We start from the raw sequence: 70021 nt of genomic DNA, 5'->3' as shown, positions 1-70021 counted from the left end.
TTACAGTCTCAATTGTCAAATCTTGAACAAGATAAGTTTAGTATTATTGCCTTATACAAGTTCCAAGTGCAACAATTCCCTAAATAATTACCCAACCTCATCCACAATCAATTTGCCTGAACTGGTGCCCAGATTTGGTTGGAAAAGTTTCATGTTTTAAATCTCAAAGAGAAAAAGAGGACCCTTATTGTGTGTATGACACGTCTAGTTCTAAAAACAATGGACATCGCTCATCTCACAAAACTGACCAGCTCACAAGGTATGCCTAATTCCACATAACCAAAACCTAAGCCAAAGATTTGGCTGTTTCCAACTTGTTTTTTCAATATGTCAGGTTCTTTTCATAGTAATCAACACTTTTTTTTGAGTACTGTGGAAAATGATTCTGTCATTAAATGATTTATTTAGGTTAGAAGAGGAATACTTTATTGTATTGGTCCTCTGTTCAATGAATTATTAGGAAACATGGGGCTGCAGAGTTTGTTAAAGGAAGCTTTGCCTATGGACAACAAAAGCTATAAAGTTCCAAGAATGCAGTTCAGCTCATCACTATTTTATACAGAATGATATGGTTTTCATTTACTAACTTCCATGATGTGTATATTAGGTTATTAACAGACTTGGACTGGACTCTTTGGCTCCCTTTGAACCCAAGAAAAGAATAATTGAGTAAGTAGATCTGCGTTTAGACAAAGTAAATAGAATCAGGGCATTAGTCTTTAAGTTTATGTAAAGACAAAACGTCCCCCTTTATATTTAGATCCTAAAACTCTAGAATTGCCAAGAGAACAAGAGAAACTAAAAGGAAATATTCTCAGTAGGATTCAGACTGGTGGTGGTGGTGGGGGGGAGTATTTTTTAATCTTTTTCTTTCCATGCTTTTACACTAAAAAAAAAAGTATTGGATGTAAAGAAAATAGATACAAATGAAAATACAAATTACCTTTTTTTTTTTCTTCCTGAAACCAGGGATTTTATGGACGATTAGAGTTACTTCTACACACCAAAATTATAATAAAAAAATGAATATTAACAGATATATTAAAAGAAGTAATAAACTAATTGTGCAACATATCAAACTTGAGTTGTCCACAATAGTACATGTTTCATTCAACATACAATACTTTATTCCAGAGCTCCCAGAGATAATTTTGATCCAATATTTTTTATTCACAAATTCTATAAGTATCTTGTGTTGTTTTTTTAGAAGCTCATATACTCAAAACGTTTGATAGGCTGCACAATTTGTTTATTTGTTATATTATTATATTGGTATGTAGAAGTAACTCCATTTGTCCATAAAATCCCTGGTTTAGGGGAAAAAGCAAATTTGGATTCATATTCTATATTAGAAGGACTGGACAAAGCCAATATTACCGCGTGAAATATTTGTGCAATGTTTAAGTATTCTCAATGAAAATTGTTAAAAAAATAGCCTGTTAAGGTGGCCAAATAAATCGAAAGGCTCTTTATAGGGGACAAATTACACCAGTGGGAAGGTTCTAAAAGCAGGTAAACGAAGCCCCCTCATTTTACTTACAATTGGCAACAAATATATGCAACTGGTAGAAACCATTGTATGTATCAAAAGGTTTATAGAAGGCATCCTCCTAGGACTGACAGTGAATGTTTTAAGATAGGTCTAGGCGATTAGGACCTACTTTGATAAAGTGTTCCTCCTATTCTACTAAGTGCCAGACATTCTTGGTATAAATACTAGTAAAATTACTTGACCACAGTTTGGCCTCCTTTTTCATGCATTGTCTGTTAAAAAACTTCATATTATATACAAGTATTGAGATGTGTGCATTGCCTAAAAGATCTGAGAACCACATACAGCACACAACTATTCTTTCATAGAGCATGGTTTCACAACTTTTATGTTAGTAACTATATAGTTATGATTGGGTAATATAATCAAACTATGTATTAACTTTAAATACAATGTATTTTCAGGTACCTTGTACAGGATGACTCCTCTGGAGCTCTAGTTACTCTAACACTGAAAAGGTTTGTAAGCAGCGTGGGAGCTCGCACAGCCACGCCTGGTGGAGGCTCGGTTTCAGCTGCTGTGTCTGCCATGGTGAGTTGTTGGAGCACAACTGGCAGAAACTGCACAGCTTTACTTTTTACATGTAAAAAAAACTTTGTTATTTCCAAACATAATGTTGCAACCGTAGACATGGAAAGGGAGCCATGCAAATTTTTCCTACACCAGAGTATACCTTATACCTTATACCAGAGTCTCTATACCTTAGAGAAGGGAACTCAGAAGAGTTCTCTTAAAGCACACCTAAACTTTGTTGGTGGGTGGTGAGCTTCTGCCTTAATCTGCAAGTATGCATAGCATACTTGCCATTATTAGCACATTCTTAGCCTGTGCAGTCGCCCTGCATTGCTGCAGGGATGGGAGCCGCCATATTCACCAATGGCAATCCTCCTCACTAATTGGATGATGTAACAATATCCCCAACGGCTGGTTCTGTGTGCGTTGCATGTGCCATGTAGTTTAGAGCCTAAACAAAAAGCCCCTAGGAACCTGGGGGAATTTTTTTTTTTCAAAACCAGCTTATGGGTTTTTTGGTTTTTAGGTCTGATTTTAATACCCAATTACCATACAACCTGCTGCTACATAATCTTTTCCTTTCTTTCAATTTTTTTTCTATAATTTTCATATAATCAGGGAAATATAGAAATGTTTTCACAATACCAACTACCACTCAAGATCACAGATATAGAATACCACTGCTTTGCCCTGCCCCAAGCTATTAGCCAAAACAGCCTCCTAGGTTTTTATTTATGTATTTGTGGAGCCCACAAGGGCTGGATCACATAGATAGCTCTTTTTGTACGCATGTATTATATACTGTGGTCAACAGTGCTGGCGGGCCGAAAATTATTGATTTTATGACAGAGGCTGCAGGCCTGTGGAAATCTGAACAGCGGAAATCTGAACTGCAGGCCAGCGGAAATCTGGCCCCCGGGCTGGACTTTGGACATGCCTGGCCTGAATTATTTTTTTTAAAAATGGGGGGGAACATTTTTTGTATGTTTGTTTGTTTGATTTTAGCGATTGTTTGCTCATTATTATAATGTATATTTATGGAGCCTTTCCTAAAGTGTTTGTAATGGCTTGTAAAGTGTAGAATACACCTACAAATGTAATGATTTAATTTCTATACAGGGGGCTGCTTTGGCCTGCATGGTGGGTCAGATGACTTATGGAAAGCGTCAGTTTGAAAGTCTGGATGGTGTGATGAGAGAACTGATTCCTCCTTTCTATCAGGCGATGGATGAATTGCTGGAGCTCATAGATGCTGATTCTAATGCATTTTCAAGCTATATGGTAAACAAGTTCTTTCCTTTTTCCACCATCTAGGGCTGTTTGAAGTGGAACTATACTCTTGTAGTTTTTTAAGGCAATTGCTTGCCTTAAATAATGTGTCCTACACTCAAAAATATAATTCAGTAAGAGACAGGCTGTTTCTCCAGGTAATAAATATACCATATACTCCCTATTACATATCTTGCTCTCCCCCTTGCATTTTGGGGTGAACAGTCAGTATTGCCTAAATAACATTAGCATGAACATTTGGATGTATTTTGCAACCAAAGCAGCAGATTAAGTTTTGTATGTTAGTAAGGCCAAATGGTGACTTGATATCTATTTTCTTTGTTGTGTTGCAATTATTTAGCCTCACAATTGTCACAGAACTGGAAATGCTAGAAAGGCCACTTGCCACGCTAAGTCTGAGGATCAGACCTATTTAACCTTTCAAAGATGCTTTGTGAATTTTCCACTTCCTCCTTTCCTTGTTTCCTAAGATGGGTTATTTAATAATAGACCAAATACTGCATCCCCTAGTTCTTACAGGCATGGGGATCTGACCCATGCACTAAATTGTGTTGCAAATGAAGCAACAAAATGACTTTTTGCACATCAGCTGTTATCCATATACTGTTTGTCTATTGGAGGCTTGAGTAAATATCAACTGGTTTAAAATATTTTACTATAATGTATGTGTTTACAGAATCTGTATTTTCTTGTTCTTTTCCTTTCAATATACATAAGTTTCAGTTGTTGCACATGTTTTTTTTACTGTCTGTCTTAGTCTGTCACTTGCAACCCCTATTTAATGTACAGCACTGCGTAATATGTTGGCACTATATAAATCCTGTTTAATAATAATAATTTTCATGGGGAAATGATTCCAAACTGGGATTACCCTATATACTCTTCATACAGTTTTTTTTTCACAGGTTCTGCTCCATTTAATACATTTGCTCCCATATAATGTCCTGATTTCTCATAGGCGCTTTGCTGCTCTACAAGATGGTCTTAAGGAAGCAGTGGGAGTTCCATTAAGCTTGGCTGAGAAAGTCAACACCATGTGGAAGCCCTTGTTAGAAATGTCAAAACATGGCAATACTTCATGTATATCTGACCTTCAGGTATAGAATGTGTTTATTTCAGGGTCTGTCAAAAAATAATTACTATATGATGGCTAATACATTGTTCTGCATTTTTCTGAGTTTTCTTTGCTGCATTTTAACCAATAAGGTTTGATCACCAATATTAAAGTGTATATGCCCTATTATGCTGTCAGCAATATACCTTGTCAATCCATATCCATGTATCACACACTGCCCTACATCTCTCCCTGTCTAGGCGCTGCTGTGTGCTCAGGACAACTATAGATGTTGCAATGATTATATCAGATTTTACTACAGACTTGTATCTGGTTCTATTTCGTATACATGCAGTGGCAAGGCTTACATAATTTTCCAATGATGCAAACTCTTTCAATAAATTCACATTGGCCTTTTGGTATTTAGATAGGCACATGCATCTAAATTGAATCTTGCATTGTTTCGTACGTTCGTAACTATATGTGACCTATTCACAGGTGGCGGCGAAAGCTTTAGAAACTGGAGTGTTTGGGGCCTATTTTAATGTCCTTATCAACCTTCGAGAGATAAAAGATGATGAATTTAAAAGTCAGGTAAAAAATAACTGCATTGATTTCTATATCATACTGAATGACTGAGTGTCTGCCTTCCAGAAGCCTGATTTAAATAGCGGGGGCACCATATGTAATGTGTAGAATCATAAGGGCCAACAAAGGAAACCTGATGAAACGAAAATAGCCTCCATACGAAAAACTGGGATATGATTTAATTCCCCTTTCTAAAACCTCTTTTTGTCTGGCTTCATTACATCAAGTCTGTCTTGAAATAATTGATTTGCATGACAGTTTAATGACTGTGATTCTAAAAGTATCAATGTATGATGCTTCCAGCAGACATAGCAAACCAGTGAACAATAAGTGAAAGTAAACATGCTTTGGGTAAATAAAGTTTGATAGTTCATTTTGTTTTTTTAACCATTTTTGTCTAACTCACTGTGTCTCTTTTATGCTTCTCTGTGAGTCAGGCTAGAGGAGCTTTTCCTATATGTTCAGTTTGAGTCTTCAACAGGTGAGATCTGTTGATCTTATTATGGTGCTGTGGAGCTAAAATGTCTTTATGGTAAAGTAGAGCGAGAAAAACTTGGGTTTGGGGAAAAAAGGGCGGGGGGATGTAAAGGAAGAAAGGAATGCTTATAATACAGAAGTGTAAAACTGCAATATGGAACGATTTTGGAAATAGTTCCCTCTTTCTTATGGCTGTGAGATGGGTGAGGAATATATTATCAAAGCATACCTGTTATGAAAAAAATATAGCTGGGTGTGACTGTTTGCCTACTGCATTTTTCTTGCAGACTCAGAAATAGTATTTTAGTAAAAAGTCCTAAAAAAAGCTGAGTTTATTCTCTGAGTACTTACAATAAGTGATTATATAGGGAGAGGTTTTCCAAAAGCATGGACTTTGCATTGGTGTTGTGTATGTAAAACCAACACTGTTAGCAAGCGTGCTTTTCTTTGATTAAAGCAGTGGTCCTCAAACCCCTAGGCCGAAGACCAATGCCCGTCCATGCCTGGTAAGATGTGGGTAGCTGTCCTTGTGGCCCTTTTTATACTGCTCTAAAGCTAGTGACAGTGCGACAGTAGGAGCCCAACCAGTGGGAGAGTGTGGGCGTTTCCCCTCACACTGCTTACACAGGAGTTTCTTAGAATGGCAGAGCAATGTATGTAAGGTTTATACTTCTCTGACATTCCCAGCAGCTCTGCACCTGACAGCACACCAACTCTCTTACATTACTCTTGCTATTCTCAGCTAGTGTGCTGACAGGAGGCCGAGCTGCTGAGAATAGCAAAGAAGTGTAGGCCGTACATATACCGGGCCGAGGCAAAATTTTATACTATGTTACCGGGCCCTGCTGTCAGAAAGGTTTGGGGCCCACTGAATTAAAGGACTTTAGACTCCTGGTATTACGGAGCCAGAGCATAGTCTAACTGATTCTATTGTACTTGTTGAAATCCATGCCCCATTCTGAAAAATGTATTTATGGTTTTATTGAACTTTTTTTGAATTTTTTTTCTTTTAGACCCAAAAGAAAGTGACCCAATTATTGGAGGAAGCGAAGAATAATGTTCAGGCCGTGCTGCAAATCTGTGAGGGACGCAACTAAAATCCCTAAAAATAAACTAAAATGTATAAAATACCAACATCTGCTTTGTCTTAAAGAGGCCAATTGTATATTGATGAATGTGGAATAAACTGCTGTTAATGAAAAATGTAAACATCTGCTCCGCTGTTGATTTGGATGTATTTGGGTGCTAACTCCTCTTTGCTGATTACCCTATACTTTTCTTTTTGTTGTACCAATCCAATTATAATTTATTCTTTTTGCTGTTTTCCTCCTTTTCTTTTTTCAGTAGGCATGTGTTGTAGTGAGACCTTTTATACTAAATATTTTATTGAAAACATAAAGTAGAAAATAAGGTGATATGCTTTTGCTTTTTTTCTAACACAAATGCTTTTAATGCCATAAAAGGTGCAAAATGGCATGAGAAATATAAAAGGGGGAAATTAAGGATTTTCTTGGTGTATGTTCAGTATCTCCCACTTGCCCCAGTGTATGTTTATTATAAAAGATATATCCTATTTTGAAGCTTTGAAATCTTTTTCAATTTTTCTGCCTGTACAACTCTATGCTTCTTTAAAAACATCTTGAACCTTTTAACTTCTTCCTTACCCCTAAACCTCCATCTCATTACAGTAGCATACTATTTTCTATGTATGGATATAAAAATCTAAACGTTTGGTTTGATGGTTTGCATAAAAATAATAGAAAATATGTATATGGATTTAGCTTTGCTTTTTAATGCAACCTGTACCTGTCACAAAGCCTGTAGCTGACTCATACTACTTCTTCTTTCTACAACAAGATAACAGCCACCTAATTTCCTAAACTGCTTCTGCATGTGAACATAAGTTCTAAACTCCCAACAGAATGACGCATCAGTCTTATTAATTATGGAGTTCTTACACCATCTGCACCTGACTGCTGCTTGTTCTATTTTGCTGTATCCTTTTTCTTATCATTCCCTTGTTGGCTTGGAAACCGATCATGTAGAAACACAATTTGCACTGAACACACCAATACAAAGTAAGCGTATCTCTTATGCTTGGCAAACACTATACCCTTATTCCTTTGGTGTTTGCTTTAATCGACACACAAATTAATCCTTTGCAGTTGACTACAAGTAATATACTTGTTCAATAATTGATCTGTACTATGTCGGACTTCACCAATTTATCTAATAAACAAAAAAGTAAAAAAAAACTTTATGCAATAGATGTTTGACTTGATATAACTTCATATTTATATTGTTGATCGCAGTGGTTTTATTCTTAGGGTTAAACAGGCAATTAAAAAGCCTTGAAAATGATCTTGAGAAAAGTGTGTGTGTGTGTGTGTGTGTGTGTGTGTGTTTTTTAATTCACATTTCACAGTTTAGAGGTTAACTATCTTTTTTATGGGGATGCTGCCCTCACTTCCAAGATAGCAGCACCTAACAGGGGTTTTGGATTTTGACTGCACCTTAAGAAGGGAGCAGTAAAGTATGATTTACTGTATGATTTACAGCTGGGGTTGGTGGCAGTCATTTTCCATAGGACTGCTGGCAGTGAAACCACATTTGATTTCTGCAATGCTAAAGTGGCTTTAAGTATCTTTTAAAGGACAACCTCAGCTTGTAAAGCTGGTGACCAGCAACATGATTTATTTCTAATTATTGGAAAGCACAGCCATTCAAATGACTATGGAACGAAGGAGTTTTTTGAGCCATGGTATGCTAACCTATTTACAAGAAAAGGTTCTGTGGTACCACACAGAGCAATACAACTTCCAATACTCCTTTCTTCATCGCTGCCTGATGAAAATACCCTGTATGGGGGTTCCCCCTCCCCAGGCCCGACCCTTGCATTATGGAATGGGGTCACATACTCCCCCCAAATATTCAAGTACTGGATTTTTGTGGAAGCTGGGAGAGAGACAAGAATGGTAGGGTAATACTGCAAAGGTTGGAATTTGTTGCTTGGTGGTTGGGCTTTAAAAAGACTTTGTAACTTAGCTCTGAATTTGGAATAAAATTGGAGATTGTAGTGAATACAATGCTCATGCAAGCCAATCATCTGCATAACTAGTTACTGTTTCTTAATTATTTTCACGGCAAATGATTTTCTATTATATAGTTTTTTTTTTATTGTTAAGCAGCCCCTAATAGTCCATGCTCTTTGGATACTTTGGATAGAGACAAATGCATTCTGGGTCAGTAACAATGGTCACCAGAATTGTATGATTTAATATACTTTTAACTGTGGCCCTAACTATGAGGACAAGTTGTATGTGAAGCTTGCAACTACTGTAACAATAGCTTATTACCCATAAATTTTACCATTGCAGAGGCTGAGCTTGAGGTAAAATAGCAAATAAATGGCCCATAAAGCTAAAGCTGTGTCTATCCATTATACCTACAAATTTTGAAAGTCAACTGTGACTTCCTACCCTGTGGTAACCAAAGACTCTGTGACTATTATCTGACATGCAGATGGAAGGGATTCTAGAAGAACCTGCACATGTGAATTTACAAAAGAGAAAATAAAATCTCCTGAAAGTAACCCAGCAGTGGGAACCACACCGGTTCCTATTAACATGTATCCAGGCCGAAAACATTGGTATCTCCTGTTATTAACCATAGGGATGTATGTAGCCTATTACAAAATTCTTATACAGTTTTTAGGGCTAGTTATTCACATTTATAGATTAGTTTATAAACATCAGTTCTCGAATATTCCTTTTTTTATTAAAGCCCACTCTAAAACATTCTCCCGTGAAGTTTCTTGTTTAATGAGGTTTCTTAAAAATGTAATGTTTAGCTCAAATACATGTGGAAGTATCAACAGTTACAAGGAGTGCCCTGTCATTCTTTTGCTTTGTAGAAAATGATGTCAATGGAAAAACTCAACCTGCTTCTGGTCCCTCCCCTCGTACCTTACACTCCCCTTGTACTCATATAAACCTGGCTGGTTTTTAGTGAGCAGAACTTCGTCAATCCACAGAAAGGTATGTATGACATTTTGTCCTCCTGCGTAATTTAGAATAATGTACTGGATCTTATCAGTAAATTATTCAACTCAATAGAGTTCCTGGTTCTTATGTGAATGGTAATCTTTTTATATAAGTGTGTTTGTGTATATAAATATATATTTTCCTGTGTTTTTACAGAGGCTGCTTTGTATGGCAATGAATGGTTATGTAAATGTACTTTGAAAAGGAACACTGCTTGAGTAAAATTAAAACTAAACATTTGCATGTTAACCACCAAAGCCTCCTATTCACTGGACTGTACATACTACATTGATTCATAAAGTGTAGTAACCTGTAGCAACTAGTCATATAACTGCTAACTCTGTATATCTGTGAAAGCTGAAATACAACTGTTTGCAGTTATTGTGTCAGGTTTAGCATGCCGGCTGTGTTGTATAATTTTACCCTAACATTCTAAGCTGTTTAAGACACGCATAGTCTTCTTGCATTCAGTTACAGTACTAAGTGAACAATAGTAAACTTGGTTTGCTTTTCATTCACACAGTGGATCCAAATTATATTGACGTCTGCCTTAGGCCAATATAAATTTACATATGTGTACATAAAAGATTTGCTGACACTTACCAATAATATATCTAATATACTTTACAATGACATGCACAGTATGTTCAAAATTGATATAACCTATAATGAAATGTTAGTACATTTTTGTATGTTTTCAATAACATTTGTATGCCTGTAAACACCTTTCTTTGTTCTGACCTGATAGACAACATTCTGTTCAACAGAACCTATCCCTAATATGGGGTGTTGCACCTTCTGGGTGGTTATGGTGCATTCCAAGGGAGTGGAGCAGCTGTGAATAGACAGGTTTAGCAAGAGGTCTGTGTGAGAACCTGGTTATTGCCCAAGGATTTTCTATAATTTATGAATTGCTGTTATGTAGGTACTAAGCTAAAATCATTATCAATAGGATAAATGATTGACTGTGTAGGAAGCAATAAGCAACATTTATCAATATTGTTGTAAGTATTGTGTGTATTTATTGATGCATGTAAAAGTTTCTGTAACACAGAATGGAAGGGGTCAGCCACAAGCCCTAAGAGAGTAGCAACAAAGATTTTGTCAAAAACTGCCTAGATTTATTTATCTCCTCAAGACAGAACAGCCAGGTCGGTGACCTACTTTGCTCTACTGTTAAGCAATATAGCTTGGTCAGCCTCTGTTTGGATAATTAGGAGGAAGACAGAGATTGATGAGTTTATCTCTCTACTCCTGTCTTTACAAAAAGTGTGCATGCAGGAGATATACTTGGCTCAGAAAACTGACCCTCCCTCTTCCTGTGTGCAGGCTAATATCACTACAGCTTTTAGTATTTACAATATAGTCATATTGACTTTTAATTAATACAAAACTTTTGGCATGACATTCAGTTTTAAGCGATAAATACCACACAACATAAACATTTTTTTTGCTGTTGCGGTGGATGATGATTTTGCTGGAAGTGTGGTAATCCTAATCTACTAATCCTTAAAACCAAGTTCAATAAATAATCTTCCTTCTGCATTGATCTGCCTTCGCTCATTGTAATTATAAGTTACAATGATGAGGAGAATAAGGAATAAAGTTTTTTGTCAAGTCTTCATATAGTTCACAAAAATCTAGACTGGGATGTGAAAATAGGAACAGTTAGAAAATTTGTACTTTGTGTTTTTGTATTGTAATTGCCATTTGTTAGCTCATACATTTTGTATGTTGTTTTTTTTTAGAATTCACTGAAACTTTCATGTCAACCCCTTGCCTTGGCTTAACGTGCTAAGTTTCATGTACGCAATGCATTTCATGATATTCAAGGCCAGGACTCTACACTGAGATAATGGTCCGTATTTATTAAAGCTCTCTAAAGCTGGAAAGGTTACACGTTCATCAGTGAAGCTGGGTGATTCAGAAAACCTGAAATGGATTTGTTCAAAGGTATTTGGTATTTGCTAGCAAATGTTTTGAATCTTGGACCAGATCTTTTCCAGGTTTGCTGGATCACCCAGCTTCACCCGAGAAAGTATATCCTCTCCAACCTTGGTGAACTTTAATAAACCAAACCCAATATATGATGATTGCAGCAGGATTAGTAACTTCCCATGCACATAACTGAAATCACAAATATGGAACACCTTGTCCCTTTGTTATGTTAATCCTGATTATTCCGGAAAGGCAGGAGTTTGTCCTAAATGAAACAGTTCCAAAATCCAAAGAAGTTTATCCCAAACATAAACAGTTTTCTAGATCAGAATTGTCACCCTGGGGCAGGAAGTCTATGGGTAGTGCTATACTACTATGGGTAGCAATTACTTGGCATTCCACTGAAGAAAAAACGTAAAAAAAAAAAGAAAACTAATTACAGTATGTCACTGCATCCAAGGACTGGTAAGCTACAATATATTCATGTTCTGTTTACCATGTCAAATATTTTGAAGGTTAGTGTTGCCCCCTCATAGTTTGCTACCCCAGGCACAGGCCCACAATTGCATTATGGTAAATACAGAACCTGCTGTTGTAAATTCCTGGGCTAGTAGGGCATAAAAGAACATGTCACTAGTTAATTTTGTAAATCTTTTATTTTGTAAATCTTTGACAAGCTTGTTTGTATGTTATCACTTTAACCTTGAAGAAGGGGACAATACTCAGGTCTACAATGTTGTATAATAGTTTGTAAGTGCATGTAGTCTGTTGTGAAAAATTATGAAGGTTGCTGGTAACAATTTATCGACAATGATGAATATTAAAGACACCTATAGCAGTTCTGGCCAACAAGCTGGATAAGTATAGTAAGTGGGATCTTGTTTTATAATTTATCATTGTCCTAGTAGTGGGCATTGTAAATAATATGGTAATCACTTTTTTGGGTGAAGGAGCAGTGAAAAAATGTAAAGACATTTAAACAATTTTTTAGTGGCTAAAGCCATTCAAGTTTCTGTTTAAATAATATTGTATTTATTTAAGATTTTTCAGATCTGACAACATGTGGAATCCAAACCAAGGTAAGGCCAATATGATTCAGTCTATGAAATTACTTGGAGTTCCTCTGTCTATTATCAGTTAACTCACTTTTGGCTGGTAACTTCACAGAGTCAAAATGTATTTGTATGCTCACAGGGCTATTTTATTATTATTCACTTTTATTATTATGCTTTATAGTACCTAGACAACAAACATGAAAATATTGGATTGTCTATATAAATACAGCAAGATGATTGTCATGAATTACTTTTATAGTGTAGATTAGAAAACGAAATTTGTCACTTGTCAGCCTGGTGTTAAATATAAAAGTTTTCTTTGGTGGGTCTGTCAGAGCTAGCGTACACATGAGTACACAGTACTTAGGAATGAGTATACATGAGGTTCCATACTGTGTTCTAGAAGTCCCAACATTTCATGCACCTCAGGAAACTCACTTCTGCCAGCAACCCTTCTGTTTGTGCCATACACCCTTTAGTCAATTCGTGGCTATACTGTGGATATTTTGCAGCATTCACACCCTCCCCATTCTAGCTCTATGCTGAACGGATTAGCCATACAGGTAGTCCCTGGGTTACATGAGTTAGGGACTCTAGGTTTGTTCTTAAGTTGAATTTGTATGCAAGTCAGAACAGGTACATTATTTTAATAAATGCAATTAGGACAGATGTTTGTCTCAACATATTATTAGGCAGTGTGGTGTCAGGTACTGTATAAAATTCTCACTGTTAGTTAATCACAAACAAAGCAAAAAAAAAAAACACAAAAAACGTTACGGAGCCTAGACATTCAGTAACTTCTGGAGCAAGCTGTGCTTTATATATGCATATATTTTTATATATGCAAAAAGAAACAACTGCAGAGTTTGGGTCATTAAAGAGTTAGAAGAGCTTGAAGAACAGCAAAAGACTTCTTCTGCAAGTCATGCGAACCGCCGCTCCCCCCCATCAAGTCTCTGTCCTGCACACAAACGAGCAGGGAAGCCCTGTTTGTATCTAGGAGTCGTCCGTATGTAGGATGTTCATAACTCAGGGACTACCTGTACTGTCATCTCTAATATTTTACATTTAGGTGTTTCAGTTTCAAAAAGCTCTTCCCCTTTTGGTCCCATTTACCTGTTGATGTAGCTGATTTGTAAGTTCTTGAGTTTCCTCACATTTATTAAATTAAATTGTTTGGTCTGACCCCACTTTAAGTTAGCAAGACTGGCAAAATCCTAGTTTATGTTGAAAAAAAAAATCATTTATGTTGATTTATTACTTATACCAGGCTCATTGCAGTACATTGTAAAGCAAAAGGCTGCAGTTGTCCTTTAAAATGGGTTTGAGAGATTTAAAAACAGTTGCATTTCCACATCTGCTCAGTGGGTTCCCCCACTGTTTGCACTTACTGGCAGTCTATTTACTTGGCAAGATTTTATTGATGGTAACCCAACCACTATCAAGGAGCTGATACACTTGAAGCACTTCTGTCTTCCAGATTCCAAAATGGTAAACATTCTCTGTTTTTCTATTTTAGGAACACCATACGGGCAGCCTGGATATCCAGCTCCTGGGTGTCCTCCCCAACAAGGGCCTTATCCAGGTCAATACCCTGCTGGAACATATCCAGGATACCCTGGACCTACTCAGCCTCCTCCAACTGGTGGATATCCTGGAGGCTGTGCTCCTCCTCCATGCCAACCCGGACAATACGGGCAGGGACATCATGGGCATGGACAGCATGGGCATGGACACCACGGGCACGGAGCCCCTGGATGCCCACCTCAATACCCTACAGGATATCCAGGCGGTTGTAATCCACATGGAAAGCACAAAAAGCACAAACATGGACATGGACACGGACATGGTCATGGCCATAAAAAGGTAAATATTATAATCCTAATGACACTATACAGTGATCAATTCCTGATGTTATAGCCTTCTGGTGCCCGCCAGCATGTCCTAGCATTTTGGTGCCTCCTAAAGTTTGTTTCACAATTCCAGTTTACAGTGATATATCTTCTGCAGTATGTCCCCTGCTTTACTGTTGCACCATTTTCTGTTGTTCCCCACTGCTGCCCTACGGTGCACCAGTTCTATTCACACCAGATCTACATTCCCTCTCCAGATTGCAGCTCATTCTTACTTTCTTGTAAATCAAGCAGTTACGTGGTTAGTGTATTTTTAGAAAAGTGCTGACATGGCATGCAGTTGTGAAAAGGGCTGCAATCTAGAGCAGTACTGGTGAATATACTCATCCAGCAGTCCAGAGAGTCATTGTGCATATGTGAGATCTGAATATTTTTATCCCATTGAAGAAAAAGCTCTTTCTGTGCATACTCCATCTCGGAAGGCTCTGTGCTCCTATTCTTTCTTGATCACTTTGAAAGGAGAGGGGCTTTACCATTTTTTTTTAAAGGGTTTAAAACCCTCTTCACCTAGAAAAGAAGCTTTTTTTACCTTATATAAAAGGATTGCCTACCTTTTTATGTAACATACATATTTTAGTTTAGATCTGCTTACATTTTTTACAATTTTTTTGTCTTAAAGTAGGTCTTCTTTTATGGGTCCTTTCTGTCAATTTGCCCTTTTGAGGATAGGTCTGTGATACCCTGCACTCACAAGATTTTCTGGTGCTGGTGGATATAAAAGGAAATACAAGAGTAGGTGGAAGTTAAGGCCAGAAAACTTTTTAGTTTTATATTATTTACAGGTGCTGAACTTTTGCAAAAAAAGTTTGATATTAAATGTATATATAAATGCTATAGCACCTACTATAACTATAGCAACTATATAACTAAAGTTACTATTTCCTTTTTCTTTCACAGCACGGAGGTGGATCAAGCAGCTCTTCAGACTCAGACTGAAAGGCACAAGATAGGATTCCTTTTTGAAACTATATGTCGTGGTCTCTAAATGCTGATTTAGTGCTTAAAAGAAAATTACCGTAAATGGCAATGTATATAAAATCATTATGTACATGCTTCAGAATGGGTATATTTTTGTGTATGTTGTGAAATAATAATAAAAAAAAATTGTGTCAGTGCTAGCTTTGGACATAAACTTTTATGATTCTTATATTGCTTTACATCCTACCCGTATTAATGGACAACCTACAAGCAATACATCTATTGTCATTTGTCTGCAATGGATATTCTGTATGACAAAAGTGTCCTTTTCAGCAGTCTTCACACTGTGACTCTTCGCTAACCGAAAACCCATTTAAATGGTCAAACCTTTTGTTTGCTTTATAGTTCTGTAGCACCATATGTCATATCTTTTACCTTTTTTACAAGGGAATATTCTAAAATTATATACACTGCCATGTGTTTAGGTTCAATTAGAAATATCCTTGTTTTCCATGAAAAAAGAGTTTGAATAGAACATAATGCAAAATTAATACAAAACAGTAATTGCCAAAGTTATAAAAAATTTTATTGCAATATTAATTTAAAAATAATAAATCTTCACTTTGCAGCAATGACAGCTTGGCAGATGTCGGGCAGTGAATATTTCAATTTGTTGGGGTCTGATGAGATTTCACCCCATGCTTTCGGGAACACCTCCCACAAGATGAATTGGCTTGATTGGCTCTCTAGTAGGGTTTGGATCCCGTGACTGTGCTGGCCACTCCATTTTCTACATGGAATTTAAACAGTTTTTTTTAAATAGTCCTGGCATACATTGGAGGTGTGCTTTGGATCATTTGTCCTGTTTTGGGACAAAACTGACTTCTATCAGACACTGTGCACAGGGTATGGCATTGTGTTTTAAAATTCACTGATAGTCTTCCTTCTTCAAGGTTCTTTAACCACGTACAAATTTCCAACTTTACCACCAAAGAAGCCCCATACCATCACATTGGCTCCTCCATGTTAACAAATGGCGTAGGCACTCTTCTAGCATCTTTTCTGTGTATCACACATATATTCTTGGGATAAGATTGGATTCGTCCATCATAGGAAGGGGTCTTCCACTCCAGTTTGTGCTTCTCTGTTAGGGGAGTATTACACATTATTGTAAAAGATATTTAATTTCTTGGTAATTTCTCACATGGAATATCTTTCATTCCCCAGTACAAGAATAGACTGATTAGTATGAAGAGAAAGTTCTAAGTTTGAGGACATTTTGAGTCAGTAGTCAAAAAACCCACATAGCTGATACAACATATTCTCAACTAGCCTGGAATTACTGCATGTTTAATTAGTGTAGTTGTTTTCAGCTGTTCTAAGGTCATTGCAAAATGTTTATTTAATGATTACTTAACCTTTCACACTGACAGACATTGCATTAGTGAACACAGCATTCCATTAGAATTCATAACTAGTTGATGCTGATAATGGCCCTCTCTACCTTTATACAAATGATCCATTTATTTACTGTTATTTCCAGCTACCACAGTCATTTACTGCCAGACAGTTTTTTTGCTCATAATATATTTTTGTATATGTGATTAATATATATATATATATATATATATATATATATATATATATATATTATAAGGAAACATTTTTCTGTACTTCCTTTCTAATGCTCTGTGCTGGCATAGAATTATGATCACACAGGCTTGTAGTGAATCTATCTGATTGATTCCATTTCCATGATATAACATGGATTTAAAGTACTGAAGCAAGGCACCAGGTCCTCTCCTTTATTACTGATTTATAACAAATATGACCAAGGTACAGCAATTGCAAAAATCCCATGCCTGGGTTGAACGTTCACATCATTAGGTGGTCAACATTTTGGGTTTTTCAATACACTGTTAATACCCACAGCCTCCCCTGATCCAACCTTTGAGTGATCTTTGGAATATGAAAAAATAGAAAAATATCCACTGAGCGATAAAACTCCATAAGCCTTGGATTGCATTTCTAAGAATAACCATAACATTATGGGAAACTAATGAAAAAATTATCAATAATTGTAGGAGTCAGTTGCAAAACAGGAAAATGAACAAATGATGAAGAACAAGAAAACTAGTTACGTGTATATGTTTTTTTATTGGTAAGAGGATTCTGCAATAGAATGTTCCAACTACGGAAAAAACTATCATGAGCAGCAAAAGAAAAGAAGTGTTCTGTAGTTGTTGACTTTCCCCTGCAAATGCTCTATTGTCACACAGTTTGTGGAATCTGATGTCTGGTGCCAGAGATAAAATATTTAGAATCTTCCAAAAGTTTCTTGGTGTTTAGGTCTAAATTATTTATTCCCGATTAAAACGGCTGGATAGTGGGAAAAACAGTGGAAGAGCTTTCTTAGTGCTTGAGATAGGATAAAGTTAGAAGAAAATAGAAAAAAAGCCAAACAAAGCAGTGACAAACCATTATCAGACTGACACTTTTTTATAAGTCCAGTTCTATGTATTTTTACTTATACTGGGTTCTTTTAAACCTTATCAACATTTTTGTTTCATGCATGATTCATATGTTTAGTAGAGGTGAAATATGTCCAGACTGGACAAAGCCTTGCATGGACTAATCTATTAAAAATTAGCTTTTCAGATACAAACAGTTGAGTTGAGTTAGGAGGCCCACGCTACTCTTGTATAGCCAGATTGAGTACCTCTACAGTCTGTATAGATTGTTATCTCTATGCAGTGTTGATAATATGGTGGCAGCAAACGTCATGCACATGTAATGGAAACCAACAGAGTATATCTTATCACCTGGCAAACCAGCCAGTTCCCACCCTGCTGCCTTTCTATAAAGCTTTTCCCATTTTCCTCAGAGAAACCAGAGATATTCAAGCTGTATCCAGTATAGGTACGTACACAACTTGTCTGTATCTGACTAGCTACTTTCTTATCTTGCTCTTACAATGAACATTCTGCAACTTCAAGGTGGCAAAAACACACATAGAGCCTGTTTGTCACCAAGCCATAATTAACATAAAAAATAATTCTGGTTCAAAGATGACTTTTACATGTTTTGCCTCTTACAAAACTAGACATGTGTTTCTAGATTTTGCTATCTAGATTAAAATTTAGCTTTTGTAAAATAAAATATGTATTTGTTAATGGTGTCGGTAGAAAGACACAGAGTGGGTGTCATAAGGTGGCCCTGACTCTCTGGCTTAGTTTTGTGAGTGCAGTCTGGGCCTTATACACATTTAATGGGTACACTAATAAAGACTTTGCTGAATATAATATGTAGGCTGCGGAGGTACCTCACCTCCTGAATATCCTGGTTGCCTGATTGTCATGCTGGCTTCAGTTATTCAAGTTACTAATCCATAAAAATTATACAGGAAGACTTTAGATTATTCTGCTTGTATTTGCCTGAGAAGAGAGAGTGCTAGGTAAATAGATATTCAGAGGGAAGCAATCAAGTGACCCTGTCAGTGGGTCAAAACAATTACAAAAGCACAAATCGGATGGCTTTAACAGCACTCCCACCACTTGCCAAAGATTTGCTTGAAAAAGTATGCAAACTTGCACAGTAAAATTTTCATGTATTATTATACAATATAGTAGATAGATATCATTGCATATGGTTCAGAGTTTTAAAGCATTAGGCAAGTATGCACTATTTTTTTTAGATTCGTGGTAGAAAAATGGCATTTATGTCTTTGGACCTACAGACCTTATTACCTCTCTCCTGTACTGGTGTTTGTACATTCATGTACATATTGTGCCCACCTGTTCATCATAGCAGAAAGGCCCACACATGGCTAGTATCCTGTAGAAAATGACTGTATAGTTACCATTATTAATTGCTGTAGCCGCGTCCAGTTTTTTTTGCACGGTAAACCAAATTTTTCAAGTGCTTGTATGTGACAAATCATTTAGTTCTTTGGTCAAGGAGTTCCTGCATTTGCATAGTTAGAGGTTAGCCCTACCTTTGTTTGTACATGATGTGTCCGATTTTCCTTGATAAAAAAAGCAATAGTGAAAAACAGGGATTCCTGGTTAGCATATATTGTGAAATGTTCAAGATTAACCTGAATGCCAGAATTTGCTAATAAACAACACAAAGTTTGCTAAGGAAGTGCCAGGGTGTAAGGCCACTGTACGACGTGTATTATAGATTTCCATCATCAATGCAAGCAGTTGAAGTGGCTAATTGTTCTTGCAGCGTCTAAACTGTATAACAACACAAATGCAAGCAAATGCTGGTAAAAGAAAGAGAAAAAACAAACCTATTTGCTGTAATGATAAACCTAAGCTGTTAGATTGATCCCTATTCTTAAAAAAAGTTTTGCCTTTCACATACACTAAAGATTGGTGATTAACCCCCCTGGCGGTATTCCCGAGTGTGGTTCTGGGTAAAAAAAACATGGAAAAAGCGGTAACGCCGAAACACTAGGGGTAGCTAAAAACAGCTAAAACCTGGTCCCATCATGTCCTCCGGTGTCCTGTCCAACAGATGTCATCCTTGAATGGTGTCCTCTTCTTCGGATCTTCAGCCTTCAAGTGCAGTGACCTTCCCGGGGAGTTCCCAGTGACGTAGGTGCATGCGCCAGTGTGTGCGGGAGGCGCGACGGGAAATTCAAATAATTTTGTATTAGATTCAATACAAAATAGCTGTATTTAATCCAATTGTATTTTTATGAATCCTTGTTTTAACAGATTTTTTTTTATTTAAAGTTTGTTATTAAATTTATTAAATAATAAACATTTCGGTAAGTTATGCCTAAGAATTATAGACCTACAATGTAAAGTACATTTCCATGCAAAACAATGTAACGCTTTTTGCAAAAAAAAAAACAAAAAAACGGACAGAATTAGAATGTCAGGGGGGTTAATGTTGTCAGAGGGTTCCCTTAATGGAGACTTATTCAATGCTAACTATTTTATTGTATTCATACATATATATATACATGAGAAAACAAATGAAATACCTTCCTACTGTGCCATTTTGGTAATCAAGGTCACTTTTGATAGCTTCATCAAAGTCCAATTTAAATGGTTGCTTAAATAAAAAAATATTATTCTACTACATATGCCCATCCAGGCTTTTTGGCTGTTTCCACACATTTGCATATGTCTGTTGATTTTCTCACAATATTAAAGTAAAGCAAAAACATTTGACGATGGCCACAACTGGTTGATCAGATCAAAGCACATATATCAAATATTAAGGAAATTGTAAGGTAATTGATTTTTTTAGCATCTGCCAAAATGTATAATGAATATTGATTATATAGGCTCTTTAATCCTATTTATATCCTTTGATAACAATCTGTGCTCTCCAATTTATGTAAAATGCTTCATAATATGTATAGGTACCCAAACTAATAAATGCATTATCTCTTTAAATTATTTTACAGATCTGCAGTCATGTGGAACTCAAATCAAGGTTAGTGATCTTATTTTCACACTTCCTTTTACAAACATTTAAACTCAACATTTGCAGTAGATGAGCAAGCACAAATGTTCTTTTACTTTAGAGTGAACAAACCTGAAATTACATACAATAGTGCAAGAAACTATATAAATATGTTGAGTAACCTACAGCAACAGATATAATGTCTAGAGCTTTAGGGTTTTTTTAGTTTGCTGTTAATTACTTTACATCTTAGTGTAATGATTTTACTTAACATCTTATCTGTAATGATTTGGTAATACAAAGTTTATATAAAAAAACAAAAAACTACAATATCATATTTCAGCCTAAATCACTGAAAAATATTGCATAACCTTCTGCAGCCTATTTGAATTACTATTTATCCTTAGGTAAGGATATAAACTACAGCTCTTTTGGGCTAAATGATAAATGAAATTAATTCTGTAGCACCAATCATATTATGTTTCAGGTAATGCAAGTGGGTATCCTTCATCTGCACCTCCATCCTATAGTAATCTGCCATCTACACCAGTAAATCATGGTCAGTTTCCAGCTGCACCTCCACAGTATGGCAATTCTCCATCTGAATTCCCACCATATGACCACCATCGCTCTGAACCGCCACCATACAGTCAGGCGCCATATCAACCGCAAAGACAAGGCTATTCTACTCCACCAGCATACTACCGTGGGGCCTATTCAAATTCTTATTCCTACACTCCAGCCAGTGTGCATCAACCTGGACAAAATGGACAACATACATACCATGAATCAGGTGAATATCATGAGTCTCATCATCATCACCGTGGACATCATCATGGGTTCCTTCATAATCACAAGCACCATGGACCTCTTCATAGGTTCCTACATCATCACAGGCACCATGAATCTCATGATGGTGACTGACATCGCACAAATGGTTCTTTGGTTTGGAAAAGTGAGTGAGCATTTTAGTTGAATGTCCAATCAGTTTAACTCTCTTTTATTGAATACATGGTACATTTTGAACGCAAAATTAGTTATGGTCAGAGAGCTGAAATGATCCATAACAAACAATGAAAGAATACCTACATTGGTATAGCATACATATTAAACGTTAATTTCAGACAAAGGTAATATCTTATATTTTACCACTGTAAACACATTGGACCTGATTTATTAATTTTCTCCTAGACTGGAGAATATAGATTATCATAGGAGAACCTGGGTGATCCACCAAACCTGAAAAAGATTTCCTAAAATCATTTGATATGTTTTGTCAAATGTTTTTAATCCTGGACCAGATCCATTTTCAGGTTTTCTGGATCACCCAGGTTCTCCCATGATAGTATATTTTCTAGCCTTGTAGATCTTTAATAAATCAGGCCCATTGTTTCAATCAAAGCATTTCTTTGAGTAAAAAAACATGAAGATTGCCTAAAAACATCACATGACTGCAAAAAAGATATCAATGTAGAAGAGATTTAACAGTAATAAAGTTTGGATTTGTCAACTACTTTGTAACTATTGTAAGAAATACAAGGATATAAATTGCAAGTTGTGCTTCCTCTTACTGTTCATAGCATTTGTGTTCAGCAGCAACTAGTACATATCCAAAGGGTACCTATAGTAAAAAAAATATATGAAATATGATATAAGAATTTACAGTGTTCTTTCATGCTGGTTTTTAATATAATGCGGATTAAGTTGTTACAATGACCCTTTTCTTAATTCCAATAATATCTGCTGCTTTCTGTAATGTGGTGATGCAAATCTTCTTAGCTTTTTCAATATGCATTGATACATCACCCATTCCAGGCAGCTTGGCACAGGAACTATACTAGAGCTACTAGATGTTGTAATCGCCCAGAAATATGTCAGTGAATTCATCTGTGACTTATTGAGAAAACTACTCCAATACACTGAATGTAAAAACAGCAGGAAAATGTAGTGCAATAAAGAAATGCATGCTAACATCCAGTGATGGCTCCAGGAGCTCTTGAGTAATTATAATGATAAATTGCAAAGTTTTTGGAAACATTATTTTGACATGTTAGGAATTCATTTAAACAAAATTGCAAGGTTCATAAGAGATCCATTTATATGTAATGTTACCAAGAAATAATACTTCCCTCTGTTGCAAAAAAGTGCTAAAATATAGAATTACAGTAATGATGTATTTACCCATTATTACAGTTTAAATGTTAAAATAATTTCTGTAGAAAATCTATTACTATATCTAAAAATCTAAAATTACTATAAAGTAATTATTTTTTTTTCTCATTGCTTGGAATGATTCCACATTCTCCTGGTAGTACCAAGTGCTGCCTGGAATAAACGGTTTGCATACCATGGAAACTGCAAAACACTGACATAGAGTAATCCTATTTGTTTTACAAGAATTTAGAGTATTTCTGTACATTGCCAAGTATTAGGTGTTTTACCGCTAGTCTGGGTTACCATTTACAGAATTATTATTATTTAACAAGAACTAAAAAAACATAAGCCAAAAAATATCAGTAGAACTAATGGTGTATTGTAAAAAAAGAAAGTTCATTTACTCTGTCAGCACCTCCCTAACCCTCATCTATCCCCAGCCCTACCCACTTAGTATATTGCCTCACTTTTCTTCTTTCTGTCAATCTTTGTCTTTGATATTATATTTAAAAATATGTGAACTGTTACAACATTTTATGATTCATGATTTTGTTTCTGTATGCATACTTTATTTTCAGTTCATTATTATAAAGACATTGAAATTAAAAAATACACCCATGGTATTTAGAAGCCAATATTGCCCCCGTCCACTACCCACTGATAGGTAAAAGCACCCATGGACTCTATTTAATCCCCCTTTAAGGTATCCCTGCACTTATTTTTTTCTTTTTTAATCTTATATACATACCTATTTTCTATAATCCTTTGGTTCAGTCTAGTGACATCACAGGTCCTCTTCACTCTCTTTTTCCTCCATTGGTAGGTTGGTTCTAAATGCTGCAGAGAGTGATGATAGGTAATGATGGGGTATACCTCCATGCAGTATTCAGGTCAGTCCAGGGTTGGGATAAGATGGCGGGGTTCACAGGAAGTTGGTTGACTAACAATGGGCACCATTTATTCCAGAAGGGTAGAAGCACCACATTGCTGGATCATTGAGTGTCTAAGGACAGTTCTGTAGATCAGGTGAGTTTGGAGGTCAGAAATATTTTTTTAACTTTAACTCCTGCCCTGGACTTACAATTTCTCGCTAAACTAGACTAAACTAGAATAAGGTTTTAAATTCTCTATTAGATATAAACAATGTAACTTATTTCCTATATATATTTCTGCATATATAAGTAAGTGATAACTCTTTATTTCTGTATTGCAGTATGGCAGAAGACAATTCGACTACAAATTCCCACTCAACCATTTTTTTAATCTTTTGATAGTACAAAATCAAGCACTGTGTTATCTATTCAGATAGGATTTATAATTTGTATACAATAAAGCACTATACTGTTGGTTTGATACTGTACCTGTAAAGTCAGAAATAAAAGTTAAAAACACATATGCTATTGAATTCCTTGCTTCTATTTTCACTTTAAAATTATGTATAAAAGGTGGGAGGCTATATTTGCTCACTACATGAGCAAGCTCTGATTTCTGCTGTACCTTCAGATCCTCCTATATTGCTGCATTGGCAGTATCACCAATCTTTTTCCCCAGCATTACAGCTCTATTACTCTAGAACTCTCCAGTTCTCGAGTGCCACATACAGGTTAGACTTGAGTAGAAACAGAGTCATGTTTTCTTTACTCTGTAAACTTTTCCTTACTACATTTACTTTTGTCCAATATGGAAAAACTAACAATATGTTCGGATTCTGGCCCCAAAGTTGAGGACCCCTTCCCTAAAAGGAGCAGACTGGGTTCTTCCACTGGAATGTCACTCTCAGTCCTTCACTTGCTCTATGGAGATGAGCACTATTCTCATCCCATTACTTACTCCTGGCCCTGTAATACACCAACGGAGGGGAGAAAATGCTGTGCCATCTGTCTATCTACCCTGTAGACTCAATGTGGACAGAAAGTGGAAAAGTCACCTTAGATAAAAGTGGCCAAAATTGGTATTGAGAAGATTTTTTTCATTTTGTAAAATGCATTTTTAAGAAACAAAATAAAAACAAATAGTATGACAAAAGATAAAACATTTTCCTTACACTTTGACGCGGCAAGGTAGCATGACCATTGTCAGGTTTTAATTGCTGTCTGTGTCCCGCTTAGAAAGATTTACTTTCTATTACTCATTCTAATGGTCCTAATCATCTTTTTCACAAAAAAATGAAAGTAAGAGTGCATCAGAATTTTTGAATTGACAATAGAAAAAAGAGAAGGGAGAAATCCCCCAGTGGGATACTTGTTTATGTTACTATTGCATATGATACCTTATTCTCACTTCCACATATTTAAAAGACATGGGCCTAAAGGGGACAATACGGTACCATGGAACACAGGCAGATAAGGAGGCAGGACAACTTTGTAATGTAAAGAACAACTGCAATTGAAACAAAGCTGTTCATTTATGGTATAGACTTCTCTTCTTGGGTAAGGATAGGGAGATCCCCCCAACATTGGAATGGATTTGATAGGCAAAGTTTGATCTCCAGCCAAGCATATATATTTTGCTCCAGTACTGATCTGCAAAGATGTATTGGGAGTGGGGTGAAGTTTCTAAACAGAGTCTCTAGAAGATGAACTCTGCAGAGTATCCCTTTATGATGCAACATTTTGTATTGACAGCACATTTTTTAAAATCTGTAAATATAATACAACATTATTATTATCATTGATCAACTTTTAGACTTTTTTTCTAGCAGGTCATGAAAACATAATTGTACAGCTGCACTTTATTGTCTCTCCACTAGAGGTCAGAAAAATGTAACAAATAAATATCATACATGGCACAAACATACACCATATCGCAGGCTACAACATTGAAAACCTTTTGTTACTTGCATCAGACCTTACAGTGAGGAATCCCTTCTTTATCCAGAGAAGAGTGCCCTCTTGTCCTTGTAAATTACCTTAACGTGAGTAGTTGGGAAGAGAGTTCTCGATATGGCCCAGTTATATATTTATACAGGGTGATCATATCCCCCCTTAAATGTCACTTTTCAAGGGAGAATAAATTCAGTTAAGCTAATCTCTCCTCATAGCTGAGCCCCTCCATTCCTTTTATTAGTTTAGTTGCCCTTCTCTGCATCAAAAGTGGACTGCATATTCCAGGTTAGGCTGACCAATGCCTTGTACAGTATTTATGACAAGATGGCAGTGCCCCTGGGTAACAGGCCAGGTCTGGTAACATGCAAATCTTTTGAAGGTTTCTCAAGAGATAAACACAATCTGTTAGTAACATGTAACAGTAACAACTTTCTTGATTAATGTGCTTCTAGGTCAGGTAGTATAGGATCAGAGCCTTGTTCAATAAAAATGAATTACTGGGCAATTACATACATGTAACTCCACACATCTACTCCCTACCACGGCATATGCTCTCCTAAAAAATATCAAATCAAAGTTATCATGAATATTTAAAGACTATACTGAAAACATTTGGTATACATTGGCCAATATCTCTGTCATTCTTCAGTTCCCATTGGACTCCTTTAGTTAGCATTAGATAGATGGAACCATGTCTTATCAGACATCAGCTGACATTACCAATTGATCTCTTTACAACAGGGAGGTATCTTAAACATAGAGTTTCAGGTCTATTTCTTTTCACATGAACATTTACTTTACCTTCAATCTGCACAGGTATATTCACATTCCTAGAATGAAAAGACACAATGTTTACTGTAAAACAATGTCTTAATCAAAATGGCATACCCTTTCTTAAATATGGGCTATTGTCTGGCCAACTCTTTGACTTTGGACCTGTGTCTCTTATCCAGGATCAATGGGGGAAAAAATGTTTGACACTTTCATGAAAGCCCTTGTTGTAGAACCCTTGTTGTAGAATAATAATAATAAGAATAATAAGAACCTCAATAATTAATAAAATGTCTTATTGTTTTTTTTAATTTATGGATGAAGTTATTACTTTCATATGATAGATGCCTTTAAGGTCACATTTTCTGCTTCTTTTTTAGAGGAGTAATTAGGTGTATAGTAACAGTTGGCCAGCTAATGAAATATGCTGGAAATATATTTGTCTATAACACTGTGAATATATAATATATATAAGTAATATATCTTGTATTTATTATGGTCAGTGAAAACTTTCACCGTGCTACCTGGGACCAAACAATATTTCCATTTCTCAATATATTTTTACTGTGCCCTAGTAAATGAGTAATGCATCCTTGCAAGGGCTTCATAATATAGAAATATATATGGGCTGCTGAGAAGAGTAACACAATACTCTGTATCTCTCTCTGCTAGCTCAGTTTCTCTTCTTTATTATTGAATTTTACCTTTTAATGGAATATGTATTGGAATTTAAAATTGACAGCATACTGGATGAGATAAGACTTTCTACGAGACATATGTGATATTTAGATGACAAAAGGGTTGAGGTCTTTATTTGGCACTTGTTTTTTTGGCCATATGATCTCTGAATATAGTAGTTTTAAAGGGAATATATAAATGTAAGAAAGATGTTTAATAAGGACAGTTTTGCTAGAGAATGGGCTTCACAATTTACTTTTTACTGTTGCTGCAGGGGCTTAGTAATATAGATTTCACTGTACTAGTGAGGGCTATACTGTAGTTTTCCATATGCACATATTATAGTGCCATTTGTAATATTTGATAGCTGATAATAGAGGCATTTTAAACATAAAGGCATGCAAGCACCATAAACATGAATCATGTGATTATAAAATATTGTGCCACATTGGAAAAATAAAGGAGAATACTGAAACTCAATTAGCATTCAAATATCAAAATGCTGTCTCATCATGTACAGTAATGTATCTGTGACCATGGCTACATAATATACCTAGCAAGATCATTCCAGCATAATTATTGGAATTGTAAATGTGCCATTTAATTAGGTTTATTGACAGTAATGTCATACCTTTGGCAAACTTGTAAGGACAAATAAATGTGGGTGTCTATTTAGATGTTGCCGCCCTTAAGAAAGTAAATTACACTGTGATTGTGACATGATCCTTACATTTTCTTCTGTTATTCCGTTTCTCTTACTTGGGTGGAAAGTACCCACAGAGCAGTTGCATACCCTATATAAGGGATCATTTTGTATGGCACATAGGAGAATGAGAAAAGGATCTTGATGTGCACAATATATTTCAGAGGTGGATGTGTGAGAAAGATTTTATTAAAATAATGTTGAGCGTTTTTATTGTTTAATGACTGGCATAGTCAAATAGACAGGGAGACCAAAACCTGCAGATAAGTCAATCAGAAATGTTCATCCTAGAGCCCTTTTTTTTTAAATAGGGTCATTCCCTGATACGAATCTTCCTGGTCCATGTGTTTTATTGGCGGTAATGGATTCCCACAAGGGAATGTTTTAAGGAATGTTGGATTCCTTGTTTTAAAAATGCCCTAGAGGTTTCAGAGGAATTACTTCATTATAGTAAAATGAGATTATTATATACACATTGCTATATATAATACACATTGTTTCCCAAAGCTTGGTGGGGTGTAAAGTTCAGGTGCAGTGGAAGCAGAATATGCTCACTATGATGACGTGTATTAGGCAGCAAAAGAATTATGAGGACTAAGTCTTTCCTGGGGTGTATCGGACAGCCTTACAAGAGGACCAGCAATGCCCTGATGCTGAGGAAGGAGATTGCCACGCTGGCACTTTGCCTGTCTCCTTATGAAGAGGCACTAAAACTGACTTTTTGCAGCCAAAGTACAGAACATGTAGACTAAAATGGAGTATATCTGAAAAGAAAAACTGAACCCATAGAGCAAAATCAAGTCTTCTGGTATCTGTCATATTTTCAGCCTGGATTTGACTTGGATATCTGTTAGAATAAGACTGTACTGCTGGTTGATTCACCAAGGCGGTGATACTGCATGTAACAACAAGTAACAACACTAAGGAAGTTCTTTGCTCTCTATTCATTAATTACTGCCAACGTTATGCCAAATAACATATTTAGCAGATTAGTCTATTTGATTTGCATTTCAACAATCATTTAACAATCTTTTACGGACTGCCAAGAAGTCAAGACTTCTGTCATTAAGTTTTATATGGTCACGCCTTCGTTTTATGGCATTAATAAAAATCCTGCTGATGCTATTAAGGCAGTCATACTCAAACATAAACACAGGTTGCTACAGTGAATTATAAAACCAGAATGTAAGGCAAATTATGCCAGCCAAGGATTTTCTGAACAATTAAACCTTTCAGAGTTCCAATGTACTATATAATAAAAGCAGTGAAATGTAACAGATAATGTCCCATCAGTGTAATATTGAATAAGAAATATACATTTCACTGTGCCCTAGTAATTGAGTAATGCATCCTTACTGTTCCTGGAGGGGCTGTAATATAAAAATATGCATGGGCTGCCATGAAGAGTAGTGTTGGTTGAATATCTCAAAATTCGATTGGACAGCTATTCAATCGAATAGGAGCGATATTGTTCCGGTGATCGAATGTCGTATTTGAACACCATTAAAGTCAACAGGAGGAAAATTTGGGTTATTTCCCAGGGGGGCAGAGCTCCACTGATTGCTCTTGCAGCCCTAGCGTAATTATAGTATGTGTTCTTGGATAGAGATTCTCTATCCGAGAACACAGGACTCCCACGGGATCCCCGGGCACTAGAGGCTAAATGGGGACAAGTCTCCCCATTCATTCACCTCTAGTGCTCTGTGATTGGCTGGGGAAAGGAAAATCCTGAAGAGGCTTGAGCTGTCATCGGGGTTTACCTTTCCTCAGCCAATCTCAGAGCTGATGAATGGGGAGACTTGTACTCATTTAGCCTCTAGTGCCCGGGGATCCCGCACTGACAGGAGGATTCCTAGGGCTGTGCAGCCGTGGAAATCATCATGTCATTGTGGGATAACCTGTAAAATAATAAAAGTTAGTTACACAAATCACACACATTCAATAAACACGAATCCTGTGTTTTTCGGGTCAGGTCTATCCAAATTTGAACAGCCATATTCGGGTCGAATATAAGGACAACACAAATTCGAACACCAACACTAGTGAAGAGACACACGATCCTCTGCATCTCCCTCTGCCAGCTTTACCTTCCAGTGAAAGTTCTGAATATTTAATAGACAGAATAGAGCATGAAATATGACTTTCTATGGGTCATATGTGAAAATTAGATAACATATATGCTGACAAAAGGGGTGAGGTTTTTATTTGAAATTTGTTTTTATGGCCATAAAACCTTTTGTGTATATTCTTAAAAGGAATATATAAGTTTAAGAAACTATTTTAATATTGGCAGTTTTGCTAAAGAATTGCTTAGATTTTTAAAAACACCTACGCTGAAAGCCACTATATCATACTTACAGATGAGTCAGAGTAAACAAGTACAGCGTGCATAATGACAATTGCTCTGGTAATTTATTGGGCTGCCTCTGATCTTAAACCCAACCTGTGGTTTGACTATTTTCCATGTATCACCACACGTGAGCATATATTTACCTTTCCTTTGTTGTAACACACTCCATGAGACAGCAGGTGGAGCATACGATTCATCTTTACATGTTTAACAGCGGATTATTACCACTTTGCTGGAAATGAGTGAAGTACTTTGGTAATCCCAAGGAAAATAGGTACAGAAAAGTCAATTTAAGTGTTGCTAAGCCTGAAGTCATATGGTAAATCAGTTTAAGAAAAAAAAGGCTTTCTAGCAATCTTGTTTTAAAACACATATATTTATTTTGAAAACATTTGCCCTAGGTTTAACATAGATCTACTATGCTAATACCCTGGCTAGACACAGTAAATCCTATATTAACTTGGTATATATTGAACCCGTGTTATAGATGGCACATGGGGTTCTTTGAGACTTCAATTGGTACCCAAGTGTCTGTTGAATTGTTTCGTAAGACGTTAGATGTAGATGACCAGATTTGGTCCAGAGTTTTCTAGGGATTTGTTAAGCAATGGGCAGATTGTGTCTCTCTATCTTTTTGGCTATCTGTAAAGGTGGCATTCTTCCCACTGGCTACCAATGTAAGAGGCATTCTTCCTACTGACCGCTCACTAATATACTGTGAGCTGGGGATATAGTAATTATAGTAGATATTCCCTGAAAACCTGATAAGTAATTTCAAGGGGTCCCCCCATGTTATAAAGTTTGAGAAATACTGGCCAAACCCTTGAAACCCTTTGTGCCATAAATTCAGAAAAAAAGGTAAATTTGAACATACTTATTACAGAGGACAAGATAACTTTTCTGCCGTGCAAGGAGAGCCATTACTTTTGTGTTTTGTTTGCCTTTTGGAAAATAAAAGTCTTTTGCTCTATGACTATACAGCTGCTGCAGTGATCTCTGACCCCCTGAACTTTGCACAGCATATATAACTAATTTAAGGGCTCTTCGTTTTATAGTCACCTAGGACAAAAGTTATAGAAATTATGGCTGTATAATTATTTACTTTTTTAATTACAGTATATTATATATAGTATTTTATAATTTTCTAAAGGAAAGGTGCCTTAGATGAAGATAAATTAACCATTTTATCTCTCTTACATTTAAACCCCTTAAAGCCCTTTTGAATCAGTATGTACAATACTTTTGATAAGATTGTTTTGTAAATGTAGGCATAATCGATGTAACAAGTAAAAAACAGTTTTTTTTTTCTATTTTGACCAGTTTTAAAATAAAAGTCATTTTACTAAAAATTAACTTTTATATTTACTTTAAATACAAAGGATACATTTTTGTTATATTTTGGTATTGTTTATTGTTATAATATCATTTGTGTTGTATCAAAAATTATATTTTTTGCTACAAAGTTTGCAAAAGTCAAATGGAAAAACAGGTGTTTTTTATTTCAATTTTGTGTATTTTCTTGATAAGCAACACTGAAAAGTACACACAAAACAGGTGAAAAAAACAATGCATAAAAATACAAATTACTTACCATTCCCTATGTAACCTGAATGTTCACTTTACAAAGTCAACAACCTTATTCTTTTAGTAAAGAAATCTTTAACTGTATTTACTTCAATTATTCAATTGCATATAAAAACATTTTTTGCTTTTTTCCCTTTAATTGTGTATTTATTTCTATGCATTATTTAAAGTGAAAACCGGACATTTTCTACTCCTCTGTTTTCTACATTCTATATTCTCTATGAATACCGTTCCCTCCCACCTCTCACACACACCCGCATAATTTGTCTCATGGACGGCATGTTTTAGGTTTATGTTTATATCTACTACTAAAAGCTTTGTGTGTTTAAAGGGTGCGTGTAAAACTGGTAAAACCAATAAATGCTATTTTCTACATTCTCCTACTTTGCTGTTATTGGTAAACTTTGTTCACAGTAACACACAAGGGGGGAGTGTTTTGTTAACATATTGAAGAAAATACAATAATGGAATCCCCTGTCGTCACTTGTTTTGGTCTGTTTTTTTTTTTGCCCCTCCTATTGCCCATCTTTCCTTTAAATAAAACATTGTCATCCCATTGCCAAGTCATCATAGGATCTCGACTGGTCAATTCTACACAGAGGTATGGTCTTTTGTTCATGTTCTGTGTTGACTTTCAGGTGTTTTTCATTGTGTTTGCATTTGCAAGGCTCAAGAAAGTAATAGTGGACATACACTATTTGATTTTTGCATGATCAGGTAAAGGAATACTTTACTATCAGTTGGAGCCACCACCACAGGGTTTGTACCCATCACTGCAGTACAAAGCCATGCAGTTGTCAATTACTCACTTTTTATCAGATATCAGCTTTTTTTTTATCAAGTATCAATATAGAATAATCCAGATTTGCATTCCCTTTCATGTTTAATTAAATTTACTATGGAAACTATAAAAATATCTAATCTGTATGACTGGGCTTGGAGGTTTGTTGTACTGGTAGTTTTAAAAACCTATAAAAAGCTTTTGTAAGAATAAAAGATCTCTGTTGCAAAAAATATGATATAATGTTATCTGTAAGTGATTTGCAGGGTAGAAAGTTTACAAGTGGGTGAGAAGATTTTTAACAGGAAAGAATTACACAGTCTCCCCTGTTTTAAAGAAATCTGCTGTTAGCACTTTTTTAAACTGTTTTAGCTGTAACTGTATGTTTGTTTGTAGCTAGACAGTGATGGAAAATACTCTAAATATGTGTAATTTGTGCGTGTGCATAATGTAGGTTTGTGTATGTTCATCCAAAACTTTTGGTTCAGTTACAACTAAGCGCTAGATTTTTTTCACTGAAGAATCATTCTGATCACCTTGCAAATAAATCTAACATTAGTACAGATGTCCCACAGTGTCATTTAGTAATCCACTTTGGTGGATCACTAAATGACCAACTGCTAATGAGAACTATTGTAGTCCTGGCAGTGGAAACATGCTGATCACCCTCTCCCCCATTCTTTTCTATACTGCAGAACCGTTTGCTTGAGTGGCGCATTAGCTGAGCGGCCTGTCTGTAGAGCATTGTTTGTTCCTTCTGTTGCCCAAAATAATTACTAATGATAGTTTTAAGGGACAACTATTGGGATCCAGTAACTTTTTTGTTTTTGTACCCCAAGTCCCCCTCACCCTTATCTTAAGTTTACCATACACAATACAATACATTCTGACTGTACAATCTACTTTAGATTTACCAAAACTATGTAATATGAGGATCTATGTGACCTATCCAATTAATTTGCATCCAGTTAGGCGGACCCCTGCCCTTTATAGTTGTTGATGGATATAAAGGAGATTTATTGCTTGCTAGACTAGATAATGCCTGTTCCATGAATTGAATGGAGTATGTAGAGCACATATGAAGGCAAAGCCAGGAAGATTTGGTGGTTAAGTGCCAACAACACAACAGCACAACTGTGCATTGGCTGCACAGCCAATATCTGCCTCCTTTGGAAACCAGCGATTATACGAGTTGGGGTTCCCTATGACACAGCTATACCTAATCAAAGATTCAGTTACCCATTAATTATTTTCAATCTGAATGCCATTTTAAGCCTGTATTTCAATACAGTTTTAACATATTTAACAGTTTTTTTCTCATTAGGTTTGACATCATGCATAAACCACATCCAGGTAAGGATCTTGGTAACCGGCTTGCATACCCCTATTACACATTCTGCAACTATACTTTCCTATTGTTTACTTGAATTCCAGCTTTCCAGTCTAGTGTTTAACACACCACTTCTTACTTTCACTATCTGTATTTCTAACTTAACAATAACCTTTCCATATTAAACAAAGCCTAGTTTAATGACTACTAGCACAGAATGAAAAACATATCACATATGTAAAATACCAAGTTAGTTATGATTGATTTATTTAAAAAATCTTAAGGTAAAAAATAATGAGTACAGTGGAATACATTTCAAACAAAACAATTTCAGTTAGAAATTTTGGCAGGAGTTAGTACAAAGCTTTACCCCCTCAAATTACTTTAATTACTTTCAAAGCAAAGAGAAAAGCCCTTGCAAAGCAAACAGTTAATGCTTACATATAACACTGACTATGCCAATATACTGTGTTTTGAAAAAAATCTTTCTAGAAAAGCTTTTACATCTGAAAAAGCTTTTCCATGAGCTAGAAAATAAACACTAAAAATGTAGCCACACCTCTCTTGTCAGGACAATTTAACTGTAAACAAATCAGTGGAGATTACCCGGAAATATAAATCAGATTATAGTTATCAAACTAACAAGTTTATGGAAAGTATTTAAAGGCTGCTTGACTGGAAAGGTCTCACTTACTATAATGTAGACTTTTTCTATTCAAGACATAAACTCCTACCGGTCGACTTTATCATTTTAAAATGTTATCATGTAAATTTTTTTCTTAAACTTACAAAAATATACATTTTTTGGGACAGTTGATATGAAAAGAGGTTGTCGGATCCCCATTCCAACCCTATACGAAGGAAGTACTTTTCTTCAAAAAATGTACCTAAAGCAGACCAAAATCATGTTTTTTTTCTTTACATAAAAGGGTAGACAACACTTATATCTACATAAAAAAGTATAATTTTAAAGTGAAACACACCTTTTTTTTAAAAAAAGGATGCAGCACAGCCCCTTTAAGTCATGATTGCCACGGCAATCCAGACTTAATGGGAGCACAGAGCCTCCCCGGATACCTACTGTATGCCATGCATCCCAGCAGGCTCTTGGCTGCTCCTGTGCATACATGAGATCGAAAATTTTTTTCACTAAGGAGAAAGAGATGCCGATTTTACACATGTGCAGTAAGATTGGCTTTCTATTTTTTCCCCTTTGCAGTGGGCTATGTCAACTGATCTCCCACCTGTGTGGTGAGAGGTCAAGTGATGTAGCAAGATGACCGAGAGAAGACTGTAGATGGTGGCACCCAGCGCTTCCTCTATGCTTTAATTGTAGGACGATGGTGGTAGTGGTAGTGGATCGGTGAAAGGTCCATCACCATCGAAGTATCTCCGGGACTAAAGGTAAGTATGATTTTTCTTTTTCTTTAGTTCCGCTTTGATGAAAAAGAGACACTATCACTTTTTCAATGCAGGTGGACAGTGATGGAGTTTTTGTAAAGTACACACTAGGCCCAGTCCACAAGGCCCCTATTTTTCTATCCTTTTTCCACTAAATCTAATAACATGGTACTTTTGAGTATAAAGGAGTACATCACCTGCTCTTTGTATTTCATTAACATTACTTGGAGTGACAGCAGTGAGTTTCGGCTGCTATTTGCAAAATTATTGTTTGAACCCAATAATGTAACATCAATGTTTTTCAATATCTGCAAGCAACAAATACCATGTTCTGTTTCAGAAAAGCACCATGGTCATCCACCAGGTCACCCACACCAAGACCCACACCACCACCCAGGTCATGCTCCACATCATCCTCCAGTTCATCATCCCCCTCCACATGGGCATCATGATCATCATAATCCTGGTACTCACCATCCTCCTGGCCACCACGGACCAGGCCCACATGGCCACCATGACCATCATGGAAAACATTAATCCTTTGCCATGTACAGGTGGGTTTGGTTAAAAATGTAAATAAGGTGATTTCTTTTTAGGCCTTCTATAGAAGATAGTCCTTAGCAACATTAGAATTAGAATTATTGAGTGCTGTAAGGGGAGAACTGTTCTGTTTTTTGGATTAAGGACAAACAGTGTTTATTAATTGTTTGTCATTACAAGTAATATGGCACAGTGTATCAATAAACAACATCACAAAACAGCTTTATTGATGCTAAGTTATAACTAAAATTAATTACAAAAAAAATTGTAAAAGCCTCAGGTTTAAGACTTCTGTAGTTTAACTATTAACAATTTATTTTGACCATTTAAACACAAACCTCTTTTCCAAAACTGTGTTCATTTTCTTTCAGATTAATTAGTATATTGCCCATTGTGCTTATAAACACATCACCAAAGACAATCATCTCTTTTATGGAAATCCTAAAAATATATTAATACACTGCCCCAGAACATTAAGGCAACCTAGGGTGCAAAAACAAATATACATATATATATTTATCATTAATTAAATTTTAAGGTATATTACTTTAAATACAAACTGTTTATCATAAAAACACACAAACAATCAAAAAGTAAACTGAAATTTGTGTGTGGAGATTTGAAATCATTTGTTGGATCAGTTTTCAGTAGCTCTTTGTGGAGAAGTGACCAAAACTGTCTGAGCTTCACTGCAAAATAAATATTGTAGCTGAATTTTTTTTTGCTATGGGTAAATAGATTTTTTGTAAGAACATATTCTGATTAAAGCTGCAGTCATCACCATCATGTGATATTATGATTTAACAGGAGCCTAGTTATTAAATATTAATCATGGCAATGCTAATATTTATAGACAGTAATTGATTCTCCAATTTCCAAAACAATGCTAATAATGTTATACATTTCTTTTGCTGGTGAATTATTAACTTACTGCACACATACCAATGGCTACCTTACTAAAATATATATATAGTGTTAGGCCAGGGCCCAGCAAACGCCAGATACGGCCTAGCCGGTAGTTCGTTCGGGCCTAACGCCCCCTGGCCGATCCAATGTTTTCATGGCAAAAGCAAGCATGCTAAGCATAATGTATGTGATACTATATCACAAATGTATTACCTGTCAAAAGAGTCACAGTACTTATTTTATTATTATTTCTACGCCCTACTCCTACTTTTCTGTTTTATACGTATTGACATTTCAGGGATAATTTTTATTTTCCTCTTGTTGTTCACCAATTTGACCACCTACAAAATATTTCTGCCAAGTAAAACAATGATTGTGATACCATATCTGAATAAAGAAAAAGGAATTTTCTGGTATATTTTACATAAAATTCATACTTATCCTTCATTATTTCTTTCAGTTGACTAGCTTTTCTTTTTTCTATTACAGCATAAATATGCCAGCAAGATGATGAAGATGACTTCAAATATGATTTTACATATCTATAGAAATTAATAACAAGCTGAAGCAAGAAATTAAAGTTTATGTATATATATATATATATATATATATATATTCACTGAGACACAGGTGGTAACTTGACTGTGCTACAATAATATGAAATCCCAGCTCTTCCACAAGACAATCCAGTATAAAGTGTGCAAATGGACTCCCCAAGTTTATACTTTATGAACAAAGCACAGAAACATGTACCATCACATTTCATTTAAAAAAGACACATCTAATTTACTAATATGTATAAAAAAGTTTGTAAAACCTGTGTTTCAAAGCTCTGGCTGATCAAGTATAAGGCAGGACATCCTTATAAACTAAAGAATAACATTATGCAATTTGCTATTTAAACATTTCAGCTATGCATGTATGGACATTACTCACAAACAATGTCTACCTATAAATAAATCATGCCATTCATTTGGCTCAAAATTTGTTTACGTCTTGTTACCTAATGTTATTATTTTTTTACCAGTATTTACTGGTATATAGGCTGACTAAGCTGTCTGGTTTTCTTTCTATATTTAATATTGTATGTATAATTTATCTGAGAAGGTGAGTTTAGGGTTTTATCCCAGACAACCTGAAGCCAATAAAAGTGTTCCCTGATATTTAATTTAAAAATGGGAAGAGATATGTTGCTGGTTGTAAGAAAAAAAACTCCCCATAAAATTCCATACACTGAATAGTATAATTAAAAAAAGTAATACCACCTTGCTTTATTGATAGTCAAAAAATGTATGTTAAGTATTTTTTATTGCATTAATATTTTTTAGGCATCCACAATTTTATATTACCATGCATTTATTTAATAAAACATAAACACATTTTAAAATGTACATGCTGTAGCAAAACATAAGCTGACCTCTTTCATTTATCTACTTCATTTATTGCTCAGCCACGTCAATTATGCGGCTCTGTAAACAACATGCTTTTTTAGTTAAGGTTATCCTGCAAAAAGATAAGCTAAACTGGTGTCTAGAAAAGTATATTTATTTGCAATTTCATACAATATTATAGAAGTAAAGAACTGAATTTGAAGTATTCAGTCAGCGTTTGTTTTTACATCACATTTCAACCAGACAATTTGATCAGACAAATGATGGATAAAAATGCAGATAAGCTGTCAGCCTAATTTGTTTAAGTATATACATCTGCATTTTTCCTTTGCATGCACACATCCAATTGCTTTAGCCTCAGATTGCACAAGAGTAATTTAAAGCAGGTAAAACTGGAAGATGTTACCTGCAAAGCATATGGTGCTAGATATTTATAAAATTGTGTTAAAGTACATCCAAATACACAATCAAAATGTGTGTTACTAAAAACAAACACATAAAATACACTACATAGACATAGACACACAACATAGAAATGGTGGGAAAAGACACAAATTATATATATATTAATATTATTATTATTACACAGTATTTATATAGCACTATCACATTATGCAGTCCTGTACAGAGTCTATAGTCATACACAGGGAGAACGTGCCAACTCCATGCAGATAGTGTCCTGGCCTAATTTCAAACCAAGGACCTAGCGCTGCAAAGAACAAACACTATTTACCAATGAACGGACCATCACACACCGTACATTGGGGTTGATTTACTAAAGGTGGGGTTGATAACTCTATAATGAAGTGTTTCCTAACCATGATTCTATGGAACTCTAAGGTTCCTCCAATGTTGGCTAGGGGTTTTATGAGCAATGAACAGTTAGTACATTCCAGGTCGGTTTACCTGACACCAATGATCTTTTTGGCTATATGTAAGGGTGACATTTTTCCCTCTGGCCAGCAATACAAGAGGCATTTTTGCCACTGACTGCGACAATAATATACTTTCACTGCATTCAGTATGCATATTGCAAATTATCAATTGCATTGAGACAATTAATATTTACTACGTACACAGGCTAAACAATTTTAGTAAAAAACCCCAATCTAACCCCAAACTTTAGCATCCTAAAGTAGACAAAGACTATGTGATTTTCCCAGTCAGTTTGATAGATCAAAATGGATTATAAATGCAATCAATTTTTGAGCAGAATGTCAACATTTATTGGGCAATGATTTTTCCATGGTTGATGGGTTAACCAACACTCTAAAATCAAAACCACTTTTTGTGTCACAACTTTTTTAGGTATACAACTAGGTATATTGGTGAAAACAATTATAATACTGATTAAGTATCAAGCTAGCTAGGATCATTGCAAATCAATTGTAATTGCTGTTTTAATATTGATTGAAAATAACACCAAGAGAAATTAAATTGTGTTGCCTAGCTTTATTATGACATCACCCCAATGGTCAGGGCCAGAATCCCTGGCATTTCTGCGGCTCCCTTTGCTAGTTCTCTTAGTAGTAACATTTCATAACATTATTATTAAACATGATTTATATAGTGCCAGCATATTATGCAGCGCTGTACAATAAATAGGGGTTGCAAATGACAGACAGTGACTTGGGAGGAGGAGAGGACCCTGCCCCAAAGAGCTTACAATCTATGAGGTGGGACAATTAACACACAATAGGAAGGGATATATGCAGTTGTAGGATGTAATGAGGATTTCAAAAGACAGAAGAAGACGGGCAGGCAAGTTTGAATAAATGGGTTTTGAGTGCTCTTTTAAATGAGCAGAAAGTAGGATCAAGCCGAATAGGATGAGTAAGACCATTCCAGAGAGTTGGGGCAGCTCTGGAGAAGTCTTGTATCCGTGTGTGTGATAAGGTTATCAGTGAGGAAGTCAGTTGTAGGTCATCAGAGGAGTGGAGAGAGCGGCAGGGGGAGTACTTTTTACCAGGTCAGAAAGGTAAGTGGGACAATAACTGTGTAGGGATTTGAAGGCAAAGCACAGGAGCTTGAATTTGATTCTAAGGTGAAATGGAAGCCAATGAAGAGAACTACAGAGGTGTTTGGTGATCTCTCGGGACAGGTAGGGGTGGATTTTGAAATGTTGTGCAGGTGAAAGTGACAGGACCTGGAAAAGTCATGAATATAAATAACATAACATCTTTTTGTCAGCGTCGGTCATTAATAAGGCCTTTGCGTGGCTTCACTGTAGTCTGGACCAAGGAACAATGATAAGTATTGCTTATTACTAATTAAAGGATTTTAGAAAATCTCAAAATGCAACTGAAATTTTCTAGAGTTTCTTATTAAGCTGGTAATGAGATTCTGCTTTTGCATTAAGCTGCTAATGAGATACATATATTTAAATGTTTAGTTAATCTAGGTGGTAATATTAGAGGAATCATAAATGCATTCATTTTAATTATCACTAGCTAAAACAAACAGGACCTTGGTTTGATCTCCATTGAGTCAGATAGGTTTAGGTGATTGTATTGGTTAAATTTAATAAACATGTTTTTTTTTTCAACCTAGATATGTAGCCAGTAATAATCTGAGAGATGCCTTCAGCCACATCATCTATTATCATAAATGGACTATTTACAAAGAATAAATAAACCTGAGTTTCCTCCAAAATGTTTTGATGGTGATGGTTTGTATGAAAAGAATCTCTAATTCTTTAATCAGTCCTGTCTGTTTCATGTGATTGTGGTCACATGTCTTGTAGCTCGTTTTATTACCATCATCATATGAAGTAGCAAATGCCAGATACATAAATCATTATATCTAACTACTGTATTGCTTGGCATATTGCCCATTCTGCACCCAAGCCTGAGAAAGGGTGTAATATCTATTCCTTTTTATGTTTTAAAGAGTGCTGCTCATCTTGCCTTCACACTGCAGATTTTATGTGACCTACCTATACCATGGCGTAGTGCATCCTAAATTTTCCATAGGCCATGCTCTCTAACTAGTTTTTCAATCTCTACCTAAAATACAGTATGACAGCCAAAGCACATCTATCAATCAACAACAACCCAGTTACTGTATTTGATCACACGTTTTAAATGTTATTTACTAAACGGATTTTGGTTTAACACTAGTACTTTTTCACATTTTAAAAAGATGGATATAGAAATTATTCAATCCCTTGAAAATATTCACATTTCATTTCTCATATCTTTGTGTCTGCCCACACACTTATTTCCACTAAAAGTGTACTCTTCGTCCTTCCATCGAAGATCTCTATAAGCGCATACAGAATGTTCACCTAATATAGTTATACAATAAGCTAGACAAATTTGTACTGATATGGGCAGACTGTGATTATTATCACATCATATATCATCACATATCACAGCTTAACACCCTCACATTGTACCTATGGAGCCTACCCACCACAATCTCCATATCGTACCCCCACTGATCTTCCCCCTTTTTTGTTGTTATAAAATAATTTTTCGTAATAAAAATTACCTGTGCTTACTCAATACAACAACAACCTAAAAACAACTAAAATAAAAAAACCAACAATTCGCAACAAAAATCACTGGGATGGATAAAGAATCACCCCTCCTAAAAAAAACTTGTAAACTCAATCAGGTTTAAGTAATCACCGTCTCCATTGCACACCAAGCTGTGTATTTTGGTTCCACCTTTTTGGTTTTGATTAGTTCAGCATAAAACAGCTCTTCTAGAGTATTTCAGTGGTTGGTAGTGCAACTTAAAGCAAACAATCTACTATGGGTGACAAGACACAAAATATCCAAAAATCTCTGGGATATCCATTCTGTTGACAGGTACAGGTCTAGGTTCTATACCCACTATGAAAGTTGTTTTATCAAATTTTTTGCTATTTTCTTGCTCTTCTGCCTAGACAAACCTTAAGCTAGAAGTATGTCAAGGAGTATGTCACTTTTCCCTTAATTTTATTCTAAGGGCCGATAAAGTACTCACTGAAAGTGTTTTAACAGTACAATTAGTAATACTTGCAATAGCAATTTGTGAATGGTGTCTGGAAATGTGATCTATGGATCACAGGATTAAGGAAATAGCGGTTTATTTACCTTTATTAAAGTACTCACTGACAGTGAGTTTTAACAGTACAATTATTAATACTTAGATTGGAAAAATACCTCTATTGGGAGAGCAATAGCAATTTGTGATTGGTGTCTGGAGATGTGATCTAGATAAAACACAGTATTATGCAAATAGCAGTCGAAAAAAAGCTTTGTGAATTGGGACAACGCTTGTTATTACAATACAGATTACTTTTGTAGTTTAATTTGAACCTTTGTCCTGACTATACACTAAAGTATATACTAATAATATGTTGGGACAAATGTCTGTCCTAATTGCATTTATTAAAATAATGTACCTGTTCCAATTACATATAAATTCATCTTCAGAACAAACCTACAGTTCCTATCTCATATGTAACCCACTGTATATATTCTTAACAAGCCCTCACTCACCTATGTAGCTTTTGGCAAAATGAAGAAATTAATTCTTAAAGTTCACAGGGGCTCTGGAACCTTTGTGTCCCAATAGCCTCCCAGCCTCCTACGTAGTCAGAAAGTTACCAAAAACCCACTTTAGAGATCTTGTTTTATAGGACACCTACAGATGCATGTTGTGACTATGGATGGCCAATTGCATGCAAAAGGAAATGAATGGATATCAGTCTTTTTTAAGTTTTTTAAAACTTTATTGCTGATCTCCCAACTGGCAAAGGTATTCATGCTAATAATTTTAATGGATAACTATGTGATGGAAAATCAAATTTTAGTTATCACAGGAATAGAATTAAGAGGGAAAATCTCCTAATCTGGACACCTGTTCTGTGAACTGTTTAAGAAAGGATTTCCCTTTGCTTTGCTCTAATGTCTGGTTATGTTTATGTGACATTGGTAAGGACAAATCCTTCCAACCATGTAAAGACAATAAGTAAGTAAGATAAAGTACATTGCACACTATCTAGGGGCCTATACAAGATAAAAATAAGATGTGGAGAAGAAGAATAAACCATGTATTAGAACAATTACTAGAGGGTACAGATATAATAAGTTTCATAAACTGTGGCACTAGAAGAAGCAGAAGAAGAGTACTGCCCAATAAAAAAAAAAAACAATTATTGGGTTGTCTATTACATACTATCCAAAACATTAAAAAAAAGTTAGCATTTATTATATTATAATTTAAAAAAAATCATATAATTTGCACCTAAACATATTACTACAAATACCCTGAGTTTACCATGCATTAAAGTTTTAGTGTAAAGTATAACAAGGTTTTCTTTTGCTGGCTTGATTTTGGTCCAGGTGTTTGTCACCTGCAATATGATAATGAAGTGACATGTTGGGTTGTTACTGTTAATGAGCTTACTGAACAAGTGTCTCAGGTATTAGGAATTCCAGGTAGTTTAAAATGGAAAAGAAATTAGGCTGGTAACTAAGAATAACTGTAGAACATAGAATGTCAAATGGAACATGATAAGCAAAAATGGAGTTAGTCATGTTCATTATTATTTATTGTCTCCTCCCCGCGTTATTATTGATATAAAAGTGTCTGTTTCTCTGTGGATAATATTCAAGTTCTTTCTACTGCAAGGAGTCAGCTTCTGGTACGTAAACCATGTTTGTTATCTGATAGTCTTTGTAGAGTATACAATGCTAAAGTGTATATTGTTTTTGTATTGGATAAAGTAGGGAAGGATTGAATGGTATGGTTTTTTTACTGCCGTCTATTTCTGATTGTCATTGAGTCATCCCTAGAGTTCCTTCAGAAATTGCTGGGGGGTTTCTTGAACAATGAGCAGTTTGTTACGTTCAGGTCAGTTTATCAGATTCTAATGATGCTTTTGGCTATCTGTAAGGGTGGCATTCCTCCCACTGGCCAGTAATGTAAGAGGCATTCTCCTTACTGACCACCACACTTATGTACTGTGAGCTGTGGATAAAGTCATTATAGCAGGGATTCCCTGAAGACCAGAAAGTCAGTTTAAGGGGCTCTCCCATGTTTGAAAGGTCAGAAAACACTGCTCTAATAAATTTCAATATAATAGTAAAAGCCAGACAGACATATGATCTCTCCTCAAAACAAATATGGATTTAGATCGCATCACACTCAATGCTGGCAAGAAAATATCTTGTGGAATGATCTTTTCTGTTTGGGATATAATCATTCAACTTTTCATTTTCTTTTTATTGTTTTCAGTCACTGAGGGGAAGCTGTCATCAGCCTAAGCAAGATTCCCAGACATAAAGTCAACTGGGCATAGGGAAATATTTCAAAATCAGCTCAAAATGAGTTATATAGAATTAGAATTTGTGAAAGTCACTGTTTTGATTACTAAAATAGACAGTAAAATAACATTTGTTATAAATGTTATATGGTAAAATAATTTGATTTGACAATGATTTTTAAACTCAGAAACTTTGTTGAGTCCTAATATGCTAGCTTGAGTAAACTCTAATTTATTGATTAGATAATAGCTTGAACGATACATACACTCACTACTTTCAAAAAACAAGCCAGCAAATAACAGCTGTATGTAATTGGTTTCCTTCACGTTTTAACAGTCCTTTTCATATTTTCATATGTTTTAATGGTCAACCGTTTCAACTTTTGCTTCAATAGTTAAACATCATCCATATGTTTAGAAGGGTTTGAGTGTTAAAACCTTCAAGCTATGAGAACAATTATGGGAATTTTTTTAGGGATTATATGCTATGCCTGATATTTTAACTCCATTTATCTCTGTTTATCTTTTAGACCCACAATCATGACTTTATACATAGGTGAGTAACTAGATTCATTATCTCCTAATTTGAATAAATACCTCCTATTTCATTTCTTTATCAGAGGCATTTTAGGTTGTTGATGTGCTCAAATCAGATTTTGAAGCAACAAACTGATATACCTCTGTCACAATGCTTTCTCCTCCTATCATCATATTTCTTGTTATAATCATTCAACTTTATTCAACCTTCAACAAATCTGTATAAAAAAATAAATTAATTGATGTATTATTGTATAAAAAGCTTCATTGATGTGTGCCTTTATATCTGTCTGGATGTCAATTTTAAAGGTGAACTCCAGCCTTGAGGTCTATCTTTAACAGATGTGCGGGCTTCTGTCTTGTACAGAATCTAATGTAGCTTGATTTTACTGTACTCTGTAAAATTCCTATATAATTCATTGATATTAATGCAAATCACATAGAACCTGCCCTATTTCCCAGCATCCTCTAGCTTTTTTCTCCTCAACCTTCTGAAATATCCATGGCCTGCTCTTTTTATATTTTAAAGCAGTTCTTTGAATTATGAATGCTCAGTATTGTTTGTGAGTATTACTTCATGTTCCTTTTTTAGGAAGCTATGTACAACATCCAGCTGACCCCTGTTACCCACCTTGATCTGTCTGCATTGCATAAAGAATCCTCAGTAAACTAGCAATGATGTCACTAAATATATCATGTAAAAAAGCAATACTTGTATTTAATCAATATACCTCATTAGCTTGTTCAAGATAGAGAAAAGGAAAATGCAGAGGGGACAAAAAACAATCACAATAAACTTCAGCTTTAGGTATTATATCATGGGTTCCATATAACAGATACAGCATGTGGCTTAATACTTTCCTTTATTTTTCAGGTGGTAACTTTGGGATTGGGTTTGGTGGTATCAACTATGGTGGGTTCAGGCCTGGTTACTACAGACCCGGTTTGTTTCCTGGAAACGGTTACGGTTACGGTAATGGTTATGGTCGAAGGTATGGATGGAATGGAGGCTGGAACCGATATGGATATGGCCCCCACAGATATCCTAGATATGGCTATTGGTGGTGACATGGGAGTGAATGTAAGTTGAAATACTGAGTATTAAAACAAATCCTTTTCACAGGTTATAGCCAAGCATGTAAATATAATGTTTCTTTGGTTGCAATGAAAACAGCATATTTTGCCAGTCTAAAACAGAAAGATGCTTCTATGAACAACATATGCAAAACTGGCATTCACTCAGTGATCAGATTTTAATGAAGTAAATGCAAAATACATTTACTTTTGTTTTATTAGATATGTTAGTTTTAGGTATATTTTAGGGCAAAAATAAAAAACACTTTCATTTCAATAGATGCAAATCTTTGTATGTTTAATTCCTTTAAGAATCTGTTCTGCCCAAGCCTGGTGCGGGCTGACAACTCATTTTTATTTACATTTTTTCAGGCAGTGTAGTGTCAGCCCTGTGCTGTTTGTTTGCTACACTATTCAGACCAACTCTCATAACTCCACAACATAAAGGTTAATTACGTTGTGAAGAAATGGTGGGCATATTATGAATTACACGCTTTAAAACATGTACACGGCGCCTCTGCTGCACGCCGTGCTTTACCTCCATCCACTAATGCCAACCTTCAGATCAAACTGGTGTCACTTTTAGTGCACCCGTTTCTCTATTACATCTCTTCATCATTTGCAAGATGAAATCTGACTATACAAAGTGTTTTACCAAGTCCCATAAGAAAGTCTAAGTAGGCAAAACACATCTTGACACAAGATTTATTATTACCTATATATAGAAAATCCAATTATTGTCTAGTGAAAGCTCTGTTTTTTCCCCCCTCTAAGCTGTCTTTGGTGGGGAGAACCAGCGCCTTTGTAAATATTGTAATTGTATGCATAGGAAAGACAATAATTCTTTTTGAAACTGTTTATTTAATACATTTCACTGCTATTGAAACACCCTGGCTTTTTTTTCATTCTTTATTTCAACCTACAATTATATATATCGGGGTATAATAGCCTAATTTTGTATGGAGATGTTCGATTAGCACCCCTCGCAATACTCTTTGAAACAACACAGGTATTGTGCAGAAGACACTGGGCAGTTTTGTATTTTTGACACAATCAAGGTGCAAATAAAAGAGATTTATTGTTAAGATTTACAAACACTTTAAGGGTTGTGAATAAGGAAAACATTTCACAGTTTTTTACTATTTAACCTAATACCAGTGTAAATAAACCTGTACCTCTACCAGTCCTAAATACATTTGTCCCATCTCAGATCCATTACAATTAAAACAGAATACCTAAACTCCAGCTTGGGATGTTGTTGCTTAATTCCATATATCATTCTATTATATGTCCTAACCTAGATTTCATGTTTCATTTTATTTTTTTTTGCAGTATTGCCTTGGAAGTCACATGGATAATTAATTGATATTGAAAACTGCACAATTCTTCTGCCGCATGCTATAAAATGCTTTCATAAAAGTGATGTTTCATCTGATGAAATACCGGGCCAAATTTTGTTTTTCCTTGTGCAACATGTACGAATGATAATGCAAATACTAGCAATAATAGAAATAAAAAATAAATGAAACAAACATCTATGTGTATGTGCTGTGTAACTATTTCAGTGTCAGTGTTAGGGAACAGATATATCTAGATGTGCATTTCAATATGTGTAATAATCATTAGTTTATAGGAATACATCTACAGCCAGCATAGCTTTTAAAGTGCCATACTTACAGGGTTTTCCTGGAGCAATCACTACACTTGCTTCCCTTCTGTAAAGACAGGCAGTATGTGTAAAATGCTTGTGCATAACAAAATATGTTGTAATCAAGTGATTGGTAAGTCAACTATGGCTGAGTTTGGGTGCAGTATATCAGTGTTTTTCAACATTTTGTGAGCCACGGCACATTTTTTACATTGAAAAAATCTTTCCACACACTACAAACCAAAAATGTTACAAAATGACACTCTGTAGCTTAACAGAGTATATATAATGACAATATAATTTCTCAACTTATTTATACTCACTCAGTGTAAAACCTGGGCCTGTTTAGAAGACTTGGATCAGGGGTGCCCATATTTTTTTTTGCTTGCGAGCTACTTTTAAAATGACCAAGTCAACATGATCTTCCAACAATAAAAATGCTAAACATATATATACTTATATATATACTGAGTATACTTTATATTTAAAACATACCGTATATTGTTTACCTTGCAAAACAGCCTGAGCATGTATGGCACTATACAATTTTTTATTTCTTTTATTTTAGTTCCGCTTTAAAATGATCAACAAACCTGGAGATTCCCAAATTTAATTCAACAAAATTACACCTGCCACATCCTGAAATGAACAAATAATAGAAAAAGAAAAGGTGGAGGACTTTAAATGCGGTATATATATATATATATATATATATACACATATGACTATGTTACAGAGTAACTAACAGTTGTAAAATTCAGTAACATTGAAAATTCTTTAATATAAAAATTAAAAACAAACATTAACACAATAAAAAATGCAAACCAAATATGAATGAATTATCCTCTGTATAATTCATGAGGATAAATTATGCATATGTGGTTTGCATGTTTTGTTGTGTTATCGTTTGTTTTTAATTTTTATATTAAAGAATTTTTAATGTTACTGGTATTGTTGAATTTTACAACTGTTAATTAGTCGGTAACATAGTCATATGTAAATGTATAAATATATATAATATATATATATATATATATATATATACTGCATTTAAAGTCCCTCACCTTTCCTTTTTTATTATTAGTAACACAGGACTTACTTAAAAGCTGCTAAGCTTTAAATAATAGAGTGCAACACATTTTGTGCAAACTATGTCATATTTTATTAGGTATATTTTTGCACTCTTCATTCTTGTCTGTTAATAGAATGTAAATCTCTATAATATTTAGTTATATTCTGGAATGGTGCATGGTTTTTCCAGTACCTAGTAACATGTTATACTCAATTATTGATCTGAGTAAAAATGCTAAAAAAAATGAGGCAGCTTTGTCAAATATTTGTCAAGTGACATCTAGCAGCCTCTTCACAAAAAAAAAGTGTATAATTGGATCCCCTGAAAGTTAGAATCTTAACAACCACTAGAAATCAAGATACTGGATACAGGGAAAGAAACAAGTATATGCCTTCAATTTATAAGAATATACATAAAAAAGTTCTAGCTAAGGTGCATTATGACTCGCCCAACAAGAGAGAGATATAGCAGGCTCTGTATTCCTTTGTCACACTACGGGTCCTGTGCTACCACAAGTGCGGAACTATGGCAAGCCTTACTGACATGGGTGGGCAGAGCCAGAACTGAGCCAGGGCTCCGCGATCGACTCGCATAGTCATGGCGATCCACCCCTGACATGGATAATTTCCCACGGCACAGCTGGTTGAAAATCACTCCAGTATATAATAAAGACAAACAGGATGCATATGCTTGCATTGAATGCAAATACTATCATTTTCTCATGCAAAAAAAAAAAAAAAAAAGCTGCTCCATACTTTAATACCTTTGTACTAATTGACATCACAAGACAAAATAATTTTGGGTGATGCCAGCAGTCAATTGACCACCAAGAGACCTGTCCATGAAAGCAAAGCCCCCCCTTTACCTTCTAAGTGTCTAAACAAGGTGACCAATAGGCTTGTAAATTCAATTGTTCTAAAATATTCCTGTGTACAATCTCAGGACCTAAAATCCAAACTAAACATAATGTTCTGTTTAGTTAGAATGCTAGCTCAGGAGAGGAGGTACAGTGGTTCGCACTATTCTTTATTATTCCCCAAGATAAGTTTACCACTCATGTAGTATTTAAACAAGTCTTGGAAGTCACACGTATTTTAATGTCATGTTCAAAACAACGTACTATAAAAATCTTTACAAAACTTGACGTCTCTTCTGCTTGCCAAATGAAGATTTTCCATGAACAATGTTTATGAAACTAATACAAAAATAATTGTGAAAATAGCAGCAATAATACAAAACAAATCATAAAAGTCACAGTATATGTGCTGTGTTGTTTAACTAAGAAAGCTCAGAGATCGCTTCTTGCCTTCTACATGTATGATAATTATTAGCTTATAGTCATACATTTTCCCTCCAAAATGTTTTGATAGTAATGGTTTGTATGAAAAGAATCTCTAATTCTTTAATCAGTCCTGTCTGTTTCATGTGAATGTGGTCACATGTCTTGTAGCTCGTTTTATTACCAGCATCATGTGAAGTAGCAAATGCCGGATACAAGAATCATTATATCTAACTACTGTATTGCTTGGCATATTGCCCATTCTGCACCCAAGCCTGAGAAAGGGTGTAGTATCTATTTCCATTTTATGTTTTAAAGAATGCTGCTCATCTTGCTTTCACACTGCAGATTTCATGTGACCTACCTATACCATGGCGTAGTGCATCCTAAATTTTCCATAAGCCATTCCCTCTAACTAGTTTTTGAATCTCCAACTACCTAAAATACAGTATGACAGCCAAAGCACATCTATCAATCAACAACAACTCAGTTACTGTATTTGATCACACGTTTTAAATGTTATTTACCAAACAGATTTTGGTTTAACACTAGTACTTTTTCACATTTAAAAAGATGGATATAGAAAATGTATCAATCCCTTGAAAATATTCAAATTTCATTTCCCATATCTGTGTCTGCCCACACACTTATTTCCACTAAAAGTGTACTCTTCCTACTTCTATAGAAGATCTCTATAGGCGCATACAGAATGGTCACCTAATGGAGTATCTCACTACATTGTTACACAATAACCTAGACAAATTTGTACTGATATGAGCAGACTGAGATCATTACTATTGAGCCTACTCACCACAACCTTCAAATTGTTCCCCCACTGGCCTCCCCCTTCTCATTGTTGTTAAAAAATTATTTGTTTATTAAAAAAATAACTTTTTTTACTCAATAAAAAAAACAAAAACAAAAAAAACTGAATTATATAATAGCAACAATTCAGAACAAAAATCACTGGGATGGATAAAGAATCACACCTCCTAAAAATACTTGTAATTTCAATCAGATGTAAGTAATCACCTTCTCCATTGCACACCAAGCTGTGTATTTGGGTTCCACCTTTTTGGTTTTGATTAGTCCACCATAAACAGCTCTTCTGGAGCATTTCAGTGGTTGGTAGTGCAAGTTAAAGCAAACGATCCACTATGGGTGACAAAACACAAAAAATCAAAATATCTTTGGGATAAACCTGTTGACAGGTAAAAGTCTGGGTTCTATACCCATTGTGAAGGTTGTGTTATCTCATTCAGTGCTATTTTACTTTATCCTATAAGCGCTTTCCTCGCTCTTCTGCCTGGACAACCTTTACCCTGAAGCTAGAATTATGCTAAGGCGTAATAGCCTGAGCATTATTTTTTGTGAAATTACTTTTCCCCTAATAAAGTACTCATTGACAGTAAGTTTTAACAGTACAATTAGTAATACTTGCATTGGAAAAATACCTCTATTGGGAGAGCAATAGCAATTTGTGAATGGTGTCTGGAGATGTGATCTAGATAAAACACAGTATTATGCAAATAGAAGTCGAAAAAAAGCTTTGTGAAGTGGGACGCTTGTTATTATAATACAGATTACTTTTGTAGCTAATTTGAACCTTTGTCCTGACTATGCAGTAAAGTACATACAGTATAAATTCTGAACAAGCCCTCACTCACCTATGTAGATTTTGGCAAAATGAAGAAATGAATTCTTAAAGTTCACGGGGGCTCTGGAACCTTTGTGTCTCAATAGCCTCCCAGACTCCTATGTAAACAAACGGCAGGTGTTTCCAAGCAATCAGAAAGTTACCAAAAACCCACTTTAGAGATCTTGTTTTGTAGCACACCTATAGATGTTTGTTGTGAGTATGGATGGCCAATGGCATGCAAAAGGAAATGAGTCGATATCAGTCTTTTTAAGATTTTTTAAAACCCTATATTGCTGATCTCTCAACTGGCAGCGTTATTCATGCTAATAATTTTAATGGATAACTATGTGATGGAAAATCTAATTTTTAGTTATCACAGGAATAGAATTAAGAGGGAGAATCTCCGAATCTGGACACCTGTTCTGTGAACTGTTTAAGAAAGAATGTATGGCTATGTTTTTGTGACAGTGGTAAAGAGAAATCCTTCCAACCATGTAGACAAGACAATAAGTAAGTAAGATACAGTACATTGCACACGATCTAGGGGCCTATACAAGATAAAAATGAGATGTGGAGAAGAAGAATAAACCATGTATTAGAACAATTACTAGATGGTACAGATATAATAAGTTTTATAAACGGTGGCACTAGAAGAAGCAGAAGAAGGGTACTGTGCAATAAAAAAAACAATTATTGGGTTGCTGTCTATTACATACTATCCAAAACATTAAAAAAAAGTTTGAATTTATTATAATATAATTTAAATAATATCATATAATTTGCATCTAAACATATTACTACAAATACCCTGAGTTTACCATGCATTAAAGTTTTAGTGTAAAGTATAACAAGGTTTTATTTTGCTGGCTTGATTTTGGTCCAGGTGTTTGTCACCTGCAATATGATAATGGAGTCACATGTTGGGTTGTTACTGTTAATGAGCTTACTGAACAAGTGTCTCAGGTATCAGGAATTCCAGGTCGTTTAAAATGAGAAAGAAATTAGGCTGGTACCTAAGAATAACTATAGAACATAGAATGTCAAATGCAACATGATAAGCAAAAATGGAGTTAGTCATGTTCATTATTATTTATTGTCTCCTCCCCGCGTTATTATTGATATAAAAGTGTCTGTTTCTCTGTGGATAATATTCAAGTTCTTTCTACTGCAAGGAGTCAGCTTCTGGTACGTAAACCATGTTTGTTATCTGATAGTCTTTGTAGAGTATACAATGCTAAAGTGTATATTGTTTTTGTATTGGATAAAGTAGGGAAGGATTGAATGGTATGGTTTTTTTTTTTACTGCCGTCTATTTCTGATTGTCATTGGGTCATCCCTAGGGTTCCTTCAGAAATTGCTGGGGGTTTTTGAACAATGAGCAGTTTGTTATGCTCAGGTCAGTTTATCAGATACTAATGATGCTTTTGGCTATTTGTAAGGGTGACATTCCTCCCACTGGCCAGTAATGTAAGAGGCATTCTCCTTACTGACCACCACACTTATGTACTGCGAGCTGTGGATGATCTTCTCTGTTTGGGATATAATCATTCAACTTTTCATTTTCTTTTTATTGTTCTCAGTCACTGAGGGGAAGCTGTCATCAGCCTAAGCAAGATTCCCAGACATTCCCTGGGCATAGGGAAATATTTCAAAATCAGCTTAAAATGAGTTATATAGAATTGAAATTTGTGAAAGTCACTGTTTTGATTCCTAAAATAGACAGTAAAATAACATTTGTTATAAATGTTATATGGCAAAATAATTTGATTTGACAATGATTTTTAAACTCAGAAACTTTGTTCAGTCCTAATACGCTAGCTTGAGTAAACTCTAATTTATTGATTAGATAATAGCTTGAACGATACATACACTCACTACTTTCAAAAAACAAGCCAGCAAATAACAGCTGTATGTAATTGGTTTCCTTCACGTTTTAACAGTCCTTTTCATATTTTCATATGTTTTAATGGTCAACCGTTTCAACTTTTGCTTCAATAGTTAAACATCATCCATATGTTTAGAAGGGTTTGCGTGTTAAAACCTTCAAGCTATGAGAACAATTATGCCTGATATTTTAACTCCATTTATCTCTGTTTATCTTTTAGACCCACAATCATGACTTTATACATAGGTGAGTAACTAGATTCATTATCTTTTAATTTGAGAGGCATTTTAGGTTGTTGATGTGCTCAAATCAGATTTTGAAGCAACAAACTGATATACCTCTGTCACAATGCTTTCTCCTCCTATCATCATATTTCTTGTTATAATCATTCAACTTTATTCAACCTTCAACAAATCTGTATAAAAAAATGAATTAATTGATGTATTATTGTATAAAAAGCTTCATTGATGTGTGCCTTTATATCTGTCTGGATGTCAATTTTAAAGGTGAACTCCAGCCTTGAGGTCTATCTTTAACAGATGTGCGGGCTTCTGTCTTGTACAGAATCTAATGTAGCTTGATTTTACTGTACTTTGTAAAATTCCTATATAATTCATTGATATTAATGCAAATCACACAGAGTCTGCCTTATTTCCCAGCATCCTCTAGCTTTTTTCTCCTCAACCTTCTGAAATATCCATGGCCTGCTCTTTTTATATTTTAAAGCAGTTCTTTGAATTATGAATGCTCAGTATTGTTTGTGAGTATTACTTCATGTTCCTTTTTTAGGAAGCTATGTACAACATCCAGCTGACCCCTGTTACCCACCTTGATCTGTCTGCATTGCATAAAGAATCCACAGTAAACTAGCAATGATGACACTAAATATATAATGTAAAAAAGCAATACTTGTATTTATTCAATATACCTCATTAGCTTGTTCAAGATAGAGAAAAGGAAAATGCAGAGGGGACAAAAAACAATCACAATAAACTTCAGCTTTAGGTATTATACCATGGGTTCCATATAACAGATACAGCATGTGGCTTAATACTTTCCTTTATTTTTCAGGTGGTAACTTTGGGATTGGGTTAGGTGGTATCAACTATGGTGGGTTCAGGCCTGGTTACTACAGACCCGGTTTGTTTCCTGGAAACGGTTACGGTAATGGTTATGGTCGAAGGTATGGATGGAATGGAGGCTGGAACCGATATGGATATGGCCCCCGCAGATATCCTAGATATGGCTATTGGTGGTGACATGGGAGTGAATGTAAGTTGAAATACTGAATATTAAAACAAATCCTTTTCACAGGTTATAGCCAAGCATGTATTTATAATGTTTCTTTGGTTGGAATGAAAACAGCATATTTTGCCAGTCAGAAAGATGCTTCTATGAACAACATATGCAAAACTGGCATTCACTCAGTGATCAGATTTTAATGAAGTAAATGCAAAATACAGTTACTGTTGTTTTATTTAGATATATTAGTTTTAAGTATTTTTATACCCATTTTTTCAAACTTGCCTACCCGTCTTCTTCTGTCATTTGAAACCACCACTACTTCCCACCACTATATATCTCCCATCCTATTGTGTGTGAAATTCCCCCACCTACTAGATTGTAAGCTCTTCGGGGCAGGGTCCTCTCCTCCTGTATCACTGTCTGTATTAGTCTGTCATTTGCATTCCCTATTTAATGTACAGCGCTGCGTAATATGTTGGCGCTATATAAATCCTGTTTATTATTATTAATAATAATAATAATAATAATAATATTAAAGTATATGTCAGGGCAAAAATAAAAAAACACTTTCAATTCAATAGATGCAAATCTTTGTATGTTTAATTCCTTTAGGAAACTGAAAGTACAGATAATACACGCTGTTCTGCCCAAACTTGCTGCGGGCTGACAACGCTGAGCATTTTTTCAGGCAGTGTAGTGTCAGCCCTGTCCTGTTTTATTGCTACACTATTCAGACCAACTCTCATATCTCCACCACATAAAAGTTAATTACGTTGTAGTTTAAAAATGGTGGGCATGTTATGAATTACACTCTTTGAAACAACACAGGTATTGTGCAGAAGACACTGGGCAGCTTTGCATTTTTGACACAAGGTGCAAATAAAAGAGACTTATTGTTAAGATTTACAAACACTTAAGGAGTTGTGAATAAGGAAAACATGTCACAGAATTTTACTATTTAAACTAATACCAGTGTAAAAAAAACCTGTACCTCTACCTGTCCTAAAATCATTTGCCCCATCTCAGATCCTGAGAGCATTACATTAAAACAGAATGCCTAAACTCCAGCTTGGGATGCTGTTGCTTATTTCCATATATCATTCTATAATATGTCCTAACCTAGATTTTCTGTTTAATTTTTTTTGCAGTATCTCCTTGGAAGTCACATGGATAATTAATTGATATTGAAAACTGCACAATTCTTCAGCCGCATGCTATAAAAATGCTTTCATAAAAGTGATGTTTCATCTGATGAAATACCTGGCCAAATTTTGTTTTTCCATGTGCAACATGTACGAATGATAATGCAAATACTAGTAATAATAGAAATAAAAAATTTAATGAAACAAACGTCTATGTGTATGTGCTGTGTAACTATTTCAGTGTCAGTGTTAGGGAACAGATATATCTAGTTGTGCATTTCAACATGTGTAATAAACATCAGTTTATAGGAATACATCTACAGTCAGCATAGCTTTTAAAGTGCCATACTTACAGGGTTTTCCTGGAGCAATCACTACAGTTGCTTTGTAGTCTGTTAGAAGGGTGCAGTATATCAGCGTTTTTCAACCTTTGTTGAGCCACGGCACATTTTTTACATTTAAAAAATCCCGCAGCACACTACAAACCAAAAATGTTACAAAATGACACTCTGTAGCTTAATAGAGTATATATAATGACAATAAAGTTTCCCAATTTATTTATACTCACTCAGTGCAAAACCTGGGCTTGTTTAGAAGACTTGGATCAGGGGTGCCCACACCTTTTTGGCTTGCAAGCTACTTTTAAATTGACCAAGTCAAAATGATCTACCAACAATAAAAATGCTAAACATATATGCATTTATATATACCTAGTATACTTTATATTTAAAATATATATTGTTTACCTTGCATAACAGCATGAAAATGTATGGCATAATACAATTCTTTATTTTTTTTTACTTTAGTTCCACTTTAAAATGATCCTTTTGCAGCTTAAAGTTCACTTTAAATATTAAAAACAAATGAAGATGTGCAAACTCAAATAGCTCATATAGTTTTATGTATTATTAAGGGACTTTAAATGCAGTAAATATATATATATATTAGTTAGAATTAGTTAGAATTTTAACAACCACTAGAAATCAAGATACTGGATACAGGGAAAGAAACAATTGCCTTTAATTTATAAGAATATACATAAAAAGAAGTTCTAGCTAAGGTGCAATATGACTCGAGAGAGAGGGAGCAGCCTTTGTATTCCTATGTCACACTACGGGTCCTGTGCTACCACAAGCCGAGAACTACGGCAACACTTACTGACATGAGTGGGCAGAGCCAGAACTGAGCCAGAGCTCCGCGATCGACTCACAAGGTCACCAAGAAGCTTCAAAATTCAATTGTTCTAAAATATTCCTGTGTACAATCTCAGATCCTAAAATCCCAACTAAACATAATATTCTGTTTAATTAGAATGCTAGCTTAGGAGGGAAGGTACAGTGGTTTGTGCCATTCTATATTATTCCCCAAGATAAGTTTACCACTCATGTAGTATTGGTAGTAGTAACAGGTTTTGGAAGTCACACCTATTTTAATGTCATGTTCATGCCGTTCTACGTGTATGATAATTATTAGCTTATAGTTATATTGCAGCCAGCAAAGTTATAATTTTAATGTGACATGATTATAGAGTTTCTCTGAAGCCAATACATCAGCTTCTTGTCTCTACAAACAGGTAGTAAGTGTCAAAAGCTCCAGGCTAACCAAAAAAGCTTGCAATAAACTGACGGGCAAGTTAACTGTGGCTGGTTAAGGACCAGGAGAGTTTGGGATATTGGTGGGGTCAGGACAGTTATTTCATAGGTGGGACTTCATAATTTCTAGGACAAACATTTATAAATAACTACACCAACTAAAGTTAAACCAAAAACAAAAATTGCAAAAAATCTGACATATGGGTCAATTGTTTTGGAACTAAATAACATCCATGCAGGCCATCTGATGATGACTGCAATTTGAGTCTGAAACAGTATTTACAAAATTAAAAATTTAATGATATGCAGGTATGTATATAAATATATATAAAACTTTAAAACTCAATGCTGCATACATCACAATAATATAACTTGGAACTTGAGACTTGGGTAGAATATATTGAATATGAAGTTGTTCATGGAAAATGTAGTCAGAACTGTTTACCACACAACATACTGAACAGAACAGAACATGTTATGACATTCTACTCAGTATAAAAAGTGTGGTAGCAAGGACAATGCAATGTACAACATAGTATAAAGAGCACAGTGGTCAGAAGTATGTATGATAGGAAGGAGGAGATGGTTGAATATGCTAATTTTAATTCAATGAACATTTTGACAACATTGTTGAAAAAATAAAGTAGAATCTCTACAAGAAACAACTGGGATACCTAGACAGGCCAGTTCACTTGGCATATGGCCCATGTGGCATGACTGTGGGGCATTTTCCACGATCCCCTCCAGTGAAGAGCAGAGGAATCTGTATATTCTCATATCACCAGAGCAATTATGTTTATTATTCAAAAACACTTCTTACCATTGTCAAATTACCTCAAAGGCCTCCAGGAAAGAAATGGTTAAAGAAGGGAGGGAGACTGATATTGGAAGACAGGTCTCTGAGGAACAGTGGCAGCAAATGTGGGACGCCGCAGCATATGGTACCCCCAATGTGCAGTATCATGAAGCCAAATATAAGCTCCTGCTCCGATGGTACATGGTCTCTACTAGATTGGCGACATACCGCCCGGATTGCTCTGGGAGTTGTTTCCGTGGCTGTGGGTCACCAGGCACCCTGTACGACATTTGGTTGCAATGCCCCAAAATCAAACGATTCTGGACTGGTGTCTATGAAATTATATATACTATAGTGGGCAGAGGTACCCGCAAGGACCTGTTTGAAGCCCTTTTGATGCTACGCCCCCAGGGTATCACCACAAGAGCCAGTTTCGCCTTATGTCATTTGTACTTACTGCCGCCAAGCAGACCATAACTAAATCTTGGCGGCCTGGCATGCCCACTGTGGCACAAAAGATAAAGAAGGTAGTGTGGTATCTGATCAATGAAAATATGGTGGCTAGACTCCAGAACCGTCTGCATATTTTTAGAAAGATGTGGGATCCATGGATTGAGCACTATATGCCCGCAGAATTTGATAGTTCTCTCCCTACCATATGTGGGAGTGGGTGGAAGGTCGATTTCTATTATCTCAGTTTGTTTTGCTTTTGTGTCTGTGTATAATTGGTAATTTCATGTCCACATGGAGTGATATCTGGTCCTCCCCCATCCCCCTCCCCCCCTCTCTTTCCCCCACCTATTTGTCTTGGTCTTTCCAGTGTTTTATTGTAAGTGCCTTTACTAGGAGTATAGATATTTTTATAGATAGCTATTTTGCACTAAGAGGGATTGTTTATTATCGAATTCCTACTGGGATTGGGTTTGATTGCAAATATTATTTTCTCTATTACACGGATACCCCAGATGCTATATTATCTGTTATGTACCTCCTTGGGTCTTATGTGCCCTAGAAACTCCACTTTTGCAGATAATGGTTTTATTATGCGCACTTTTTGTTTGTTTATACGGTAAATCTGTGTGTCATGTTTATATGTGTTGATTATTTTAAAAAACGTAATAAAAAATTTATTGGAAAAAAAAAGAAGGGAGGGAGTTTGAGGTGATTGATTAGTAGATGGGGACAGGTGGGGTTAAGGAGAGGTTGGGAAAACCGAGGTAGACCGTGGGGTATGGTCAGTTAGTGCTGGTAGTAGGAATGTTTCCTGCCCACTCCCCCTTGATATGGGTTATGGTGACCGGGTGAGAGGGGGTTGGAATTGTGAATAGTGGTTTCTGGAAGGCAGGTGGTTTTAGAGATGCTGGAGAGTGGGGAGGAACCTGTCAATGGTATGGGTATACTCTGTTTTTGTTTAAAATGAAGGTAGTATTTTTTTGTTTAGGCCGTGAGTCTGTGTATGGTATATCAGTGCTTGAGTCAGGGTTTGGGCAGCTATCAAAATATCAAGCCATTGCAGATGGTGGGGCCTTCAGGAACAGCAGCCAAAATGGGTAAGCTGGTACAATGTAAGTGTTAGGGATGGTTAAGTAATTGTTATGTTGGGTTTTTTATGGTTATTTAATGTTAATTATATTGTAAATAAAGTAAAATGTTTGTAACTGTAAAAACAATATATTACGATTGTAATAACAATTTGACGTTTTGTATAATAAAGAGCAACAGTGTCAACCAATTTGTTCCTAAATGGTGTTTGTGAGGTTATTGGGTGGCTGGGGGGAAGGGATGCGATGGGTATGGGGAAGGTGCTCAAGGGAAGGCATCCGGGCTACCCTAGTCATGGCATATGGTGAAGATTCATAAATAATATATATACCGTATATATTTAACGTGTACTGACATCTGGTGGTAACATTCTATAATGGCATTATATCAAGAATATACCTTGAAGCAAATCTTTATGAACATTTCTAATTTTCCAGGTTCCTCTAATAAGACAAGTACATGCCAAGTACTGCTATGTTTAGCCAGTTAAGACCAAATACTCATGGACAATAATTAATTCTAATACAATTTCTGATCCAATAGCACATCTGGATCTAAAGTTATTCCAAATTGGGTTTAACTGTCAACCAATCATAAACAACTGATTTTTTGGTATATGGTAAATATAAAGCAAATGGATATGTTGGTAAATGTTAAAGGAAAGGAGTCTTGTGTATTTATGATCGATTGATCTGATTTCCTATCACTTTTTACAGAGAAAAAAGGCATACAGAAGTCCATGTCTGGATACTAATTATTAGCAACCAAGGTGAAACAATAATGGTTATGTATCAACATCATCACTATGTCACCATCATAGTAATGCCTGAATGGTTAAATTGTAGTCTATTGATTGTTTAAATAATAATTTTAGAAAAAAAAGTATTGCTCATAAAATTAGGGCTAAATAAATGTTCCCTCTGATGGAAATGTATTCAACACTATAAAAAGAAACTAAAAAAAGAAGCAGTAAAACAAATCTCTAGTGGAAAGTGACCATGACTCTTTATTACTGGTATTTCAAAAGTTTAATACCTAACAAACTTTACATTTCATAACTAAAAATGTACACTATATTAACCCAGTCACTAAGTTTTTGGACTGATCCAATAAAGAATCAAAATACATTACCAAAAGGCTTTTATTGTAGTTATATGTGATTGGAGAATGCCTACAATGGAGTGCTGTAACAGCTCTGGATTATCACAAGCACACCACGAATATTGATATTACAAAAGTAATTTATTTACATAACAAACCTTTACAGTAATATACCTATAAATGAACACTACGAGGGGGTGCTGAGAAGTTCCTGGCTTTGCCCCCTTCCAGATGAAATAGAAAAATGAGTGTGGGGGCATATGACAGCCTAATATCTTAGTATGTAACTGTGCAAATATCGGGTCTTTGCGATTCTTAAAAGTGTTTTTTCTTTTAGTGAGAAGCTGTGATGGCAGAGGCACAAGCAAGTTTCACGTCGTTGGAGTTACGGGCCGTCATGAAGATTTTGTTTCTCCAGGAAAAGTCAGCAAAGGACATTCACACTGAGATGTCACAAACATTGGGGTAGAAGTGTCCGTCCTACAGCACTGTCAAAGCTTGAATATCTCGTTTCAAGACTGGGCATTTCAGCTTTCAAGATGAGCCCCGCAGTGGGCGCCCCCCAACCTCAACTGACCCGCCAACCTGCGATGCTGTCCATGAGCTGATTATTGAGGACCAGCGAATATCCGCAAAGAAGATAGCCCAGATACTTGACATCTCACGGGAGCGTGTTGGGTTTATCACCACTATCCAAGACATGCGAAAGCTTTCGACAAAATGGGTGCCAAAATGTTTGAACAGTGATCAGAAGAAGGAACGAGTTGAAGCATCCCAAGCCGATTTGGCCCATTTTGAAGCTGCACCGGACTTTTTGGCTAGGTTAGTGACTGAGGATGAAACCTGGCTCTACATCTATGATCCTGAAACCAAGGAACAGTCAAAGGAATGGCGCCACAGCGGGTCCCAGCGCCTTAAAAAGTTCTGAACCCAAAAAAGTCATGGCGTACGTTTTCTGGGACAAAAACAATATTCTTTTGGTGGACTACCTACCTCAGCGCTCTAGTATCACCGGACAGTATTATGCTAACCTCCTGGACCAGTTGAATGAGGCAATTAGGACAAAACACAGTGGAAAGTTGACCACAGTGATCCTTTTTTTTGCAGGACAATGCACCTGCACACACGTCCAACATTGTGGCTGCCAAATTGAACACCCTGGGTTTCCAGTTGGTCCACCATCCCCCCTACTCACCTGACCTGGCCCCTTCTGACTATTATCTGTTCCCAATTTTAAAGAAACACCTGAAGGGGCAACATTTTGAGGACATTTCTGACGTCAAAGATGCTGATGAGACCTGGTTTGCGGACAAACCAAGGGACTTTTATTTCAATGAATTAGAAAAGCTGCAAATACGCTGTACCAAGTGCATCGATCTCAGAGGGGGAATATGTTGAATAAATGTGTTTTTTCATAACTCTGGCTCTCTTCTTTCTGGGCAAAGCCAGGAACTTCTCAGCACCCCCTCGTATAATAACCTAGTCACTTAGGTTAGTCACTAGCTGATCTACTATTGAAAAAATAATCAAAGAAACTCCCAACTGCCCAGTTTCCCAAATTAAAGACACTGAACACCTACCCAAACCACTGCCAACTCAATGCAAGTCAAGAATAAATATGTTTATAGCAATGTCAAATAAGTTTTACTTACAATGTCAAATCAGTTTTACTTATATCGGACACACAATCTTCAAGACTGGAATGTCTAAATGAGTAACCACAAATTTGTGCCATTTATTGAGAAATACTACATTTAGGTTTAGGTTATGTTAGGTTTAGGTTAATCTAACCAAAATCATTTAGAGAAATATAAAAAAATATGAGGCAGGTGTTTAGGAAAAAAGGTGTAGCTGGTATAAATCATTTTTCATTTGATATAGTAAAAGGGAATTACAAGATCCAATATCATTTGCTATCCCCCAACTGTATTATAAAAAATAAAAATTTGACCAGATCTGAAAAAAATAAACTGATATTAGACAAAAGATACTTTCAACACATTCTCATTTCACTATACCAAAATACTTTCAAAGTATCCAAAAAAACACCCACAAATTATTTTGTTTTATAGCTGTTTATATCACAATATATTTGTTTAATAACACAATTAGGGTCTCCAGATCAAAATTGTAAACCTGATATTCTAATAGGGTAAAAGGTGTGTTTAACATTATCAAAATTAAAAGCTGCAAAACATTTTTTAAACACTGCAGAAAAATAACAAATTTTTGGAGAAACTCCTGACATATGAATAAAGATGTGGTCTGAGATTTTGGGCCTAACTGCCACGTGCCAAGTAACAGCTGACTAAAACAACTGGGTAAAAGGACTGTTAGAGGATGACTGTAACACAGCTCATCTGACCTTGCCAGCTTTATCAGTCTTACTAATAAAAATCCTTAACTCATTACTAGATAGAATTAAATTACAAAATAAATGTCTTTGAAACTCGGTGCTTTTGACTCAGAGCAAGTAATTAAAAATTTTGAATTACTCATAGATGGATAATATAACAGGTAAGTAAGGCTTTATAAAAAGTTTGCAAAGCAAAATTGGTTAAAATTTTGAGGAACGAATGTAATTTGTGATTGAGCATAAGCTTTAAAGTATAGAAAAGTAAAGGAGGAAACAGAGACGGAACATTTTCAATACCTTTTCAAAGCCTGCCATACCATACAAATGACTAGAGAAAGGAAGATGATTATTTGTGCTGAAGAATAAGAGCAGAAAACCAATATGGCATGTTGTGAAATAAGGTCAACAATATCCGTACGAATTCTAATAAAATAGAACCATAATGACCACACCGTGGATTTCTTCCTTTACTTCTGGAACTTGCTGACAGAAAAAGTAAATGTGAATAAACGTGAGTCAGAAATAAAGATGACTTACATATTTAGCTTTTATCCATATGTTAAGCTTAAAGCACTTGAATACTAAATGAGCAGAAAAACCAGAAGGGACAGTTAAACAGTTAACTGCAAACAATACACCCTTTATTAATTGTGCTAAACAACATTAACGTATTGCTAAACTGTTCCCTAAATACAACTCAGTATATACCCCGCTAGTGAGCAGTAAACCAGTGGAACCTGCTGTATCTGTGAATAATTCAGAACTGTTACCAGTAATAAAATTTACCAGTTAAGAAGTTATGATTTTACTTTAATGCCCATATATTATAAGTAAAAATGTATGTATTTTGCTTAACTAATATTTAAAGTTACAAGACAATTAAAATTACACACTTACATTTTTCATACTTTTAGTCCACTGACAACCATAAAGTTTAAGTGTAGTTTAAGTGGAACTAAACTGAAAAAAAAAAAAAAAAATCACACTTACCTTTAATTCCACAGATCCCTCGATCCCACTGATGAAGTTGTCAATCTGGCCCCACACTGTCCCGGAATCCTCCTTTGCAGAGAAAGCCCAGGGTGCTGCCATCTTGATCTGTCTTCATAGCCTGTGTTCTGGCTATGTCCCCTGATCCCGCACTGCGTAGGAGCGAGTTTGGGTGACGTAGCCTGCTGTAAAAAGGAATGAAAAGAGTGCTGATCTCATTGCGCAAGTGTGAGATCAGTATTTCTTTCCCCTCAATGTAGAAATATGCCCCGTCTGCACATGCCCGAGCTCGGGAGCAGCCAGGAGCCTCCTGGGATGTGTGACATAGGTATCCCAGAAGGCTCTGCGCTCCCATTCATTCTTGATTAGTGTAAAACATCCATTGTCAGGTGTTGTATTAATCTTTTGAAAATAAGTGGCTAAACTGTGGTCAATTCATACAAAAGTGCAAACAGGCTGCCTTTATGGCATGCAATGCAACAAACAGAACACCACGTATTATGCTATCTAACACTGTGTGCCAACACACATATGTTTGGAGGTACATTGGGGCGCCATTCATGTCTGTTGCTTCGCCTTGTGGTAACGCACATGTTTTACCAACACAATGGTATGAATGGGCTGCTGCAGTCATTGGGCCTGATTTAATAAAGCTCTCCAAGGCTGTAGTAGATACACTTTAATCAGTGAACCTGGGTGATCCAGCAAACCAGGAATGGATCTCCTAAAAGTAATTTGGTATTTTTTAGCAAATGTTTTCAATCCTGGACCAGATGCATTCCAGGAAAAACAGATTTGTTTACAGAATTACCTCAGATATTACAATCCATGTAACCAATTCTTAGTTCACATGTGAATTATAAATAAACACAAAATGTATAATTTGAGTAGTTATAATATTGCAATGTTGTCAACCTTCTTTCCTGCTGACATTGCTGTTTTATGTATTTGGAGATGACCAAAACACAAAAACAATTTATTTTATTGTGAATACATCAAGTTACAAATCTAAATTTCCAACATATTATTATGGCAATCAGTATGTTAATTTGTAGCCAACTTGAGCAAGAGGCCACTAATTACTTTAAGTAGTCTGGATTTAAGTGACTGAATTCATGTGTGCTATATTCATTTAATTGTATTCTCACATGTTGTTGTCCTATATTTGTTTTTGCAATAAAGTTTTACAGTGTGAAAATAAGTATATGCTGTATAATAGCATTGTGATTATTTCCTAACTCTACATTTATCATTAAACATTATTATTTATCACACGTCAATGCTAAATCTGACCATACCACAATCGCTCATTTGTATGTATCAGCATCCTGATTTAGTGCACTGCCGGTTTCAGCTCAGACTGTGTACAGTGAATTTGATGTATTATTAAAAGACAGCTGTTCTTTTGCTGTATTGTAGCCACAATCCATTCTTAGTATGTTTGGCATATGTCTTGCTGTATACATTTGTTTCTTGTTAATTTAATGTTATGTTTCAAACTTGAGAATCCGTCTGGTGTTGCTGTTCTGATTCCGGAAAATTGCCTAATCGAAAATCTCACATCCAGTTTGGTTCTATTAGATGATTACCAGGCAATGGCAATGCTTTCCCCTGTATTCCATGATAAGGAGCTTTTAACTTGATATTTACACTAGTTGCAAATTACTTTTATTTTTATAGTTTTGGTGTATTACCCAGTGCTTTACAAAGTCCATGGTCATATCTCTATCGCTAACTGTCCTCAAATCTAATATCCCTTCCATAGTCATGTGTCATTAATATAGTCTAGGGACAATTTTCAGGGGAAGCCAATTAATTGGCCCTGGCCAATATCTGAATCTGTGACCTAGCCCTGTTATGGCAAGTGTGCCAGCTACTGAGCCAACCTTTGGTGTGAGCCTGTTGGTAATGTACATCTGGGAGAGACCGCCTTCTGTGTAGAGTTAAGGACCTCACTGTTACCCTGCCAACAAACAATTAGAAAAGTAAACTTTGGTTTGCAACTGATTTTCCTGTTAGTAACTGATTATTCCCAATAATGCTGATGTTGCTGTAGCATACAAGGCTAATATTAAAAATGTCTTTGCAACCAAATTAATCCAGAGGTGAAATTTAACTTGTCCATGGCAGTAAACACATTTCTATCACAACAGCTTATACTAGGTTTATCTATTTTCAACATGCTTTATGAACATGGCACAAACATAATAAACTGTCTAATATTTTAACCCCATTTTCCTGCTGTAACACTCACCCCTGTAGGAGTGACTGAATTTCCCACCATTTTTCTATATTTTAACCCCATTTTCTTGTTGTATCACTCACCCCTATAGGAGTGACTGAATTTTCCACCATTTTTCTATTCTAGGGGGGCAAAAACTCACACACGCATTCTCTGTAATTAAGGTCTAGGGGTTTAGTGAATTTCCCTTGGCTACATAACTCAATATCTAGACAGTAAGTATTCCCAGACCCAGTCCACTACAAGATTTATTTACTAATCATTCCTCTCAGGGGACTCCGTTAAACTTTTCTCTATCCCCACAGGTGGCTCTCCTTAATGCTCAATAGGGATGAGTGAACAAATTTTTTATATTCTGCCTTGCGGCGAATTGGGCCGTTCTTGCTTACCAAACATGTAGGCGGGAACGGCCTTTGTAAATTCGGCTGGTGAGACCAAATTTTCGGGACCTGCAAGACCAATCAGGGGAGCGAAGATGTCAGTTTACTAGTTGTATGTGTTCTTGGATAGAGTTTCTCTATGGCCCGGGGATTTCAAACAGGAGGATTCGCAGGGCTGAATGCAGCTCTGGGAATCCACCTGTTTTAATTTCCTCGATCTTCCGATTGTTTGGCGAAACTGGTTCGCCAAAATTTGGCAGAACCATTGGAGGTTCTAGCAAATTTTTGCAAGCCTGCCAGAGGCATTCTCGTCCATCCCTAATGCCCAAGGCTGTATATCAGTGTTGCCTCCTCCCTGAGTGTAGCCCCACTCGGTCTCAGTCCCAGACATTCCCAGTATCCAAGTAAAATTGCAGGATCCGGTCCTCTAGCATAGTTAGACAAACTCTGACCCCAGGGCTAGTCATCCATAGGCTCTGGACCCATTCAAGGGACGTTTCCAGATATTTATCCCTGAGTAAAAATATGGTGGACAGTCTTACTGAGTGGTCATAGGGTTAAATACTCTTCAGCTGTATACAGGGGAACCTTCCCAGTAATACCATACATGAACCATGAACTTCCAGCTTAAATAAGGGACCCTTCCTCAAATAAACAGTCCTTACATTTCTATGGGTGAAAAGGATATTTGTTGATCTTTTTTTACACCCTGTCCCAACATCAAAACAATTTCTGAGCTCTGGTCAACCATCAAAAAGACCAGCAGTTGTATATGTAATTGGGGAGGGGGTTTCCAGCATTTTTTAGCAATATTCTGGGATAAACAGTATGAAATACACCTGCTCCAAACCTCTTTACATGTAAAGTTTTGCTTTATAGTTTTTTTAAAGTCATAGCTTTAATTGAGATAATTTCATAGCATCCCAGTGCCTCAGTGGAAGGGAATGTCATACCATGTTTTCTAATAAAATCAAAGGATGACTACACAACATAACAATAGACTATTAAATGCAAATTTGGAGTTCCTTCCTACATCAGGTAATTGACATTCACATCTTTTAGTACCTCCCTATCTATTCTGCATATATAAAAGTTCTGGGTTCTTGAAGAGTGCCACTCTCACAATCTACAACGGGGCAGTTTTAGGTAAGTAAATTATATAGGAAAAAAACATGCCATGAAGCTAGATGCAGGATGAAAAATAATCAGCCTACCAAAATGATACTTCTGCTCACCCACTAGCTTCCTATTTCCTTGAGCTTTATGTGTTAAGACATTTTAGTATTAGTTTACGCTCTGCAAGTGGGGTAGCTTGGCAGATAGGTCTGCAATGTTGTGGACCAATCTTGCAAATGGAGACTTAGGAGCTTTGATGGTTGGGACATATGGACTTTAGCCATTGTCTGGACACACAGTGGCTCAGTGGTTAGCACTCTGGCCTTTGCAGCACTAGGTCCCAGGTTTTAATCTTGGCCAGGACACTATCTGCATGGAGTTTGCAGATTCTCCTCGTGTCTGCGTGGGTTTCCTCCGGCTACTCCAGTTTCCTCCCACATCCCAAAAACATGCACTGAGGTTAATTGGCTTCTCCCTAAAATTAACCGTAGACTACATTAATGACATATGACTATGTAGGGACATTAGATTGTGAGCTCCTTTGAGGGACAGTTAGTAACATGACTTTGGACTTTGTACAGTGCTGTGTAATAGGATGGTGCTATATAAATACTATGTAATAATAATAATTTAGAAAGATGCAGAATTAGGCAGTGGTAGTTTCAAGGGACCACTATATTAATAGAGACATTCACATAGACTATCTATCTATCTATCCATTTATCCATTCCTTTTTTTAATCAAATTCATTTTTTTTTTTGTTTTCCAGGCTTTTCATCATGTCCGGTTACGGTACGTATTCTTTAATTCTTACACTATTAATTATTTTTTTTAAATTATTTTCACTTATTACAGTTCCTCCAGACAGGAGGTAAGTTAAAAACTATGCAACACGGACAGATATGGAAATAAAAATCTGACAAGCATTTGAGCCTTTATAGCTTATACTGCTTTTTTGATTTCTGTCTGTTGCAATTTGAGAGCTAATGTCTAAAAAAAATTTAAGGGAGCTCCCTCTAATAAAAATTTGTCAACAGGACAGGAAGTGAGAAGGATTCTGTTTACTAGCCTAAAGCTGCAGAGATGGCAGATTGTAGTTGCCTAAAATTATTGTTTTGGGTGGCCCAGCTGTCTTTTGACATCCTTTAGAAATTCACCATACTGGATCACAAAACGACAAACAAAAATGATAGCTAATGTTTTCCAATAAGGAGGACACAGCAGGGCACTTCTATCTCATCCTTCACTCTCTTCAGCAGTAGCTGAGCAGATTGTCTCTATAGGGCAGCCCTTTACTAGTTGTATGTGTTCTTGGATAGAGTTTCTACTGCCAAATGAAACAATCACTAATATTTTGGGGGACAGTTATTACATGTCTGTATGGGACCTAAATCCCTTTAAATGGCAAAAAGTATCTAACAAAACTGGCTTTAGACTTTATGGAACAGTCACACATTCCTGCATATCAAAAAATGTCAAGGTTGAGTGGTTGTCACAATAATGTTGATTCATATTTGCTTGTTTTAAGTAAATATATTAATACAGATACATGCACACAATCCTTGATTTTTTAAATATATTAGCTAATTTAGTATTAATAATTATTAATTCATTATTACTAATAATTTAAAAAAAAGATTGTCCTAGCTGCATGAATTATATAATAGCTGTAGATAAGTATTTTAGCTTTGTAAGCAATAGGCGTCTTGGCATGGGATATAGGCTGTGGTGTACCAAAAGGGATTGCATTTCTTACAACCTAGACAGGGCCTCAAAACTGGTCAGAAAAGGATGATTTTTTGGAATATAGCTAAAAGACATTTCCAAACATAAGCTTATTTATCAATGATGTAGATAGGGAGGAAGTGAACCTGCAAGATACTGAGATACCAGATTTTCTGGCCTGGGGTCACTGTCAGCAAAGGGTCATAGCACCAGTGGCTCAAT

The 70021-nt window shown here is 35.7% G+C and overlaps 1 protein-coding gene and 3 long non-coding RNA genes across 4 annotated transcripts in view; all 4 read left to right on the top strand.

Moving 5' to 3' along the window:
* The window catches only part of FTCD (formimidoyltransferase cyclodeaminase), a gene marked incomplete in the record, with an annotated part of 23266 nt that extends 7731 nt beyond the window's left edge, over positions 1-15535 (top strand). Inside the window, 9 exon segments of the mRNA XM_072418462.1 lie at positions 608-669; positions 1957-2083; positions 3185-3346; positions 4261-4452; positions 4908-5003; positions 6488-9511; positions 12506-12534; positions 14030-14376; positions 15321-15535. Of these exon segments, the coding sequence (XP_072274563.1) occupies positions 608-669; positions 1957-2083; positions 3185-3346; positions 4261-4452; positions 4908-5003; positions 6488-6571 (723 nt within the window).
* Positions 15536-32379: 16844 nt separating this feature from the next.
* On the top strand, positions 32380-37767 carry LOC140334565 (uncharacterized). The gene is made up of 4 exons (XR_011921597.1): positions 32380-32431; positions 33936-33964; positions 35683-35896; positions 37278-37767. It is a non-coding gene; the product is annotated as an uncharacterized lncRNA (long non-coding RNA).
* A 5978-nt stretch (positions 37768-43745) lies between these two features.
* Positions 43746-47581, top strand: LOC140334564 (uncharacterized). The gene is made up of 4 exons (XR_011921596.1): positions 43746-43817; positions 44969-44994; positions 45850-46056; positions 47382-47581. It is a non-coding gene; the product is annotated as an uncharacterized lncRNA (long non-coding RNA).
* Positions 47582-52816: 5235 nt separating this feature from the next.
* LOC140334563 (uncharacterized) lies at positions 52817-56161 on the top strand. Its single transcript, XR_011921595.1, has 4 exons — positions 52817-52872; positions 53793-53818; positions 54644-54844; positions 55966-56161. It is a non-coding gene; the product is annotated as an uncharacterized lncRNA (long non-coding RNA).
* The last annotated feature ends 13860 nt before the right edge of the window (positions 56162-70021 follow it).

The sequence above is a fragment of the Pyxicephalus adspersus genome, chromosome 7 (genome assembly GCF_032062135.1).
Source record: "Pyxicephalus adspersus chromosome 7, UCB_Pads_2.0, whole genome shotgun sequence".
In the NCBI taxonomy this organism is placed as follows: domain Eukaryota; kingdom Metazoa; phylum Chordata; class Amphibia; order Anura; family Pyxicephalidae; genus Pyxicephalus; species Pyxicephalus adspersus.
This window is presented reverse-complemented; position numbering and strand designations above follow the sequence as displayed.